The following is a 72,089-nucleotide window of genomic DNA, read 5'->3' as shown; positions in this document are numbered from 1 at the left end:
TCATTATGAACCTTTTTAAAATTCGGGGACAGAGAGGAGACATCAATGACATGGTTAATGTGATGGAAAGAGTTAAGATTTGGATGTGGTTAATTTCAGATACAGTAAGCAATCCTTCAGTTAAATATAATATTAAAAATGTCATCAACTCAGGATCCTCTGAGCCCCATAATCAAAGTCAACAAGATACATACTCAAAGTAGAAAACCTTAGTCTGGGCCTCTTTAAAAGAAAGTTAGATGAGTAAATTTATATCTGACTTGAGTTCTTTACAATAATGTACCAATTCTAGAGAATTGGGCCCTAATATTATCAGAAGTTGTGAGCTAATCCAGGTGCAAAGAAAGTAGTTTTGTTACCACATTAAATCCTAATTCTCTGTTATAATATGCTAAATGGTGGCATTCTTTTACAGAAATGTCATCTGTTAGGGGTGCCCAAGTGGCGCAGTTGGTTAAGCGTCTGGCTCTTGGTTTTGGCTCAGGTGGTGATCTCAGGGTCATAGGACTGAGACCGTCCTTGAGATTCTCTCTTCCTCTCACTCTGCTCCTCCCCACACCAAAGAAAGAAAGAAATGAATCTTAAAAAAAAAAAAAAAAAAAAAAGAAATGTCATCTTTTATACTTTAAAAGTCTCAAGGTCTTTTGTTCCCAAAGAGAATTCTTTTTTTTTTTTTTTTACTCCCATATAGTTAAAGGAACAAAAGTCCTTTTTAGTCCCTTGGTCTCCTAGGAGAAAATATGGTGTTCCAAACCAGAAGTGTTTATTGCATTTAACCTTCAAATTTTGTATTTATTGATCATAAAAGCATACATTAAAAACTGTAGGTACATTATTGCCTTACTCGTAACTCTTTCCCAGGACAGCTATGACTGAATGAGCACTGTGTGTGGTTGCTGCTGACTGATGTGCTGTTCTCCCTGAGAGTGGGATGGGGGATGGAGGAGAGATCCACTTACTCACTGTGACTTCTTCCCCTGAGCTCGAACTGGAAGACAAAATGGGGCAGAGAAGAGCTAAAGAAAACTAAAAGATGAAACTCCACAATTAAAAAGAGGGTAAAAAAAGAAGAAGAGTTCAATTTGATTTAAGCATTAGGAATTCAAATCAAAATAATCACAAAACAGTATTATTATTTCAAATTCCATTGCCAGTATATAGAAAGCAATTGAATTGTGTACGTTAACCTCGTGTCCTAGAACCTTGCTGTAATCATTTATTAGTTGCAGAAATGTTTTCATAAATTCGTTTTGTTTGAAGTTTTATCAGAATTTCCATGTAGATAATCGTGTCATCTGCAAATAAAGACAGTTTTATTTATTCTTTCCTAATCTTTCATTTCCTCTTCTTGTATCGTTGCTTTCGCTAGGGCTTCCAGTACAATGTTGAAAGCATGGTGAGAAAGGGTAAGCTTGCCTTGCTCCTGTTCTTAGTGGGAAGGTTTCTAGCTTCTCACCATTAAGTATGATGTTCGTTATAGCGTTCTTGTAGAGGTACTTTATCCAATTGAGGAAGTTTCTCTCTATACCTAGTTTACAGAGACTAATCATAAATGGGTAGACTTTGTCGAATGCTTTTTCTGCATCTATTAATATGATCATGTGATTTTTCATCTTTCACCTATCGATGTGACAGATTACACTGATTTTTACGTTGTTGAATTTTAAGGAGTATTATTATTATTGTTGTAATTGTTATTTTTTTAATTAAAAAAATTTTTTTTTCAAGAGAAGGCAAGCAGCAGGAGAGGGGCAAAGGGAGAGGGAGATAGGGAATCCTAAGCAGGCCCCATGTCCAGCACAGAGACTGACGTGGGGCTCCATCTCAAGACCCTGAGATCATGACCTGAGCCAAAATCAAGAGCCAAATGCTTAACTGATTGAGCCACAAAAGTGCCCCTATTGTAATTGTTATTGTGTGTAATAAACATTGCACCAGTAGCTCAAGTGAACAACCTAAGATAGGAGAGCCAGTAGCTCTGGGAGACTGAAATCAATGTGTGGTGGTGAAGAGTAGAAAACAATATAACACAGTTGGGAAGCTTCACTCTAAATCGATAACTACAAGCGTATATATAAGAATGATAAAGAGAAATACTGAAAAAAAAATAGTTTCTATCAGAAAAGAGTTTTGGAAAGCCTTCAGTATCTAAATTCAGATTACTCCAAAACTCTCCTGTGGGGGCTGCCCCCACTCTCACTCCCAACCTTAGGGCTGATGGGGCCTGAAAACTCAGAGGTTGAGGAAGCTGGCAGGGAACCCACGACCTGCAAAACTAGAGCCAACCCTTGGTGACCATCATGTATCGGATAGGGGACTGAGTTGTGCTGGCAGACCTAGGTTCTTTGGTGTGAAGAGGGTGCCCTTGTGTTTCTTTGTTTCATTCACAGTATGGACTTGCTCAGGGCAGGGGCAGGGGATTTGAAAGGATTTGAAAAAGAGAAAAGCAAAGCTCGATTTTCCCTGAAATTTCATTGAAGTATGAAATGCGCTAAAGGGAAACATAAATTGGAAACAAAGAGTTCTATACTACTCTGTTTTTTCCCATAATCCCATGATTTTACATTTGTGCCAAAAGGAAAAAATCTTGATTTTCAGAATCACCTTAAAATGAGCTTCCTTTTCCCTCCCTCTCTCCCTCCTTTTATTTCTCTGATAAGATCATGTTTTCCAGAGTAGATATTCTTTGAATTGACATCCATTTTTAATGATGTATTTTCATCTTTCAGCTCCTGGCAACATCAAAGAAAAAAGGGTGTATTTTGAAACAACCTCCATTCTCTTTTGAAGAGCTAGGCATCAACAATTTAAATCAAGGTCATTCTTTTTCTTTGAAATTTATCAAGATGAACTCTGACCCACCTACTCTGATATTCCAAATCAGCTTTCTTTTCCAACTGCTGACATTCGTGTTAGATCAGAGAGGGAGATTTTTTTTCCATTTCATCTTAATCACTTAATTTATCACTAGTTGATGTCTTCTCATCTTTTCAAAGTAGAATAAAATCCCATCATTTATTTTGGCAGCAGCTAGAGCTCTGGTCTCAGATTTCTGTTCTCTATATGGACTCAATTTTGTATCCAGCTCAGGGATTTCTTCAAAACCTTTGGAATTATTACCCAACTTGACCTCAAGATGAAGGTATATATAAACATAATATGTCTCTAGCTGTAGATGAGTGTTAAGAGAACTGTAGAATTTCATTTTTTCTTTAAAGAAGATGAAGGTACTTATTACCAAGAACAGGTATTTAACAAAAATTATGTGATGCTGAGTAAAAGTTACGTACCTTCCAGAGCACACCATCTTGCTAAGGCATTTAGAAACACACCGATGTGAGTGAAGGGTGAGGCACACCAAATGTAGCATCCACTCGAGCCAATGAGATAAAAAAACTCTTTACTTTAAATCGGGCATAATTCTAAAATGCTTGGTTGGTTTTCCTCACAGTAGTAGATTTGCAATTGCAAATTATCCAAAGACGTTAGAGGTAGACAATCTGCTTGCTGAAAGGATTGATGGTTACAAGTCTTGTCCAAGAAGGGGTCAGGACAACCTGAAAAAGCTTTCAGAAAGATTCAAGTAACATTGAGCTGGAGTCCCCCTATGATGAAATTGACTGTCTTCCACACACCACTGGCTCATGAAGATATCACATAAATGATACAATTTGAACTCCATGGCTTGAGAGGCCCCAACTCAGGGTAACCAGCTGAAACCCACCATACACACATAGAGCGGGAACTAGGTACACTTCCTGGACACTCAAGTGCTTCCTACACACTGTCCTCTGTCCTCTGCTGCATCTTACCATTCAGTCATCCAGTAAAACCCATAAGGAAGGGACCAGTATGCTCTCCTTGTTATAGCTGGGAGAGTGGGACTAAATTTCCCAAGGCCGCACAGCCAGCAGATGGTGCAGGAGGGTCAAGCCTAAGTTACCTGGCTCCAGAATGCTTCTGTTTCCAGAGGGTGGTCAGAGTCTTGTGATCCAATTACCAGGTCCCCTTGTTAAAATCCTGAGCTCCATCTTAACCTACTGGATCAGAATATCTGAAAGTGGGCCCAGGGTTCTGCTTCTCTGGGGAAAGCATGGCCTTCCTGTACACTGAGTACAAGAGGCTGTCCAGCCCACAGCCAACCCCTAAGCCCCAGGTCTCAGGAGGCAAGGTGGGCACAGATGGTGGTGGATGGCAGGAGATGATTTTGTCCAAGGCAGGACACAATGATGATAGCAATGGTGGATATGGACCAAGCAGCTCTATTGCTTCCTCTAAGAGTTCCAATGAAATGACAGAAAATATGATTTTGAAAAGCAAGAAAATACATGAATACAGGAACAGAGGAAAGGGGCCATCAATGCGCCATGAATTTTGAGGAAATCTTAAGAGTTATAATTCAGGTGAGGTCTGATTGTTTGGGTCGATTGTAATCTGGATGTCTGAAGGTCAGCAGGGGTTCTCCCCTGGGGAAACAAGGGTGCATCTGTCAGTACTTAGACAGGGGTGGTGGCAAGACCCAGTAATTGCTGCACAGGGACTCTGGCTGCGTTGGCCATTACTTTCTACCCTTTGTCCACGAACAAAAACATGCAAGCCCCTCAGCTGAAGCCTTGGATTGGACGGGGTGGGAACTCTCCGCAAGGGCAGAGCTCTCCCTGAAGGATCAAGGCTCTAACAGCCTGTGTACCCCAGGACCTTCGGGTGGCCTGACTGCCCATGAGTCCCACCCTCTTCCTCACCACCTGTACTAATCCTTGCAGCAGCCCTCCTTTCAAAGGAAAACTCGAGATGTGAGGAAAACTTTCAACACCAGAAGAGCAATATGAAAAAACTGATGCCAGGGGAGAGAGAATCCAGGGAGCAGGAGGATACTTTGTTGGATATAAATATTAATTGTGTATATGTAATTGTATAAATATTATGTGTACATACCATATATGTATATATGCGTATATAGAACATAATATACATATATAACATAATTACACAAATGTTATATATTGATTCATAGATAACACATGTTAACACATAAAATTAATAAAGTACACATTATTACATATACATGTATTAAATACATGTTACATACACACACATGTGGAATGTGTACATACAAGCTATAGGAAGACATAGCTTTAACAGGACAATGGACTGGTATGAAAAGGAACCTTGGACAACCTGAATGTGTTCTTGGGGTTTTGAAACATTATAAAGAACTCTTAAGTGAGAGGGGAAGGTAGGATCATCAATTGGGAATGGCTGAATACCAAGTTGCAGATCTGGAAGCTGAAATTGAGGAAATCTCCCAGGATTAGAGCAAAAAGACAGGGAAATCCCTCAGGAGACCTGAAGCCAGAAACCATGACCAGAGGGTACCCTGGTAGAGTGTGGCCTCAGAGAAAGAGAAAGACTTCAACTTTTCACTGGAGGCCCTTCTGAACCACAGGAACCTCTTTCTTTACCATATCAGCCACCAAAAGAAATGATGAATTAAACTTGCATGTTGTCCTGGTGGCAGCCAGGGAGGCTCTGAATAGGTATATTGAATCAAACTTGGCACAAGTTCTTCTGGATTTTTGTTGAACAACAAAAGATAGGAGTAAAATCTTATTTAATAGTTATTTCTGTCATCTAGGGTCAGCATTTCCATATCTATGACATGAATTGCCCAGTGTACCTCCTCTCTCTTTTGTCTCAGAAAATTCGCCTTTTCTTTGCCCTAATTAGTGTGTGGCTTGATAGGCATTTGGAATTCATCCACTATTTGTTGTTGAATGTGGAAGAGAATCCATGTGGTAGGTGCCAAGTTATTGAGCAAAGACTTCATCTGTTTGGACAAACATCAGCCCTCACAGGCAAGTGATTCATGCCCAGGCTGCATACATCTCTGAATGGGGCAGAGGTAAGGCTGATGGCTGCCTTAGCCGCTGGTTCCCTTCTATGCACCAATGGTGGGACAGGAAAAGTGGGACAGGGAGAGGCATCTGTCCCTTATGGTCTTAGTGGAGTGTATCTCTCTGACTTGCAGCCTTGGTCATTCCTCTGTCACCAGTTGGTACTTGATGACCACACAGCCTCCTGAATTCCTGCAACACCTGAACACACAATTTGTTGTCCCTGTTTTTGAACGGGAGTGAAGTGACTGTTCTCAGAGACCTCAGAGGGGATGAAGGATTGCAGAGTCAACATTGGCCTGGCAAGAGGCTGGCAGAACCCAATAATGGGCTATGTGGTGGGCAGGGTTCTAAAATGGTTCCCAAGATCTGGGCCCCTGGTGTAGGAGCTCTCCATAATCCCCTCTCTTTGAGTGAGGCCACACCTGGAAATAAGAGGATTTCACCCTGCACCCGTGAATGAGATAGCTTACATTGGCATTGCAAAAAGGGGCTTTGTAAATGTAATCAAGACCCTTAGTTCACTTTGAGTTAATCAAAAGGGAGATTACTGGGTGTGAGAATGACCTAATCAGGGGAGTCCATAAAAGAGACAGGAAGCACCAATAGACATTCTCCTCCTGCTGGTGGTAAAGAAGTAGGGCGCCATGTTTTGATTGGAGGGGCCATGTGGCCCAGACCTGAGAGTGGCCTCTCGTAGCTGAGAGTGACCCCTGCCTGATAGCAGAAAGCACATGCAGATCTGTCTTACAACCACGAGGAACTGAATTCTGCCAAGAACCAGTGAGCTTGGAAGAGAAGCTCCAACCCCAGATGAGAGTACAGTCCATGCTGACACTTTCATCTCAGCCTGGTAAGACCCTGAGCAGAACACCCAGCTAAACCATGTCCAGAATCCTGACCTAACAGAATTGTGAGATAATAAATAGGTAAGTGGCTGTAGTTTGTTATACCACAATAGAAGGCAGCTCTACGTGAGACACTCCAGCGCATCAAGCTAGGATCAAGAGTCAGTTCCTTCAGCTGGGAGGAATTGGGCACTGTGGCTGATTAATTACAGTGGCCATATATGCAGAGGGGTGGGTTTCTGAGGGAAACCCCTCAGTGAGGAATTCCTTGGGAATGTGCTGTAGGGTGGTGCCTGGATCTGGAGCCAGAGAGGTGCTTGTGTCCTTCCTTGATTCTGGGTTCTGGGATCTTCAGGAAATACCTTCACCTCTGTAAGACTCTTTCACTACGTGTAAAATGTGGGTAAGCATAGCTCCACACCCTGGAACTGTTAGGGGATTGAGTGAGATGATTCTTGGAAAGCTCTAGTCACAGAGCTGGTGCCTAGAAAGGGCTCGGTAAACTCTAGTGCATGATTATTCTATCTCAAAGGGTCACTGGAGCACCCTGGGTGTCTGTGGGGGGGGGGGGGTGTCTCCAAATGTGCCCACCACTGGTCTCATAGGGACCTGGGTTCTGAACAGGGGTGAAACTAGGGGTGTCTGACACCAGAGCCAGCATGGAGCTGAGGCAGGGGCCTATGGGGACTGGCAGTCACTGTGGAAAGCAAAATAGCACTTGATTTTAACATTAAGCCCAGTTGCTAAGGAAAGGGTAAACAGACATGTAAGACCCATTTGAGGACACTTCTATATGTCTGGAGAGAATAGGTACAAATAACAGGGGTTTATGATGAGGGCTAAGTTAGTTAAAGGAGACCCAATAAGGGGTTAGGATGCTTTGGCCATTTGTTGGGGGCCAGGGACTCCGTATACCCATGAGGTGGGGCTCTGCAGTGTGGACCTCCAAGACAGGGTCAGTTGCTGACCTATGCAGACTACAGTGACTATGGTGTGTTAGGAGGGACTGAAATTCATAAAAACAAAGTAGAACAAACTTGCTACTCCGAAACCTCAGAGGTGGAAAGGAGCAGGCCCAGAGTCACCAGGTGGGGTTATGGTGGGAACACGCTGTCACACCTGAATCGAGTGTTAGAGGTAAACAAAGGCCGACCCAGGTTAACGTGTAAGGACACATTTTAATCACAAATAGACTACTGCAACAGGGAAAAGAGTCCAGTGGCATCTGAACTCAACTTCGATTTGCTCAGAGGTGACTGGTCCTTTTAAAGGAGAATGAGGGAGTAGGGAGGAGGTGAGCAAGGGCCTCAGTAGAGTCAGGAAAGTGAAAAATTACAAGAAGTGGGAAGGGGGATTGATCCATATGGATCAAACCTGGCTGGGTTTGTTAACTAGCACTTAACAGAGTTAGGATCCTACCTTCCCAGAGACCGGGAGACAGAGCCCTATCTTTAGATGTTGCCTGTAACAAACAGCCAATTCTTTTGCTTGAATTTTCTCGGGTAGGCACTTTTGGGGGAGCTAAGATCAATCTAGGGATACAGCCTATATCCTGTTAGAAACCATGTTAGTGTTTGTTCGGGTCTTTTATGGGTCAAGGTTGGGGGCCTTGTTGAGAAGAGGGCTCAAGGAACGAACCTAGCTAGAATTTGGTGAAGAAGACAGCCTTTGTCAGAGCACCTACGCAGCCCAGGCCTGCCGCCATTCCCCATGGGCTCCCTGCACTGACTCCCCCCAGTGGGCATCTGTGCCTCCCATCAGAGAGCCCGAGATGCCAGCCTTGAGGAGTGAGGGCAACTGTCGTACTGCGTGTTCTGAGGAACAGCTTTGTGACACCATGATGATGAGACAGGTGTTTTAATGTCAGCATGGCATCAAGCCCTTTTTCAGGCCATTCCAGCTTTTGGCCTCAACGGTCTTCCTTATAACCACAAGGAATGGCACCCACTGACTGTCCTTCAGTGTGGTCCTGTCCCATTGGAAGCATTCTTGCTGGGCCCTGCTTCGCTCAGCCCCACCCTCACATCTTCTGGGCTGCAGGCCACAGCTCTCCCCCAGGACCAGGACTGACAGGCTGGCATGCTAGTGCAGATATTCAGTGACTTTACCCAAGTGTATTTTATTCACTCATTAACTCCATTATGACACTGAGATGTTCCTGCCAGAAAAATCAATTGATCCTTAGGCCAAAAACATTTTTTCTTTTTCTTTCTTTCTTTCTTTCTTTCTTTCTTTCTTTCTTTCTTTCTTTCTTTCTCTTTTTTTCTTTCTTTCCCTTCCTTCCTTCCTTCCTTCCTTCCTTCCTTCCTTCCTTCCTTTTTTTTTTTTCTTTCTTCCTTCCTTTTAGAGGGGGTAGGTGGGGAGGGGCAGAGAGAGAATCTTAAGCAGGCTCCACGCCCAGCATGGAGCCCAACACGGGGCTGGATCTTACAACCCAAGCTCATGACCTGAGCCAAAATGAAGAGTTGGATGCTTAACCAATTGAGTTACCTAGGTGCCGCTAGGCCAAAAACTTTTAAAAATCATTTTTTTAAAGAAAAAGGTAGGTGCCTGGCCGACCTAGTCAGTAAAACATGCAACTCTTAATCTCAGGGTTGTAGGTTTGAGCCCCACGTTGGGTGTAGAGATGGCTAAAAATAAAATCTTTACAACTTTTTTTTGAAGACTTCATTTTTAAGTAATCTCTACACTCAATGTGGGACTCAAACTTACAACCCCAAGATTTAGAGTCTCATGCTCCACTGACTGAGCCAGCCAGGCACCCTAAAAATAAAGTCTTTAAAAACAAAGGAAAAAGGTAGGTGATTATGTGTGTGCGTGTGCCTGATACGTACATACGTGCCATATATGTATATATAATTTTTAAAACATCTCTCAATAATGGAAGCATGACTACGAAGAGCACATTGTATTTAAAATCAGACTTGCTAAATATAGCTTTGCTACAACACAATCTGGTTGTAATATAACCTGTTTTTTTTTTTTTTAAGATTTATTTATTTATTTGAGAAAGAGAGAGTGGATGGGAGAGTGGGGGTAGGGACAGAGAGAGAGGGAGAGAGAGACGGAGAGAAGCAGACACCCCACTGAGCTTAGAGCCTGAGATCATGACCTGAGCTAAAATCAAGAGCTTAACTATCTGAGCCAGCAAGGCACCCCTAATATAACCTGGTTTTAATTGTTAAGAGAATCAGATTTGCAACAGAATAAAACCATGACATTTATTTGTCTGTAGGTGGGGCCTCCCAGGGTTTTCCAATTCTTGTGGGCTGTGTTTGGAAAGGAAGCTCTGTGAGATGTGGGCTCTGAGGATGGTGGGCTGTTTCTCCCCCAGCAGCTTTCAGCTCATCCCTTGCCCTTGTCGGTCCTCCAAGACCCCCTTACTCCCACAGCTCTCCTTCTCCTGCCCTGCACTACTCAGCCACCAAGCTTTGAGGCCAGGACACGGTGTCCCCAGAGTCCAGCATGAGGAGGGGCCCTCAATAAAAGGACTGATTATGTGGTATAGGGTCCTCGACAGCAGTTTGCTGACTATGTAAATGGATAAATAATAAGTCTTCAGCAGAAATGACAAAAAAAGAAAGTTTGGGGGCAATGTACTCTGTCCTCACCTGAGACTTGTGCAGTGCAGCCATCGGCAAACTGAGATCTACCTATCCCAGCCAGACACGGAGTTCCAAGGGTACAGGCAGTTTTGAGGGAACAGTGTTCTAGATCTTTGCTTCCTGAAACTGGCTGCCTGAGCAGCCTTTGATGGAGGTGCAGCTCCTCTCTGCTCCCTCGAGTCCCCCTTCCCCCTTCCTAAGGCGAGGATGGGGCAACGAAGCACAGGCTTAGGGAGGGTAAAGGCCTTCTGGGCAGTGACAGACAAGAGGGTGTTCATACTGTTGGGAAAGTGTTGAGAAAGTACATGATTAATGGTTGCATAACAAATCCTTATGCAGATTTTATTTATTTTTTAGAGCGAGAGGGAGAGAGCACAAGCAGGGGGAGTGGCAGGCAGAGGGAGAGGGAGAAGCAGGACTCCCCGCTGTGCACCATGCCTGATGCTGAGCTCCATCCCAAGACCCTGGAATCAGGACCTGAGCCAAAGGCAGACACTTAACTGGCTGAGCTACCCAGGTGCCCTGAAAATTATTTTAAAATTATTAAAAAAAAATCATTTACAATCCTGTGGGGGAAGGGGTATAAAAATATGGATTGAAGGAGAAAAATGAATAATATAAAATTAAGCTGTTTTATTTAAGAAAGGGCTCGTTCTTGCATTTTTAAAATGGATGATGGCAGGTATCAAATTTTTAGGCTGTTTAGATTCCAGGGGACACATTTAAGAAGTATGTACTTTTTGTAAGGTTAATATATGCCGTATGCTGAAAGTGAAATCTTCTAAATCATTTCAATGTGTGATTAAAAATGTTAAATGTCAACTTAAAAATATGCAAGGAGATATGTGATAACTCCACGCTCTTTTAGCGAGTGAGAGTCCAGAGGTTTGGAGACCCTGGTAGAGAGGACCAGGATTGGAAGGAGCATTCCCCCAGGTCATGAACAGGCAGTGCTAGGGGCACCTGCGTGGCTCAGTCAGTTAAGTGTCTGCCTTCGGCTCAGGTCATGATCTCAGGGTCCTGGGATTCAGCCCCGAGTCAGGCTCCCAGCTCAGCAGTGAGTCTGCTTCTCACTCTGCCCTTCTCCTCCTGCTCCTGCTCTGTCTCTCAAATAAATAAAATCTTAAAAAAAAAAAAAAAAAGAGGCAGGGCTAGTGTTACTAGAAATAGTGCTTACCAAGGCTTTAGGGTGTTTTGCTAAAATCCACTCCTGGGGAGCTACTAAAAAGCCTGGAATATATAAGTGAACAAGGGAGGAGTATCTAAGCATCAAGACAGCGAAAGTTATCACCTGGAGGAAAATCACAGGGTTCGACTGTATGGCAAATTTAACCTTCTGTATGTCAAAAAAACCTCTCACTAAAATGAAACATAAGTAGTTATAAGAATAGTTTTAGAACTTTTCCTTACAAATTCTTAAAAGTACCCTGAAAAACTTCATACCTTTTATACATTGTAAAAATGGCTTTTGACATGTTTTGTCTTAAGTTTAAATATTTGGAAAGGATGTAATTTCCGGTATATTGAAAATATTGACCTTTAAATATATGCATGTTATGTCATTCTTTTAAGTGTGCACAATGAAATCTAAATCCTCTAGTAGTAAGAAATATACCATCATCCTTAGAAAAATACACGAGTGGAGGGCCTGGGTGGCTGTCAGTTAAGTATCTGCCTTTGGCTCAGGTCATGATCCCGGGGTCCTGGGATTGAGCCCCAAGTCGGGCGCCCTGCTCATTGGGGAATCTGCTTCTCCCTCTCCTTTTACCCCTGCCTCCCACCGCTGCTTGTGCTTTCTCTCTCACTCACTCTTTCTCTCTCAAATGAATAAATAAAGTCTTTAAAAAAATACATAAGCAAAACCTCTGACAACCAGACATTGTAAGTTTTTCTTTTCTTCTGTGTTTCTTTTTACTTCCCCATACATACAATTTTACATAATTTATTTTTGCTTAAATGTCTTCTATTGATTACTCTGTCATACTTATCTGTCACAAAACATGCATGCAAATTGTTCAAAACAACAAACGCACTAAAACCATTATGAAATAATTATAATTGTATTGGAAATGCATCACTCGACAAACTTGACACATGGATGAGGATTCTTTTCCAGTTAGTCCACGAGTGAACATTGCTTAGTGCTAGAATGTGGTAGAGTTCAGCATTGAATCTATTCCTCTTTTAGCTTTTTATAGCCATAGCACTGAAAAGTCTTTGTGTATATGGGCTGATTTTTATTAAAGCGACGGTACTCAGTTTTTTGGATGTCTTGCGTTATATGTTCCAAATCACATAATAGTCCATCATTACAAATTATTTTCAAAGATCTATTTGCTGACTGCTTGATTCAATTTTGTTAAAAGCAAAAATTGGAATCATACTTGCCATGGGATTTGTTACCAAGTCAGTCAAGTCATTTACTCTCTCAATTTCTGGGAGATATATAAGAAAAGAGGCCTTATCAGGATTAACGATGTGAAAAGGTAATTTTAAAAAAGATGAAATCATGATTCTCATACATTTATAAAATGAATATATGTTAACTTTTTAAAATTCATCCTTATCAGTGAGAAAACTAGTAAGATGTTACAACGAATTCGAAGGAAACTACAAGAACAGATGCTTTTATAAATCAGGAATGTTGACAGGAAAGTGCAAACAAAGGCTAAAAGTTTGGCCTCTTCCATTTGGAGGAGAAAGTCAGCTGCATTTCCACAGGAAGGCGGAGTTTACAGAGCTGTAGGCAGGAAGGATTTTGCCCTGCAATCACTTGTCTTCTACCTGCTGGGATGTAAAATAACTCATGGCAGAGAAAAGCAAGAATTTGATGTGTGCTCTAGAATGGAGACAATGCATACTTCTCCACTGAAGCAGAAACTTTCTATGAGGACTAACTTTGCTTCTTTTTCACTTTTAGGCTCCTAATAAAGAGTTGGAAAGTTGAAACATTAATCTCAAAACACCTTTGCTAATACAATATTTTTTGATAAAACACTTTTATCATATACCTTACATATATATATATAATGCATATATATGTATGTATATGTATATGTATACGTATACATATACATACATATGTATACATACATACATATATAATAAGTTTTTTTTTTTTTAAAGTAGGCTCCATGCCCAGTGAGGAGCCCAACGCAAGGCTTGAACTCATGACCCTGAGATCAAGACCTGAGCTGAAATCAAGAGTCAGACGCTTGACCAACTGAGCCACCCAGGTGCCCCACATATATTTTTATCAAAACTTAGAAGCTGTAGATTTAAATTATAAATGACTGCCACATTAACCCACTTGTCACATCATAGTCAACTTGTTAGAAAATTTGTTTTTTATGCAAATAAATGAGTTAACATGCATGTCTAGGGCACTTGGGTGGCTCAGTCGGTTAAGTCTCTGTCTTTGGCTCAGGTCATGATCCCAGAATCCTGGGATCAAGTCCCATATCAGGCACCTTGCTCAGTGGGGAGGGAGCCTGCTTCTGCCTCTGCCTGCTGTTCCCCCTGCTTGTTCTCTCTCTGACAAATAAATAAAATAAAGTCTTAAAAAAATGCATGTTGAGGAATATTACCAAAAACATTGAGAAATAAATCTGGAACCTGTTTTTAAAGATAGATTACCAATAGCAGTCAAGATTAAAACAATGCTGACTAAATATTAATCAATTATCCATTCTATTAGGTGATAAAGAGAAGGTAGCCATGTTGTATAGCAGCACTTAATTTGTAATAATGGAATGTTATAGGTAGTTAGATTTACATATATGGATGAGGAGCATAGAGGGAGCCCTGAGATTCCTTCTATAAATGTGTAGACAAGCATGCATTGAACTCCAGTGTTTGGCTTAAATAAAAATTAGACTAGGGTTTTGTTTGTTTGTTTGTTTTTTATTAAACAAGGATTACTTTTTAAAATGTCAGAAAATCAATCCATTAATTTTTTTGGACAACGTGACAAGCTTTCCTAGGTCTCCACCTTAGTATATAATTTTTGTTTTTTTGTTGATAGAAGGCAGGACATATTGAACATTCTATCTAATTGTATAAAAGTAAGACATTAGGATTGGAATAAATATTTTATGATCTTGTTTGACCACATAGGTTTGATTTCTTTATTGAATGATATATCAAATCTGAAAAAAAGCACATAAAATATTTATTTGCCTTTTATATCTTGAAAAATTTGATAGTCTTGAAAAAACAATGTTTTTTCAGCATTTACAGCAAAACAAATCAGCATCATTAACATGCATTGCTCCTACTGTTTGGAGAGACTTTTATTTCTTGTTAATGATATCCCTACTAATGCACTTGGAGGAAAGAACAAAAGATATTTTTAGAATCTGACACTCTCTTTGCTCTCACAGGACCCTCGCTCAGGGGGTGTGTATCCTTTGACAATAATGGGGTGGGGGAGGGGGCTCTGAAAGATACAAGGTCACTTCCACTACTGCACCACAGAAACTGAATTCAGAACCTCCCAACAAAGATCACAATCTCAGCTTGTAGGGACAGTGTCACCAGGGACAGCTCTGTGCATTAGAGCAGGAAAGCAGAGCCTTAGGCAGGCTTACGGTGTTTTATAGCTACTGAAGGATGATACTTAGATGGGTCTCTTAGTTTTGGTGGTCTTTTATACTCTTCTATCACTGGGCATGGGTGAGGTTCAGACCCTACTTTTGTTATTTTGGGGAGGCATTGTAGGAGATCCTATATGAACCAGCAGCAGAGGCTCCGGCACCGAGACTTGCGGAAGAACTTACTGAATGTATTGCACTTACAGAATTGTTACCTTATCACTTTCTGTACCCATGTTCTCCCTGGGAAAGCAATACGTACCCCAGGATTAGTTTAAAGGCTTCTGAGGAGAGGGAGCAAAGAGCTGTAGCAGTTTAGACATGTGCTTATAACCCATGTGGCCACAGCCTCTGAGACTTTGCACATCAGGATCACCTAGGCCCTCATTTGGAATTCTTGGGGCCCACTGTAAACCTACTGGTTCAGTAACACGAGGAGTCAGGTCCTTTGGTGGCTGATGAGCAGATTTCTCAATTGGTGGAGAATTTTAGGGGCTGTGGGGTAAGTGATACGTTTCAACCAAGAAAATCTAACAAAAAACAAGGGAAATGCTGAATATACTTAGTATGGAATAAAAACGGAGCGAAACACACAAAAGATGAAATACAATCTCCTAATAAATATGAAGAAATTTCTACTTCTCAAATATAAAAATACGAAGGAGAAAAAATAGCATTTTGCCTATTGTCACAGATTAGGAATTTGCAATGTTCTTTGTATTATGTTTGAATGTAGGAATCTGTATGCATAGAAAAAAATCTTGGAAAGCAGTATGGCAGAGTATTAAAATATTTAAAATGGTTATTTCTAGATGGTGGGACTACTCTCAGCTGTATTTTCTAAACGTCCTTGGAAGAGTATGAATACTGTTAGAATCTGATAAAACAGTAAACGTTATCTTAAGGAGAAAAGAAGAAAACTCACCCCATTAACTTGGTAAATACGACTGAATATACAAACATGCTCACAACAGGAGGGTACTCTTTTCTGAGACTGTCCCGGCTTCAAAATTCCTTTTCAAATATGCAGCTTTTGGAGCTTAGCATAACTCCTGGTGCGACTGAGCCCCTGGGGGATGTGGGGAGATTGGATGGAATCAGAGAATCTCAGAATCATTTAGACTGACAGCTCCTCTGGTACTATTGACCCATTAGTCCTCATTTGCTGCTTTGACAGAACTTCAGTTGTATGAAGGCAGCTATCCTGCCTCCCATCTTTATTTTTTCCTAAAATTTCCCGATATTTATAATGCACCAACCACTCTGTTATACTGGAGGCTCTTTCACATTATTTAATGATATTTTTTTTCTTTTTCGGAACGCAGACTATTCTTTTAGACGTTCTCCTTATGCCTTAGTGCTGGCTGCTGTCAAGATCTTGGACACTCTTTCATCTCTACGTTGTGATTTGTTGATGTCCTCAGACACGTGATGACCAAAATGAACACAGAAGTAGCCTTACCATGTGGGTACAAAAGGAGAGGGGCCTCTGTTTCATCCCTGCAGCTGACACAGCTGCTATGACTTTGTCGTGAGGCTGTGTCTGTGTAGACGGCTACATGCAGTGGGTTTGCTGAGGGCTGTGCTCAGCGCACAGATGTGCTCAGAGCCAGTCATCTGCAAACAGATAAACACCCCAGTCTTTCCCTCTACCTCAAGTTTTCTCCTTCCTTCCCATCCAGGGGTGGCTGTCAGAATTCTCTTTCTTAAACACCTCCGAAGTTTTCCCCCTGTGTTCCCCAAGGTTCTTCCAGGTTTGACTGTTTTGTTCTTTGGAGACTTTGCCACTGGGGGCATTCTTCCTAGCTCATGGCGTAGTCCCAACAGACCTCCCCGCCTCACTTTCCTGCCCACCATTTCCTGCTTCGTGGCACAGTCATAGGGCAGCAGTTCTCAGCGCAGGTGGGCGGGTGGTGGTTTTACACCCAGATGACATTTAGTGATGTATGGAGGAAGCCCCAGGTGTCATGACTTGAAGAGACTCTTTTGGCAGCTAGTGAGTAGGGCCAGGGAGGCAGGTAAATATCCTACAACAAAGAATTATCCAGCCTAGGGGTGCCTGGGTGGCTCAGTTGGTTAAGCGTCTGACTCTTGATTTCAGCTCAGGTCATGATCTTAGAGTCATGAGATCAAGCCCTGCAACTTAAGCCAGCTTAGATTCTTTCTTTCCCTCACCCTCTGCTCCTCCTTGCCCCCCCCCAAACAAACAAACAAACAAACAAACAAACAAACAAACAACGAGATTATCCAGCCTAAAGTGTTGATTCTGTTGGAACTGAGAAACCTTCCCCTAAGGGAATGAGGAGTAAAAAATTAATAGCTGTAAAGTGCTCAAGACATCTCTGAGTCATCAGTGAGCCCTCAATAACTTCTAGCTATTATGGGGATGGTCTGCACAAGGGGGTCCTTCTCAGAGCACTTATCTTATTGTTCCAAATTGCTATGGATATTCAGTTTCCGATCTAATACACACTGCGTAGCATGCGAACCTCATCTGGACAGGGTCCTTCCTTGTGCCCAGGCAGCACTCACACGTGAGCATGGAGCAGTGGAAGAACACAGTAACGACCACCTGCTGGGGGACTAATACCCCCTAGTTCTTGAATTCTAAGGCTAAGTAGGAAGAAAAGAGGTTGTTAGAGAGCATTTATGATTAATTTCACAAATTTAAAATTCCTGCAGTATGAATTTGAATTAGACAATAGAAAAAGAAGGCAATTACTTTATTTTATAAAGGAAGCACACATTGTCTTTTTTTTTTTTTTTTTAAGATTTTATTTGTTTATTTGAGAGAGAAAGTTTGTGTGTGCACGAGCAGGGGGGAGGGGCAAGGGGAGAGGGAGAAACAGATACCCCCCAGCAGGGAGCCCGGTGGCAGGACTCTGGGATCATGACCTGAGCCAAAGGCAGATGTTAACCCACAGGCGTCCCACATTGCCTTATTCATGTATAAAGTTGGCTGTAATCTACAGAGGTATGAAGATACCATTTCCACACCAATAGCAGACCTTCTCAGCGAGCTTGAAACTACTGAAAAGCATATAGTTGAACAAAAATCAACATGGCTGCACTAATGCTCCAGGAAGTTCAATTTTAAAATAACCTTTATCTTTCTCTTCTGCAAACCTCCCCTCCTCCCTTCTCTGACTTTTGTTTCAGGAACCCGGTACCGCCCTAAAGAATGACAAGGGAGGCCAGCAGCAAGTACATAATTCCTGTCTAAACCAGCTAGATCCTGTATTTCCCTATACCCTTCCTCCCCCTCAACCCAGCCCCTCCTCCAGGCAAGCTTGTAGTTTTTCGAGGGCTGTAACCCTGCTGCAGCCTCCTTGCCTCGCAAAGCAATGAAACTACTGTTCCTCTTTATCCCAAACTCTGTCTTCCAGTGACAATTTGGCTCTGAAGCCTGGAGTTCAGTTTTCAACAAAGAGCTGAGAATGTGGGAGTAGAGGGAAAAGACAATGAGATGAGGTCTTATCGCACACCCACGTGTCTTCAGGGCTCCCCATGGAAGCATGTGATTCCCGACAGTCTCTCAGGGGCTCCACTCACCCCCAGCACAGTGAGCCCATGTCCTTTGCACCATGAATGTGCCTTTCTCTTGGTTACCTGGGAAGTACTAACCTATGCAAGAATGGACGATTCATGGAGAAGGTAAAATATTGGCCAAAACTTTAAAGGACAAAAATAGCTTTCTTTGAAAGTTCTCAAAGTGTTTGGGGCTTTGGGAAATTTTAGTTCTTAAAATAATAGTACAATTGCTCATTTGGCCTTCAGGGTACCTGCATGTTGTAGACATTGGAAGGGTGGAGAGTGAATGCCTGAAGTCACCACGTCAGCCCTGAACTCCACTGAAGGCTAGGGTTGTGCTTTGCGGTCTACAGGCTGCCAAAACGGAAACGTACTCTGCTCCACTCCAGAGGCATGTGCTGAAAGTCCTTCATAGAACCCTCTTGTTTCCCTGTCTGAAAGGGGGATTGTCCTGGTGTACGGCGGGTTGTCACATACGTGATATACTAGCTGTCCTGTTCCCAAACTGTAGCAGAGCACAGAGCTATACAGTCCATGTGGGCACACACCGTGTGCCAGAGGAGGCTTCCCCGCACCTCTGGCGGGCTGTCACTGCAGGCTAATAAATCCCAGAACTGACCCAGAGTGAGGTCTCTGATGGAGGGTACCCTCAACCCCCCGCCACCTTCTCCTTCAGCTCGCACCCTTTGGCACATCTTCCAGGAATAACTAAATCCCACCTGATATAGGAGCCAGGACAGCGGTCCGTATGTCTGAGCAGCGCCCGAGGTGCTATTCAAAGCTGCTGATGTTAACATTCCTGGAAAAGTGGTTCATATTTCATAGCAACATTCCCACTCGAGAAAACAGTTGAGGTGATTGCCCATCCTGCCTATAGTCTTACCTGTTTGGTGTCTGTCCCCTCACTCACTCCTCAGGGCCCATGATCCTGTCTATCCTGCGTCTCTTTTCCACTTCGCCTTTGCACAAATGCCACAGAGGGTGAGACACAGTGTTCATAGCCAGGGTCATAACTGGGGAGAGAATCTGGCCTCAACTCTGCGTTTCATATACTGTGTTTTACCTGTGGCCCCAGGAGAGTGTAACATAACTGCTCCACGGCCCCCCTGCCCACGCAGCCTGCTAGCATCCCTGGACGCTGCCGCCTCTGGTCACCCTGTCTCAGGCCCTAGACTCTGAGGCTGTGCTCCCCTAGACTTCTCTCCTTCAGCTAAACGCATCCTTCACGAGGCACCTACCGCTCACAAACTCGGCATTGCCTCTTGCCCTGCTTCTCTCTGGAACAACTTTCAATGTTCTCTTTTGAATTGGATCCTCTCTTTGATGTTCCGGTTGGTTCAGCTTGCACACTCCATGCCTTTTGTACATCTTGTGAATCAGCCTGAGCTGGTGTTTGCTGTCCATCCATCTTCCAGGCCCTGGGGAGGGCTGCAGAGGGTACTGAGCTCTGCTGAAGGCCTCTGACAGGTGGGACACGATTTGAAGGTGAAGAGACATTGTGCTGTCTTCCGTGTTGAGCGCAGGACAGCGCGTGTGGGTAAACTGGGATTTCTCTGTGCCCCGCCCCCAGGAAGGCAAAACATGCAGAGGTAGGGAGTGTGTCATAGACAACAGTGCCATCTAGTGGTGCATACATAGCCTGCAGCGAAAATTACCTGACAGGAAGATTGGTTAGAAACGTCAAATTGAGACACTGCAGTCACATCTTGACTTCAGCTAGTCGTGAACTCTTCTGGAGTAAATGCTCACTAGAAAGCATTTGGCTTAACCCCAGAACACTCCTTTGCTTTCCATTTGTATTTCTTTCCTGGACTTTATATAAACATGCGATTTTTTATCATATATCTGGCCCTATTTTAGGTATTTTCCAAAGCAGTTAATGTTGCTAAAATAAAATCACCCTCGTCTCAATGACTGCCTGAATGGTAGCCTTTACCAAATCCATTGTTCTGTTTTTATTGGAAAATCTCATAATGAAAAATCTCTTCTTCCAGATTTATATTTGATACAAAGGTGAGCGTGCTCTGTGTCCAAACCTAACAGTCAATCATCAAACACTTGAGGCATTTAGGAAGAGCAAGGCTGAAGTATAGGCTAATCAGCTGTCACAGAAGCAAATGGGTTCCCCACAAATGAAGGAGCGCTGTGGTCATGGAAAGGGCCGAGGATGAGGATGCCCCTGAAAATCCAGGTATCACACAGGGACGGAAGGACAGGGCCAGCAGCAAGTAAGACAGAGAACAAAGCCTAGACTTTTAAAACATGGGCCTCCTTCTTTGAATTTTATTTAGGCAGGAAAATATACAGCCAGTCCACTGTGAGCTCACCTTTACCCCTACATTTTCAGCCACTTAATTTGTAAAGAGAATTCTAACATTGATGTGGAAAATGAATTAAATTTCACACAGTGTATTTGGTAGGTTAGACACAAAGATGTTCTAATTAAATTTATTTCTAATAACATTACACCCTCAGCCAAAAAACTACTCTAATCCAAAGCCAGCATGTACAGTGGGAGGATTTATAAAGTGAGGATGGGATCTATTCTGGCTCTGGGAATTCTGTAAGAGTCCAGGAAAACAGCTGGAGGGTTTGATATCCTGATGACTTGACCATTTGTTAAAGATCCTGAAGAATGTTCACTGGCGTTCTAAATGTGCAACTCATGTGTGTCATGATACCATTTCCCTGAAAACCTGTGACTGTCCCGTGGGCAATTTCTTTGCATAAAAATTAAACTCGACATCCTCCAAATAACAACACAATGTTCTGTGCAGCACGAGGCGCAGTCATGAAGACAAGGAAGAGTTGTCATTTGGACATTTACAAATGAAATGTAACGCTATACAAGGTTGAGCTTTGATCGTTCATGCAAAAAGAAAAAGAGCATCTCCTAATTTTCCCCAGTTTTGTTTATATTTGATGCATTATAGCATCATGGTACCAAGATATATGTATTTAGTCCAGTGAGTTTATTGGGAAACGTGTTTAGTGATAAACGCAGAGTTTTATAGCAATTGAGGATAATATGTCACATTGGCCTGGAGATTAATATAGTTAAGCAATTCAACAATATAAATGTCCGGAGTTTGTCTTTTAGAGTTTTAATTCCCTCAGGAGTCTCAGTATCTCATCTTTCATTTTTATTTGAGGAAATAAACTCCTATTTGTTTGAAGTGGCTTGGATCCAGAAAGGTTGACAGATCCACCCTAATGCTTCTAGTAGTCAGCTGTTCCTCACCCAGCATCACCTTTCCCAGTCTTGGGCAGAGGCCCCGGGGCTGCCTGCCCAGTAGTGCTCATAGACTAGGTAAGCATCGGTCTTCCATTTACATGTACTATTTCATAAGTGTCTACTGATCCGAGCAAAACTAATAAAACATAAAATAATTTTAAAATATCACTGAGTTATGGTGTTTTTTTATGTGTAATCTTTCAAATTAAAGCTACTAAAACTCAACTTTGATACTCGCTCTAATATCTGAAACATTTAGCCAGAAATGTCCTGGCATCGGGGTTTAAACACTAACCCTATCCATAACATGACCTCTTAAATAATTTTTACAGGTTTTTTTCCCTGTCTATCATGACCATGTGCCACTTTTGCTAATGATTTTATGACAAGTGAATTATAGTAACTCATGGAATTCAGTTCCTGGTCATCAGGAAGAACTTACAACTTGGTGGGCATCATGGCAGGACTGCGTGGCCGGAATGTGGCCGCAGTCCCCAGGTGACATCAGAGGCTCTATCATGACGCATCTTCAGACTCCAGCTGTATTCTTAAACATATATTGATGGGTCATGCGAGGTTTTCCCCATGCTGTTGGCATCTCTGAGTTCCTTGAGGAGGGTTATCAGAGGATTCTTACCTGTTGGCATGGGGACCTAGGGCAAGTCTGCACCTGGTTGGAGTATTGTCTTCCTCTGACACAAGATTTGGAGCCAGGCAAAGCTCCAGCACCTCCTACCTTGATGTGGAGAGGACAACCTGTTTGGTTTTATTGGACTTTTAGAATTTTACAATCCCTGGGTGACAGTAATGGTTACAGCATCAAGCCTGACATTTTTGTTTGTTTTGTTTTATTTTGTTTTGTTTTTAAATATTAGTCTTTAAATTTTGGGTACTTTTACATCAAATTACTTTCCCAAATGCCTGACATGTTTTAATAGAAGAACTTCTCAGAATGGGAGTTTCTCCCTGAGATGTGACTTGGCTGGTATAATGGTTAATTTTATGCAACTTGACTGGGCTAAGGTGTGTCCAGATAGCTGGCAAAACATTATTTCTGGGTTCATCTGTGAGGGTATCTCTTGAAGAGATTAACATTTGAATTGGCGTTGAATTTACTGAGTGAAGGAGATTGTCCTCACCAAAGCAGAGTAGGTATAATCCAATCCTTTGGCGGCTGGGATAGAACAAAAAGGCAGAGGAAGGAGGAATATTCTGCCTGCCTAAGCTGGGACATGGGTCTTCTCCTGCCCTCAGGCATCAGTGCTCCTGGTTCTTGGTGTTCAGTCTCGCCTGGAACCACAGCACCAGCTTTCCTGGGCCTCCACCTTGCAGACAGCAGACTGTGGGACTTCTTTGCCTCCATAATCACATAAGCCAATCCCTCATATGACATCTCTTTCTGTATGTATATAAATCATATTGGCTCTGCTTCTCCAGAGAACCCTGACTAATATAGATGAAGTCTCTATAAAACACCAGGAGGGTGTTGGAAACAGGGATGTCTGTGTCTGAGGAAACTTGAATCCAAGCTGCAACCAATGTATTAAAGAAAGAATGAAAGAAAGGAAAGTCAGTAGGGAGGCTTCTTGTGGGTGCCCCGGCTGGGTGGGAGGGGTTAGGGGAGTGTGGGGCCCTTTCCTCCACTCTGCCTGGTCCTCCCCAGCTTTCCTCCAGAGAAGCAGTTTTCTGCAGACACCCTGACCCACTTTCTGTCCACTTTCATTTGGGTATCAAGTTATCTCTGTAGTGCCAGTTTTTGGGGGGTGAGGGGACAGGCTGGTATTCTAATATACTGTGCTACTTTAAAATACTGAAGCATTGCTATTTTTGTTGGTGTAAAACTGCTTTTTCAATATTGACTCTGAAACATTTCATGTTTTAGGGTTATAAACCCCATTAGAATTTTATATCTAACAGAGGTCCACCCATTTAGAAAATGTTCTGACCACATCCTTCTCTGTTTATAACACTTCTGAGTTCTCTTGCTGGGCTTTTAACTCTCAGTTTTCAGCTTACTAGTGAGGTCCAGCAGCTTTCTCTCTTTTTCATTGTCCCTAGGAGCCCAGTTGGACTGCATTCTCCTAGAAGAGGCTCCTAAGGGCTGTGCTGGTGGTGGGGGTGTGGGGGGTTGGAGGACGGCACAGAAGGTGTGCAAAGGGCTGGGGGCTCAGGGAACGGGGTTCCAGTGACATGATGGGAAGGCTGGATTCGTGAGTTCAAGATGAGCTAGAATTGTTGCTCTGGTCAACTTAGAGATAAAGAATCTGAAGGAGCAGAAGTTCATCTAAAGCCACATGCTGGATGTTAGGTAGAGGACAGGAGCCCAGGTCGGTCTTGTTTTGACATCCGTTTTCTGCCTTCCAGAGTGAGAGTATCAGTAGTGTGATGTGGAAAAATGGTGCCACTGGAGAGTCTTACGCTTCCTGAAGCATATCCCACCGAATTCTGGGGATGGAACAAGGTCAAGAAAAGATCTGGGGAGGAAAACATTTTGGTTAGTGAGGATGACAGAACTAGAGGTGAGTAGTTGTGAAGGTTTCTGAAATCTCAGTTGCTCTTTTGAAAAGATGTGGATGGAGGGTCCAGGCGTAGTTGCCATGGGACATCCCAAGCAGGGTTCACCGGGGTCCCCCAGCGGAGCAGAAACCATTTAATTAAGGATCTCTGAGCTTCACCAGCTGGGCAGAAGCTGTGATTGGGTCGTTGTGTGGACTGGCAGGCCCTGGTGTTTACTGTTGGCAATTCCCCTTTAATTACAGTGTTGAGTAGCTGCTTTAAACACCAGATGCTTTGCATTGCATTTCTTCCAGCTGCCTGGCCAGAGAGTATGACCCGGTGCTTGGTTCGTATTTCCTGTTACTGACTATGGCATCATGGCTGAGTCTTATACACACACACACACACACACACACACGTTTATTTATATATTTTTATAAATAATTATGTATTAATTATATATTAGTTATATTTATTTTAAAATAATAATATATTTAATTATATGTATTATACACACAAACAGAGATGTTTAAAAATGATTAACCATACTAACCTCTTCTAGACTCCGATAAGCCATTTCTTTGCACGTTTTTGATCCTTGGTTCACAAAATGGGGCCAGTGGACAGCATCATCAGTACAACCTGGGAGCTTATAAAAAAGTAGAACCTTGGGCCCTGCTCCAGGCCCTGAGTCAGATTCTGCATTTTCACAAAATCCCCAGGTGTTTTGTGTTCAAATAAGGACCAACATCCCTGAGGCAGAGACAGTACAGCAGGCACTATTCTAAGGACTTGATGAGATCAACATACTTACTCCTCACTGTAACCTGATGGGGAATAAATGAAATCTTGAGAAGCAGGGACCCATGGGAGATACCATATGGCCCTGCCCCCTCCCATCTGCCTCCAGAGGATAGACCTTCACCCCACTCCAGGCCTGGCCCCTTTGTGCACCAACACCTGATTCATGAAAGATCCAATAGTCCTTGAAATGCTATTTATAGGAACTGTTTAGTAAGCTGTGAAATTACTTATACATGAACTTGTTCCTATTATAATTCTTGCCAGTATATAATGATGATGATAATAATGACGACAGTGATGATGGTGGTGGTGGTGGTGATGGTGATGATGATGATATTTCCTCCAAACTTTTAGTTTTCCAGCTCTTTGAAGAGCAAGACTTTGTGATTTTGGCAGTGCCCTACTCTCAGAAATGCTACAAACCAAAAGCAAACAAACAATAGTCAACTGAAGGAGTATAAGAAGTGCAAGAAGAATCTATCTCATAATCCATTCATACCCTGAGTTAGGCTTGGTATTATTTCTTGTCTGTTTGGTAGAGAAGTGATTTCTCCAAGTTCTAGATGTATTACTCTTTCTCAAATTTTCCAGGACGGATAGCATCAAAACTCAAGGCCCATTCCTTGTTTTCCTTTTTGCAGTATTACATGGAAATAATCAAGACCGATTCTGAGAATGGGACTAACCATAGCTTCAGAAAGAACTAAAAATAGTGCTTTCCTCTCCTTAATCTCAAGTTCATGCATTCTCCCTTCTTCAAAGAGCAGTAGTAGTATCACATGTTCCTGTCAGGGATGATTGGAGAAGTTAATTTCCCCCAATTAAAGGCATTACATATATATCCTATCACTCAAGGCAATTCCCTGTACACACACACTCTCTCTCTCTCCATATATCTATATCTATATCTATATCTATATCTATATCTATATCTATATCTATCTATATCTATATATATCTTTCATTTCTGAACCTATTGGTAACATATGTCTTATTCTGGGGTAGAAAATGAAAGGACTGTAGAGTTTTCTCAGTTCTTCAAGCTGTGAGTGTGGTTTATTTACCCTTGTGAAATCAATTTTGTCCTAAACAGCATTAAAAAAGGAAGAAATGGAACAGACTAGAAAATATTGAAGTATATCACACATTCATTTGTTAGGTTTGCCATAACAAAGTACCACAGAGTGAGTGGGTGGCTTAACAATGGAAATTTATGATCTTATAGTTTTGGAGACTAGAAGTCTGGGATCAAGGTGTTGGCAGGGTTTTCCATGAAACTTTAAAAAGTCACGGGTATGTGTGTGTTCACATGGGTTTCACTGTTAAAGTATATCTCCTATTGTGTAGGTCAGGTGAAACATGTTGGAAAACATGTTGGAAGAACACAGGCTTGCTGATTTGCTGGTAGGATGCCCTCCCTGCCTACCCTTTCTTCTTGGGATGGAGCAGAGATTGTAGGATTTGGAAGACTATGAGAAAGGGTATGAATGGATTATGAGATAGATTCTTCTTGCACTTCTTATACTCCTTCAGTTGACTATTGTTTATAATAGTCAATAGATTGCTTATTCGCTTTTGGTTTTTAGTAATATCTAGATCGTTGGTAGATTCCTGAGGTTGTAGGACTGAGGTTCCATTTCCTTGCTGGTCATCAGCCCGGAACACTCTTAACTCCTACAAGCTACTTTTGGGTCCTTGCCACATGGCTCCCTGCATCTCAGCAACCTAGAACCTCTTCTCATAAATCCCCCACTCTGATTTCCCCTTCTGCTACTAGCTGTAGAAAATTCTCTGCTTTTGAGAAAGCATGTGATTAGTTGAGGCCCACCTGGGCAGTCTCCCTTTTGATGAACTCAGAGTCAACTAATTAGTAACCTTAATGAAATGTGCACATTCCCATTTGCCATGTGAGGTAAGATAACCATGTGCTATTTCATCATGGTTGTAATCCCCCCAGGATTAGTAACCTTAATGAAATTAAGGGGATTACAGTGAGGATTACAGTGAGATTACAGTGGGGGGATTACAGTGAGAAGTTCTGGGGCCATTTTAGATTCCCCAGCACAGTCTACATCCTGAAAGGTTATCAGTAAACTTATATTTGGTCAGAAGACATGCAAACCATTGTGTCCAGGGAAGAAGATCATATACGTGTCTTTAGCATTCTTTTTTTCCTTTGTCCCATTTGTCTCTAACTTGGCAAACTTACCTCAGTGGCTCTTTTCCTTCTTCCTTCTTGAGTAATGCTCTAGACCTCATTCCACGAACTCTCTTTGAACCAGTCTTGCTGTCCTGCTGGACCAGTCACTGTTGGGTAGATAAAGCTCTGACACGTGTCTGTTCTATATTTGTATGGAGTCATGGGTTTAGCTTTTTGACAAAGGCAATTCAGTTTTCTGGGAGGCCTGGCCTTGTAGCTTCTGAGACTTTCAATTTTCTTTTTTTCTTGCCATAAACCTTTTACTGACTGGGTTCACCCATAGCTCTGCCTTTGAATAAAAAGGTATAAAAATTCACCTTGTGCATGGCTTTCTATCACTAAAGGTTTGCATGGTGACCGGCATCTTAAAAAGGAACTTTGATGGAAAGCGCTCTGCCATGTGTGGGATATTTTACAGAGACAGTGATGGAAAAGTTGAGCAAAGGGAAAAAGACCTGACACACGTCACACAACTGTGGCTTGAGCATCTTTCCCTCTGGGCGAGGCTAGTGAACAGACAGGGCAGGGCTGGGCCAAGGCCTGGACTGACTGATGATGGAACTGACCATGGACAATTGCCAGACCTCTCCAAGACAGAGCATTACTTACCTGTAAAGCCAGGGGAATGCCACCTGCTACCCCACCTTGGCATGCAGCCCCATCTCAGGTCCAAAGCAGACCCTGTGAGGTAGAAGGTAAATCAATCTTGCTCTGGGATATGGTGACCCAAGAATGCCCCAGCCTAGAATTAAGCCTACATGGTGCCCAAGACCCTTGCCCTTTGTGGACTGGCCCACAACTTTGCTTTGGTTTTGCCTTTCATGTCAGCAACATAGATTTTCTTACAGTTCCCACAAGTGGGTGCCCACTATGTCTTCGCTCATCCCTGTGCCCTGTAGTCTTTTCTGCTTTGTTGTCCTTTCCTTTGCCTTTTGCGTGACGAAATGCCTCCTACAGCCTTTGAGACTCATTTCAGGCCATACTCTTGTATGAAATGTTCTCTGGCATTCTAGTCACCTGGCACCCATGCTGGGCTCAGGGTCACCTCCCTTATATACCTGTCTTCCGACTAAACTGAGATGCTTTGTGGTGGGATTATGCCTTTTCAAACCTGGTTGTATCTCTTACACCAGGCATACAATGGGCATTCAAAATGTTGATTAGATTTGTTGATTTCAGTTCAATGATGACTGAGTGAATAAAGTAATGAATAGATGAAGTGAATGTGTTGTGGAAAATAAAAATCAGACTGGTGAGAAACCAAGTGACACTTGGAGAAGTACGAGAACTCGGGTTTATTTTACGCGGGTGGACCCAGAGGAGCTCGCACTCAAAATTCTGGGCCCCAGGTAGCGGGCTTATAGAGCTTTAATAGGGCAGTGCTGGCGGTCAGGTTCCAAGGGCTGTGCTGACTGCTGGTAGGTGGGTTTAAACTGGGAGGGGTTGCTTTAGGTGGGAACAGTGATTAGGGCAGTGCAGGGAACTTGTGGCGGGAAGCCTATTTACAGAAGCAGAAAGGGCTGGTTATTTCTTGCTCAAGCGGGGCTTCTGGTTATCTCTCAGTATTACTAGTGACTATCCATCTTTTGGGGCCTGCTGGCCTGGGCCTGTTCTGGGTAATTTTCCTCTTCAAATGAAACCCCATATTGCAGCATTTATGTCCAAGACATTTTAAATTTTGTGGGACTGATGCCCCAACAGTGGACAACTTACATTCAATAAGTAAACAACAGCAATTTAAATTGGAAACAAGTACTTTATTATGAAAATGTATGATGCTTGTCAAGCTGTAGGATATTTTGCTAAATATTATCAAACTTTATTAAATTGCCAAGTACCTGGAAACTGTCAGAAGGGAGAAAGTACATATGAAACGAAATATGACCAACTTGGAAATGTCAAATGATTATTATATTTTGTTATAAATCATTATAGCTCTTTGAGAAACTATAACACCTCAAGATACTTGAGTTCCAGGGTGCAGGCTCAGTTCTGCACAAAGCCCTTCATCCTTCTACTCTTCAGCTCTCGTTTGCAGTGTAAAGTTTTCATAACGGTGTAGTTTTAGAATACAGGTGAGGTTTGGTGGGGTGAGTTCTAGAGCTGATGGCCAAGAAAGAATTCTTGAGATGTCTTTAGTGCAAAATGGTGGTTTTATTAAAGCACAGGGATAGGACCCGTAGGCAGAAAGAGCTGCTGCTCTGGGGTTGTGAGGGGTGGCTGATTATATACCTGGGAGTTGGGAGAGGTTAGGAAAAGGGAGGTTTCAAAAGGATTTTCATACGTTAAAAAAGACTCACAGGATACCAGAGGCTTTGCCATTGTCAAGTGAAAGGTGTTTTTTCCCTCTAGCAAGGCATTAACATGGAGACAGTTGGGAGGTTCCTGGAGGAATGTCACACACATCCCATCCAGGAGTGGGCGGGAGGGGTTTGTGGGGTGTCATCTTGTGCTTTGTCCTCAGCTTGGCTTCCACTCATTACTAATATTGAGGGCTTTCACTGTTTTTTATTTTATTAAATCCAATGGTTCTTATTAAGGACATTGCTTTTTATACATAAGTCTGTGAAAGGGGCTTTCACGTGTTTACCATTGCTATAATGTGTAGAGAGAGATAGCAAGGATGTTCAATTTAATCAAGTGACACAGGCAAAACTAAGTGCGTGTAAGTGGCATACCACAGACAGAGAAAATTATGTTACTTTGTTGGGATCACCAAGGAGGGAATACATAATTCAAGCAACCAGAAAAAAATCCGTCCTACTCACAAATGGAGAAGCCAGTGGTGTCTGTATATATGACTGGCTGGATTGAACACACAAATGAAACTCAGACAAACTTCTAGTCAATTTTGAAACACTCCGTGGCAGTAGCTTTTTTCCATTTTCTCTTTTGGAACAAAGTTGGCTTGCCTGGAGAGAGCAGAAGCGAGCAGGGGCTTCTGGACTCCATGTCTGTGTTGCACATGATTACGTGTTCCTTTCCAATGACTGTTGCACAAAAGACTTAGTAGTGTAAGCTGCTCAGTGAAAAATAAAATTCTGGGGTTGAATAAATGTGAGAGATGCTGAAATGTGAGAGATTCTGCATGCTCTATTTTTCTCTTGCAAATTCCCAACATTTGTTAATATGGTAAAGACTGAGAATTCCTGCAGCAAAGAGACCTACTAAGGTATTTACAGAGCAGTTTATTTAAATTAGAGTTTCAAAACCCCATCTGTCAAGTTCTACTCAAAGTCTGTTAACTCTTTGTTGCTACGAGTAAGGTTGTAAGTGTGGAAATGGAGGGTATATATTTAGGAATTTTGATAGAAACTTGACACCCAACAACCCCATGTGTCATCAGGGGCTTCTCTAGGTGAGTAGATATGGGTCAGTTCAGGAGTTGGGGATGAGTTGCTTGCAGTGTGAGCTGCAGACTATAGGTACCACGTTACAGCGTGCAAACTCTAAGGGTGATTTTTCAACTACAGTGCATGCTTACACATCTGAGAAAATAGAAGCATTTCATCCGGAACTTTTTTTTTTTTTTTACAGTTACTGCGATTTATTTTTTTTAAACAGAAAACCCTTTAATTAACATGTTTTATATTTACCGTTTATTAGCTAGTCAACATCAATATGTGAAAATAAGTGGTAAATACGCGCCTCTACGGTATGGTTTTGCATAAACTGCAATGATTCATTTGATTTGAAAAGTCATCGGTGGTTATTTCAACTGAACTACTCGTTTCTGTAAGGAGAGGCATTAGATCTGCAGTTGTGGAGCCATTGGAAAGCCCTCTGCAGACCTCGGTCCTGTGGATTTCCACGTGAATACATTCTCAAGCAGGAAATAAGGTGGCACGAACGACAGGACGTTGGACCTAGCACACCCTAAGCCAGCCCTACAGGCAGGGTTCTGAGACCACAACCCCGCGCGGTGCCTCCACCCCCGCAGGCTAGTGGGGCTGTGGCTGCCGCCCCTCCCTGCTGCTGGGAGGTGGGAGGGAGGGACCGAGGGAGAGAGGACACCAAGGCCGAGGGAGCGGGAAATAACTGACTCCTGTTTCCAAAGCGGCTGAAGCTCCTGGGGCGTGAAAGTCTCTCTTCAAGGGAAGGCGTGAAGTAGCTCACAGGTGTTTCGGAATCCTACCAGCGGAAACACTGTCTCCAAGCACAGATGTGCAGCATCCCACTCCTTTCTTCCTAGGAGTACCTGTTGCCGCTCAGTGATCTTTAGTCGCCGAAATCAGGAACACAGGCAGGCGGGGGCGCAAGGGCTAGGGCGCGCGGGGGGGGGGGGGGGTGCTCTGCCTGCATGATGTATACCTTCTGGGCTTGTGAGAAGTGAAACACGTCTTTGGTTCTCGACAAATGGCTTTGTCATCTTGACAAATGGCAAGAGAGTTGTAGCCGTAGCTGTAGCTGTTGGGCAGTCTCAGGGGCCGGTTGTTTACAATCATCTCGTCCCCCGAAATCTTGCAGAGCAGGTGGGAATTGGTGCAGTGGGCCATGGGCAGGGGCTGTGCTGCTAGTTCAGGGAGTGGCTGCACACAGGCCAATCAGGGCTCTTGGAGCTGACGTCCTCCTTGGAGCACTGTGATGTCTTTATGGCCGAGAGGCCGGCCTACAGGGTGAACACAGAGTTTTTCCCCAGCTGGTACAGCCAGTAGTTGTGCCAGAGCTGCTGGCTCAGCATCTGCCAGCGGGCTGGGTCTAGCAGGTCCCTGGAGGGCCAGATGTGTGTGTCTGGCGGGAAGGCGAGCGTGGCCATGACCTGGTGCACCTTGGCCAGCTGGCTCCCTTAAGCCTGACCAAAGTGCTCTCTTGCACGTCTCATGGCATCCGAATGGCACGTCCCTAGTTCTGCCGGATGAGTTCAGTGAACTCCTGAATACTTAGGCTAAACTCCAGGCAGCTCTTCATGCCACTCTGGCGTACCAGCTTCACTGCCGCGTTTTAGTAGCCCCGGCGCAACAGGTCCATGCGCTTCCTCTTACACAAGCTGTCTGCCGCGGGCTGGTCGCTGCTACTCCTTGAGTTGCTCGATCCTGCGCTTGCACAGCTCATCCTCCATCTGGATGGCCTCCACCACCTTCCTCTTGAGGACGCTCAACCTCTCCTCTGCGTCATCTAGAAGGCTGACCATGGAGTTCTCGGCGGGGCAGCTGCTCAAGGTCTTCTTCAGCTCGGCCACCACCATAAGGATGTGACTCATCTCCAGGTCGATGTTTTTTTGAGCAGCCCAAAGGCATTTATTCAGTGTTTGGTAGGAAGTACCTTGAGGATCAGGTACTCCTGCATCTTCAGGGTCATGGAGAGCAGAGCAGCTGACTCCTATATTGTCATCTTGAATCCACTGAAACCTTAGCCACAATCATTGTAATTTAAAATCAAGCCAGTGTCAGTGAAACTAAGTGAAACTTGTATTATTTGTTTTTAATCCTAATTTGCTGATAGTGGAACAAGTTTTATTGGATTATTTTTTAACCAAGAAAAGGCACAACCTAGTGCTGAGGTGAAGTGGAGAGGACGGACGTGGTCTGAGACAATGAAGACCAAATGAGTCTGTTCTCATATTACTTGGAAGTACTATGTTTTGCATACTGAATCTGTGGTTTCTTTTCAAAGTTTTTTTAAATCAAGGTGAAGTTCACCCAACATAAAAGTAGCCATATTAAAGAGTACAAGTCACTTCATCATGTTGTACAACCTGAATTTGCTTTTATTGCTGTGGTTGAAGGTGAGAGAGCAAAACCTCCAGTGTATTATTTGCAGAGATACACTGGCTAGTGAAGCAAGGACACATTCAGAAATTTAAGTGGTTTCACAAAGGAAATGAAGAGTTGGGTTAAAACAGCAAAAAATTAGAGTAAAGTATGGAATTCAAAGGCAATAGCATCAGATGCTTAATGTTATACATCTAAATATTACACGCTAGTACTTGGATGACTTCCAATAAAGCTGAACTTCAGGCAATACTCATGAAAAATAGCTTTGATATGGTTCCTTTGAAATGCTGAGGCAAAGTACCACCAATATGACAAATACAGCTAGTGACACGCTTCTCCATTTTTCCTAATGAAAGCACAGACAATGTAAGCACAATAGTAGCCCTTTGGGTAGATGTTCAATTGAATGTGGTGGAGGCGTGAAGAAAGAACTTTGTTTTTCAGCTTCATTATTAATAAACACATAAGCTCTGAAGTGCAGGAAGTCATGAAGGATCACCTAGTTAACAAAGGTGGTTTGGAGCTGTTCAGTTTGGCATAGGAGGTCGTTCTGATGTTGAAGTGATAATGACAGGTAACTATTCTGGACCAGGTTCCAGGTAAGTCAATCCATGGCTTTTTTCCCTGAGAAAGCTTTTTTCTATCTCACAAAATGCCTGCACCTAAGTAATGTTTTTATTATTTATTTTTTAGATTTTGTTTATTTATTTGAGAAAGAGACAGAAAGCATGCACACATGCAGGGGCAGAGGGAGAGGGAGAAGCAGACTTCCTTGCTGACCAGTGATCCCATCATGGTTTTTGATCCCAGGACCCCTGGATCATGACCTCAGCCAAAGTCAGACACTTAACCAACTGAGCCACCCAGATGCCCTTAAATAATATATTTAAAGATGGGCAGATTGATTAGAAAAATAAATCCAGTATCCATGTCCTTTGTAGCTTCTCCCAACAGGAAATGGACTCCATTTTCCCCTCTGTGAATCTGGTTTGGTTTTTTACACGTGTTGGCTAATAGAATGCAGAGGAAATAAAGGCGTGTTCTGACTCTAACGCCTCATGGAAACTTGCCTCCTTCTCTCTTGGACCCCTGCCAAACCTGAGCTAGTCTAATGGGTAATGGGACACAGAGGTCTCCATCACTTACACTCTGCCAACAGCCTACCCGCTCCCAGACAAATGACACTTCCTAGCACAACCACTCCCACACTGAGCAGCCTGCTGATAGCAACTGCCCAGGGAAGCATAACTAAGCTCGACTGAGTCTGGCCCAGAAGCCAGAACTGACCAGTTGACCCAAAAACGTGAGAACAGTCATCAACAATTATTCTAAGTCTCAGCATTTTGGGATAATGTAGTAAAAACTGTGAATTATATAAAGGTTGAGGTGTTAGCATTTTGAGATGATTCTTTTTGTGATGTACCATGAAAGTGGATCACGAAAAAACTGGTATCGTATATCTATGTGTGATGGTTTGAAACTTCTGAACAAACTTGATTGTTTTTTTAAGATGAGAAGGAAGTTTGGTCCCAACTTTTCCATGATGTAAATGGGAGAGCCAGATGTGCCTCCTTGTCTGTTAGCTTCAGCATTTTCCATGATCCTAATACTTCTCTGCAAGGAGGAAAGGCAATGTGGATTTCAATGACAGATAAGATTGAAGGGCAGAAGTAAAAGTAAGAAGTGTGGAGGAGTAATGTGTACTGACTGTGTATAGTAGGCTTGCCAGAGTTAGGAAAACAAACAAACATATACAAGGTGTCCAGTAAATTTGAATTTATATTAATAAAATACAAATAATTTTTAGTGTATGTCTCAAATATTGCATAGGGCATACTTACACTAATATATATGTATATATACATATATATAACTATAGTTATATAGTTGATCTGAAATTCAAATTTAACTGAGACTCTTGCATAATTTAAAATACATTTGTAATCATCTATGATTCTGGTTTTCCTTGCATTATTGTCATAATTCCTATGGAGCACACTGGCAAATATTAAGGGTGCCTTTCTTAGAAAAAGTGATGTCTGCTGAGTGATACATCGTGCACATGGTCATGGGTGCAAGTTGACTCAAATAGAAATTGGGGTCTAGAATGATGAAGAGGGAAGAGAAGTGAGCAAGAAGCAAATGAAATTTGTTAATGTAACAAATAAGCTGGGATTCAACAGGGGTGCCATATGGTGCCTGGGTGGCTCAGTCTGTTAAGTGTCTGCCTTTGACTCAGGTCATGATTCCAGGGTCCTGGGATCAAGTCCTCCATTGGGCTCCTTGCTCATCCAGGAGTCTGCTTCTCCCTCTCCCTCTGCTGTGCACACTCTCTTTCTGTCAAATAAATAAAATCTTAAAAAAAAACAAAACAGGGTGCCATAATGGAACACTCTTTATTTTTCATCAGGGCAAAATTGGCACATACGTGCATATATACATATACACAGACTTTAGTAGGCATATACATGTAATATATAGATTTCTTTTTCTTGGCTTAGAACATATAAAAAGAATTCTTGTATTGAATGTAAGGTCATCAGTTTTCATTCTCTATGTTGAGATTGCTCTGAAAAAAAACTGTGACGTTCTTAAAAATAGTATATCTATTCTCAGAGGCAAAGTACTCAGTAAGAAAGCTTGTCTTCAGCTATATATTTCAGCTAGTGTGTCTAGAAACTTGAATATGAACCCCATTGACTAGAAGAGAGGCTGGGTACCCACTAGAAAGGACCCTGTGACACCATGGCAAGAGTACACGGTAATGACATACCCTGTTCTTCCCCAGAGATACCCATGCCAGTTTATTCAGCTAAACAACCACTGGGAAATTGACATGTCTAAGTCATACCTGCTTCCTGGGGGCTACTTGCACCCAGTGACTGGTCCATAGGTGGCTACAAATCCAGGCTCTCTTGCCTCAAAGGTGGACTGTGCTGAGGCATCACAGTGCACTTGCTCCATCTGCCCCTTCTTGCTTCTCTTCCTCTCACAGTGTGGCTTCTGAGAGCACTTCCATTCAAACTCCTGCAGATGGTTCTCAGAGCCTGTTTCCCAGGAAACCTGACCCTTAGGAGCACATCATTCTATAATCATTAAATGATTCTCACTTGGACCAATAAAAATTAGGAGATATAGTTTTATTTTCTCAACAAGTGGTAATTTGAATGAAATTGCTTAAGGATGTTTGTTCATCACGCTTGTTGGCTCAGAGGAGTCACTGTGGGGTCTATCTCAGTGATAAGCTTGAAATCATCAAACACCCTGCCTTGCCTGCTGATTTCTTTACAATCGGTATCTAACCATCCCTGAGATAGAGCCCTGGCTAACAGGAGCTGCAAACACATCCTTTCTAACTTACTGCTGGTTTACTTACTCTATAAAGGGATATCTGAGGCAGGAATAAAGGGAGAAATAATGAAAACTTCTTCCTTCTCTCCTTCACAGATGATGACAGACTGTCTTCTGCTGCTTGAGTTAAACTTGGCCCACTGTGCATACAAAGACACTGGGTCCCATTCTTTGGGCAGGAAAAATGTAGTGGGCCTGGCTCTTGGTAGTGGGGATATGTTGCCTTTCCCAAGGTGGGGGGTGGGGTGGTGGTGCTAAATATTTTCTTTAGGTATTTAAGCAATGTTCCACATTTGGCATCTTCCTAGAGTTCCCGACTTCTTCCTTGTGTGTTAAATTTGTACTGGACACTTAAACTGGCTATCATTGCAGATATTCCAAATTCAGCATGTTTGCAAATAAACTCAATCTTTTTGTTCCTGATTGCCATCCTTGTTTATCTTGTATTCCTATCTTTTTAAAATTTTTTAGTTAAAAAAATTTTTTAAGATCATTTATTTGAGAGAGAGAGAGCGCGAGAAAGTATGAGTTGGGGGTGGGGGTGGGGCAGGGAGAGGGAGAAGGAGGCTCCCGCTGAGTAGGGAGCCTGATTCAGGGCTCGATCCCAGGACCCCAAGATCATGACCGAGCTGAAGGAAGGCACTTAACTGACTGAGCCCCCCAGGTGCCCCATTGTTTTTCTTTTTCTTTTTTCTTTTCTTTCTTCCTTCCTTCCTTCCTTCCTTTCTTTCTTTTTTTTTTTTTTTTAGATTTTATTTTTCTTTCCACACTACCCAGGGAGGGGTCAATACAATGTTGTTTTGCATTCCCGTCATAACTTAAAGGGAAACGTTCACAATGTCTGGAGCCCTTGATGTCCTGCAAATGAAGGAGGAGGATATCCCCAAATTCCTTGCAGCAGGAACCAACTTAGGCGGCACCAACCTTGACTTCCAAATGGAACAGTACATCTACAAATGGAAAAGTGATGGTATCTATATCATAAATCTCAGGAGAATCTGGGAGAAGCTTCTGCTGGCAGCTTGGGCCATTGCTGCTATTGTAAACCAAGCTGATGTCAGGTCATATCATCCAGGAATACTGGCCAGCAAACTGGGCTAAAGTTTGCTGCTGCTACTGGAGCCACTCCTATGCTGGCTGCTTCACTCCTGGAACATTCACTAACAAGATCCAGCAGCCTTCTGGGAGTCCAGACTTCTGGTGGTTACCGATCCCAGGGCTGATCACCAGCCTCTCACAGAGTCATCTTACCTGCCTACCAGCACTCTATGTAACACAGACTCTCCTCTGTGCTATGTGGACATTGTCATCCTTTGCAACAACAAGGGAAGTCGCTCAGTGGGTCTGATGTGGTGGATGCTGGCCCAGGAAGGTCCGTGCTTACGTTGGACCATTTCCCTTGAACACTCATGGGAGGTCATGCCTGATCTCTCCTTCTACAGAGATCCTGAAGAGATTGAAAAGGAAACTCAGGCCACTGCTTAAAAGGCTGCGATGAAGGAGTAATTTTAAGGTGAGTGGACTGCTCTAGCTCTTGAGTTCACTGCTGTTCAACCTGAAGTCATAGACTGGTCTGAAGGTGTGCAGATGCCCTCTGTGCCCATTCAGCAGTTCCCTACTGAAGACTGGAGTGCTCAGCCTGCCACTAAAGACTGGTCTGCAGCTCCCACCGCTTAGGCCACTGAATGGGTAGGAACAACCATTGAGTGGTCTTAGCTGCTCTTGCACAAAAGCAAACAAAATGGAAATAAGGTTGATAGAAAATAAACAGTTTCTAAAAAAAAAAAAAGGAGAAAAAGAAAAAAAAGGAAAAAAATAGATTTTATTTTTAAGTAATTTCTACACCAAAGTGGGCTTTGAACTCACAATGCTGAGATCAAGAGTCACATGCTCTATCAACTGAGCCAGCCAGGGGCCCCTTGTATTCCTAGTCTTGGTTGCTAGTACCTATATTCATCCTGTCCCCCCAGGTGAAAATCTGGAACTTATTCTTGACTCTTCTCTCTTCTCTTTTCTTCTCTTCTCTTCTTTCTCTTCTCTTCTCTTCTCTTCTCTTCTCTTCTCTTCTCTTCTCTTCTCTTCTCTTCTCTTCTCTTCTCTCCTCTCCTCTCCTCTCCTCTCCTCTCCTCTCCTCTTCTTTCTCTTCTCTTCTCTTCTCTTCTCTTCTCTTCTCTTCTCTTCTCTTCTCTTCTCTTCTTTTCTCTTCTCTTCTTCTTTCTCCTCTCCTCTCCTCTCCTCTCCTCTCCTCTCCTCTCCTCTCGCTATCCTTTACCCAACTTCCATGTAACCAGTGGTCCAGTCTTATTTACTCTCTCTCCTAAATACTTCTGAAATACATCCTCTCCACGCCATCCTCAGAGCCATCGTAAATTTCAGGACCTCATTCTTTCATGCTTTGACTGTTGAAAGAGTCTCCTTTTTGGTCAGTTTCCCTACAGTGACTCCCTTCTAACTCTTCTATCACTCTTCTGCTAGATCTGATTCTGTTTTCCCTTGGCTTGGCATTGAGTGATAACACGGCCCCTTAGAGATAACATGGCCCCTGAAGGCTGGCTACTTACTCAGGTGATTTTCAAAACGTGATCCACGGAGCCTGGAACAAGTCTCCTTTCACCAGTTTTAGATCCCGAGCTTGAAGAAAGGTAACCTCTGCTTTGGAAAGTTTGGAAACTGTCATGATGTAATACTATTTGTATATTCCCCAAACACCCCAAGTTGCTTCACAACTATTTTCTCTTATCCACGGATCTTTTCTGTCTGGAACAATTTTCACAGATTTTATAACTTCATAGATCACTGATTACATTTCAAAATGGTGCTTGAAAGTCACCTCATCTTCGAAACCTTCTTGAACCCAGGGCAGAGCCCATCAGAGGACACTTCAGTTTTATCTTTTACCATTTGGAATTGAGAAAAAGTTCCCTCTATCAACTGCAAATCCATGACTTTTTAGATTCTATTTTCTTTTACTCCTACTTGAAAATTAGCCAATTCCTTTCTGAGTTCATTTTTTTTTCATAAAAAATGTAGTAACTGCAATCTATAACAACTAGAATACACTAGTTCCATTTTCCAACCTCTTTCCTTTGAGTTATAAGTTCATTAGGCATATGATGTGACTTCTGAGTTATTGCAAACAATGGTTTTACCAGATATTTTGCCACTGTATCCTGTAGATTGTGATCCTTTTGGCCTCCACAATAATTTTCTCACAAGCATGCTGCCTGACACCTAAGTCAATAACACATATTATAAATTCTTAATGATGTCCCCAAACCTGGTACTAACACTTTGTATTTGCATGATAGATTAGGTTTCGCTGTGGTAATAACTCCAAAATGTCATGGTTTAAAGAAGCAGATTTTTTGAGGAGTTAAGATGGAGGAGGAGTAGGGGACCCCTTTTTCAGCCAGTCCCTTGAGTCGAGCTGGATAGGTACCAGACCATCCTGAACATCCACGGAATCAGCTTGAGACAAAGGAAGATACATCTGGATCTCTACAAATGAACATCTCCAGCGATGAGTATTGAGGTACGAAGCGGGGAGCCGTGAAACCACGCACAGATATTGGAAGATAAACGGAATGGGGAGGGAGACACCGTGTTCGGGCGCCAGGAAGCGGTAGCCACCTGCACGGGGGAGCTGGAGGGCTCGCAGACCGGCACCCGCAAGAGAGCAGACTGAGACCGTGAGCTGGGGAACGCTAGCGACTGGTCTGAAAACTGGAGATCTGGAACCACACTGAAACGGAGCTCCGGAGCACGCAGGGGCAGCTGGTGGCTGGCAGTGTTAGAATCACAAAGGACAGAGATTTGCCGGCCCTGGAAGTGAGGGCTGGGACGCCGGGTGTGGGGCGGACATCCAGGGACGCTGCAGGGTTGAGCAGCACCAACAGAAACAGAGTTAAAGTGGCCAGAACATGAGTGGAGAATTGTCTGTGATCCCTCTGTTCTGAGACAGAGGCTGAGATCTGGCTACTGCTGCTCTGACTCTCAGAAGAGGCACAGCAAACCACCAGGGAAAGCCGCCAGAGAACAAAAGCCTGGAAACAGTGGCTCACAGTGTGCCCATCCTCCTCCCTCCTCCCAGGGGACACGGAGACTCTACCCAAACAGGGTTGCCCGAGTATCAGCGTGGCTGGCCCCTCCCCCAGAAGGCAGGCTGAAAAATCAAGAAGCCCACATCCCTAAGGTCCCTATAAAACAACTGCGCACCGTCTGGATCCTGGTCAATAATTTGGGCTCTGGACAACTCGACAACCTCTCCTCATCAGAATGATGAGAAGGAGAAATCCTCCCAACAAAGAAAAGACAATAAGTCTATGGCCTCTGCCACAGAACTAGTGGATATGGGTATAACCAAATTATCAGAAATGGAGCTCAGAGTAACAATGGTCAAGATGATGTGTAGACTTGAAAACAGTATTAACGAAAATGTTAATGAGAATATAGAATCTCTAAGGGTGGAAATGAGAGCGAATCTGGCAGAAATTAAAAATTCTATGAATCAAATGCAGTCAAAACTAGAGGCTCTGATGGCCAGGGTGAATGAGGCAGAAGAACGTATTGGCAAATTGGAGGATGGGTTAGTAGAAGAGAAAGCTAAAATAGAAACTTGGCTCAAAAAAATCCAATCTCAAGAATGTAGGTTACAGGAGATTACTGACTCAATGAAACGTTCCAATGTCAGAATCATCAGCATCCCCGAGGGGGTGGAGAAAAAAAGAAGTTTAGAAGAGATATTTGAACAAATTATAGCTGAAAACTTCCCTAATCTAGCAAAGGAAACAAGCTTTCATGTCCAAGAGGCAGAGAGGACCCCTCCCAAGCTCAACCACGACAAACCTACGCCACGTCACATCATAGTGCAATTCGCAAATATTAGATCCAAGGATACAGTATTGAACGCGGCCAGGGCAAAGAAATTTCTCACGTACCAAGGCAAAGGTATCAGAATTATGTCAGACCTGTCTATACAGACCTGGAATGAGAGAAAGGGCTGGGGGGGGGGCATTTTTAAAGCTCTTGCAGAGAAAAACATGCAGCCAAGGATCCTTCATCCAGCAAGGCTGTCATTCAGAATTGATGGAGAGATAAAGACCTTCCAGAATCGCCAGTCATTGACCAATTTCGTAACCACGAAACCAGCCCTACAGGAGATATTAAGGGGGGGTTCTATAAAAGTAAAAAAGACCCCAAGAGTGATACAGAACAGAAAGTCACAATCTATAGAAACAAAGACTTTACTGGCAACATGGCATCATTAAAATCATATCTCTCAATAATCAGTCTCAATGTATATGGCCCAATGCTCCCATAAAGTGCCACAGGGTTGCAGATTGGATAAAAAGACATGACCCATCCATTTGCTGTCTACAAGAGACTCATTTTGAACCTAAAGATACATTCAGACTGAAATTAAAGAGATGTAATACCATCTTCTTGTCTCTGGAGTGGGGAATATTTGATGCATGGAACTCATGGCCACCATCGTACAGTTCATTGATCCTTGGAAATAGGCAAGAATTTGGTAATTTGTATGTTTTCTTCTTTTTTAAAAAAATACTTTATTTTTAAGTTATCTCTATACCCAACATGGGGCTTAAAATCACAACCCTGAGATCAAGAGTTGCGTGCTCTATCAACTGAGCCAGCCAGAAGCCTCTTGTATGTTTTCTTTTTAGAAGATCTTTAATCGTTAGATTATTCTTTGTTCACTTTAAATTATGATTTGGAACTCATTTATCCTGTTTCCAGTTTGTCTAGCTTTACTATTAACCTTTTAACAAACATGTTTACACATATTTTTCTATCAACATTAAGAAGTAATGAGAGTTCTCATACATTGCCAGAGGGAATATTTAGCTGTTTAGAAAACAGTTTGGCAGTTACTCAAAATGATAAACAGATTTTCCACATGACCCAGCAATTCCACTTCCAGGTAATTGACTAAGATTTTAATACACGTGTCCACATAAAAATGTGCATACAAATATTCAGGGAAGCATTATTCATAATGTCCAAAAAGTGGTAACAACTGGAATGCCCATGAAGAGATGGAAGAATAGTCAAAATATGGTCCATCCATATGATGGACTATTCCTCAGCCTTAGAAAGAAATGAAATACTGATACATGCTACAAAATGCTGAACTTCAAACATATTGAACATCATGAAATAAGCAGTCATGATGGACCATATTGTATATGATTGCATTTATATTAAATGTTTAGAATAGGAAAATCTATGCAGACATAAAGTAGATTAGTGGTTGAGAGGGCGTTAGGGAGATGTGGGTAGGGAGAGTGATTACAAATGTGTGTGGTATTTTTTTATGCACTAATGAAAATGTTCTGGAATTAGATAGTGGTGGTGGTTACACAGCTCTGTAAATATAATAAAAACCACTGGATTGTATACTTTGTTTATTTTTAATTAATTAATTTTCTTAAAGTAGGCTCCATGCCCAATGTGGGGTTTGAACTCACAACCCTGAGATCAAGAGTTACATGCTCTAGTGACTGAGCCAGCTGGGCACCCCTGGATTGCGAACTTTATGGTATGTGAATTATATCTCAAGAAAGCCATTATTTAGAGAAAAAAGTAGTCAGATGTGTAATCTTCATATCCTGAACAAGATGAGACCTTTAATGTACTTCCAGGTCCCTCTCTGTCTCTCGCCTTGGGTTTATTTAAGGGACTGACCTACATCATTCTTTTCCTAAATTCATAGGTCTGCAAAGGGAAGAATGGAGCATCTAACATATGACTGTAGGATTTAAAGTCTGCTCCGTAGCCAGTGATACTCACAAGTTTCAAGATATTGTTTTTGAGAACATATCAAGAAACCAAAGCAAGAATGACAATTGTAGAACCATTTCTGTGGACGTTATTCCCTAAAACCAGGATTCATCTGAGCAAATGCCAAATGCTAACTTTGTAGTTGCATACATATATTACAAAAGAGGAAAAACATCCTCTGTGATTCTCAACAGAGTAGAGGGGAAATATGGAGAGGAGAATATGTTGTTTGAAAAATCATATTTCCACTTGCCATTGCTTTCATTTATTTTCAGTCATAGTATTCATTTAGATGTTCTAGATAAATCAAAGGAGGACATGGGCTATTTCTGTTTGTCTAAAGGGCTCATTGGGTCAAACTGTATTTTACAATTGCATTTGGTCTGTTGTGTGTGTACCTACAAATGTGTATAATATATTAATGTTCTGCTCTCCAGCTAGATCACATCTCCAGTGTGCAACAGATCATGTCTTCCGTGTCTTGACACAACCTTGGTTTCTTCAATTGTAAATGCTGGATAATGGCTATCTCTCTTACAACCACCAGTGACATGGGTGAATTTAAATAAGAATATCCAAGAGGACGTATAAAAAAACCCATGAGTTTAGCCCCAAGATTTTCAGTGGTGAATCTTCACTGAGAAGAAAACAAGTGAGGAGGAGAGATTGGGGACTTGCATGTGGGGGCTCCTACTGTGAGCCATTCACAGCACGGAGCTCCTGCAGGTGTGGCAAGGCCCACAGGCTTATGGAGGAGCAGCAGGCACTGAGCAAGTGAGTGTCCAGGTCCATGATGGATGGTACCATCTCCATACTCCTCATGGGTTAGCTTGTTGAGTAACACGAGCTCAGTCCTCAGCTGCAGTGACAGCCACAACCATTGTGGCCACATGGTCCCTGAGGTATGTGGGTCTTACTCTTTGCCCTTGGATTCTCTGCACTTCCCCGTCTTGAGGAAAGCTGTGGCTGAGCCCACTGCAGCCAATTCAGGTAAAGGCTCAGGATGATGAGGATCAAGGTGAATCTGGGCTCATGTTAAGAGCTTTCTTGCAGTTCAGTTCATTGACTATAGAGATTTGGCTATAAAAATATATGACACCTGTTACATTTGAATTTCAGATAAATGACATATATAGTGTTTGGTGTAAGTTTATCCCAAATATTTCACATTTAGCTGGGTGTCCTGTATTTTATCTGGCAACCCCAATTGGCTGATATTTCAATATCAGGTATAGCATAGAATCATAGAGTTAAGTGGAACCTTTAATATTTACTTGTTCACTGCATTACATTATTTAAAACATATCTGAGCTGCCCTAATCAAGATTTGATCCTACCTCTCTTGAAGAACTCCTTTACTTCAAGGAAGTTCTGGCACCTATTCTAAATCCACTCTTGAAATATCTTTAATCCATGTGCATGTGTAGTGAACGTGTGTGTGTGTGCAAGTATATGTGTGGGCATGTATGTGCTCGTGCACATGTGTGCATATGTACCTAAGGACATGCATATTCATGTGTGTGTATGTTTGATCACATCTCTGTGGCTGGTAGAAAGAAAGAGCATCTGAGTTGCATCTCTCTGTAGAACAAAGAAGCATGTGCTTGCAGACCTGGATTTGGTCCTATGTCAGACTTGTCTTCTGTCATTTGTGAGCTCTGGAATTACCAGTGAGTCATAGAGCCTGGCAGAATAGGACACTTTGTAACAGTCATAGAAAATAGAAGATAATCTTAACAAAGACTTATTTATTTCAAACTCTCAGGCAAGATCTCTTAAAAAAAAAAAGGCAGGATGAATAAAATACACCAAATGATACTTTTAAAGGCAGGAGTATGTTTCTTGCACCTTAACATATAATTTACTGAACTGAGATGCCAGTCATTATAAATGCATGTGCTCGCTTTTTTTTTTTTTTGAGATATACAAACCTTTTAAAATGAGAAATGAAGGAAGCACTCCACAACTCATGCCAGGAGTCTGTTTATAAAGAAATTTTTTTACATGTTGGAAGTATGGCTACGAGCAACTTTGATAGGTTGTTCCTACATATGGAGAAAGAAATGTGTATTTTGACCTTCGAAGGAGAAAAAGGCACTTTGTGGCCTTATCCAATTTCTCAGCAGACCTCAATGTAAATGAAGCAACTTGGTCCTGAGAACAGCAGGGTGGTCTCTCGATACTTTCTCTTCCTTGGTTTAGTTTCAAGATTAAGAAGTTGATGCAGCTGAATGGAAATAACTTTTTCATTATTACCTTTTCCAAATTTTAATCCATGTAAATTGTTTTCGCCAAAGAATAGAAAAGAATGATATAAATCATCGGCTGGTTGCCATCAACGCTGCAGCTATTTCTACAACTTTCAGTGCAATAGGAGGCATGCATTGTTTATGTATGTGTGTGTCTCCTTTTCCCTACCACTTCTGGGTAAGTTGTATTTAAAATAAGAGAGGGAACTTTCTTTCCCCCTAATTCCAAGATCATGTTTCTGCTTTGAATTTCGGCAAAAGCAATTCCTCATTCTCCCTGCAGACTCTGGCTTCAATGACTGATCTCCTCTAGGGTAGCCCTGACTGGCATTCTGAAGTCCCTTTCCTAAGGTGGACATCATGCCTCAAATGTCAGCACACCCAAAAGGAAGAGAGTGCTTGGCTGTGTTAATTAACAAAAATTCAACTGAGTAAATTTAAAGATCTAATTGTTTTATTCCACAATTCGTGAATTGGGCAGCATCCCATATAGCAATAGAAAGGAGCTCTGAAGGGCTGTACAAATGGCAGGTTTTTTAAAGGCAGAAAGGTGGTTGGAAAAAGAAATTATTAGTAATGAATACAGTGTCTCAGGCAAGGTCACCCTCCGAAGGGAAATGGAAGGGGTCCATTGAGCAGATTGTTTCACTAGTGCTAACCACGTAATTCCATGCTAACTGGTTAAAAGTTGCATTCTTGGGGAGCTGAAACTGTAGTTAGGTTAGGTATAAGTCTGGTTTGCTGTGAGGCTTACCACAAGTGACACCATTTTTGGCCCATTTTCTTTTTTAACTGCTATCCCTCAATCCTCTTTTCTTCCAGTATTCAATAATCTTTTATTCTACAAACATTTGCTCAAGACCAGATATCCCACTAAGTCTGGGTTATAATAGTGAGAGGATAAAACAAAGACCTGGTCCTGCCCTCCTAGAACTTACAGTCATGCAGAAATAGACATGAATCCAATAATCACACAAAGACTTTTTGTTCTGTAGCAGGTGAACCTCCCTCAGAGGTGCATGACAAACACATTAGGGAGCTCAGAGACAGCTTCCCTGAGAAATGCATAATTACCTGGGGGGTGAAGGAAGGTGATTTAGTTTGGCAAAGGCAGGTGAGGGTGGGAGAATATTGCAGACTATTTCACGGCATGTGCAAGGACCACCCACTGGGAGAGAACAGTGCATTGTTCAAGAACTTGAAGAAGCCCAGCATACCAGAGCAAAGAATGAGAGGAGCATGGGGCAAGTTGAGGTTGGAGCCATTGACTGTGGCCAGGTTATGCAAGATTCTAGGACACAGGAAGGATTTGGATTGGGGGTGAGGATTGGTTTACGGGCTGTTTGCTTTTGAAAGCCACATTAGGTAGATTGCTGTACCCTTCTAGTTGTCTGCTCATCTTGGTCACATACAACATCAGAGCTGACAGCCTGGTATGGTTTGCCCTTCATCTGTTGTGATAATCCAACCTTCACAATCACTGGAGTGACGTCAGAGAGAAGGCACAGAGAAACCTGTTAGAAAGATATTTTCTGGTAAAAGATGACAATGACTTCACCTTTCCAGCAAGTTTCGTGTTTTTTTTTTTTTTTTCCTGTAGTTGAATTCCTGTCTGGTATCACTTCCTTTCAGCTTAAATAAGTCCCTTTAACAATTCTTGATAGAGAGGTCAGTTAGTGACAAGTTTGCTCCACTTTTGTTTGTTTAAAAATGCCCCTCCCCCTTTTGAAAAAACTTATTTTTGAAGAGTATTTTCTCTAGACATAAAATTCTGGGTTGACAGTTTTTTCTTTCAGCCCTTTAAAGATATCATTACATTGTCTTCTGGATCACACTGTTTTTGATGGATGAGATGTCAGTGATAATTCTTCCTGTTTATCCTTTGTAGGTGGTGTGTTTTTAATTTGTTTTGTTTCTTAAATTCCACATACAACTGAATCATATGGTATTTGTCTTTCTCTCATTTATTTCACTTAGCATTATACCCTGTAGATCCATTCATGTTGTTGCAAATGGCAAGGTTTTATTCTTTTTTTATGGCTGAATCATATTACATAATAATAATATTCCTCATCTTCTTTATCCATTCATCTATGTAGGGGCCTTACGTTACTTCCATATCTGGGCTATTGTAAATAATGCTGCAATAAACAAGTGGATAGATCTTCTCAAATTCATGCTTTTGTTTCCTTTGGTTAAATACTAAGTAGTGAAATTACTGGATCATATGGTACTTCTATTTTTAATTCTTTGAGAAACTTCCATACTGTTTTCCATAGTGGCTGCACCAATTTACATTCCCACCAACAGTGCACAAAGGCACTTTTTTCTCCACATCCTTGCCAATACTTGTAATTTCTTGTGTTTTTTATTTTAACCAATCTGACAGGTGTGAGATGATAGCTCATTGCCATTTTGATTTGCCTTCCTTGATGATTAGAGGTGTTGAATATCATTTTATGTGCCTGTTGACCATCTGCATGTCTTCTTTGGAAAAATGTCTATTCATGTTCCTCACCCATTTTTTTAATAAAGATTTTATTTATTTATTTGACAGAGATAGAGACAGCCAGCGAGAGAGGGAACACAAGCAGGGGGAGTGGGAGAGGAAGAAGCAGGCTCATAGTGGAGGAGCCTGATGTGGGGCTCGATCCCATAACGCCAGGATCACGCCCTGAGCCAAAGGCAGACGCTTAACCGCTGTGCCACCCAGGTGCCCCTCCTCACCCATTTTTTAGTTGAATTATTTGTTTTTGTGTATGTATTGAGTTATATAAGTTCTTTATATATTTTAGATATTAATCCCTTATTGGATACATCATTTGTAAATACATTCTCCCATTCAGTAGCTTGTCTTTTTGTTTTGTTGATGATTTCCTTGGTTTTTATTTTGATGTAGTCTTCTCAATAGTTAATTTTTGCTTTTGTTTCCCTTGCCTCAGGAGACATATCTAGAAAAATGTTGCTATAGCCAATGTCAGAGAAATTACTACCTGTGTTATTTTCTAAGATTTTTATGGTTTCAGGTATCACATTTAGGACTTTAATCCATTTGAGACTATTTTTGTGTGTGATGTAAGAAAGTGGTCCAGTTTCATTCTTTTTCATGCAGCTGTCCAGTTACCCCAACACCATTTGTTGAAGAGACTATTTGTTTTTTCCCATTGTATATTCTTGCATCCCTTGTCATAGATTAATTGACCATAAAAGCATGGATTTATTTCTGGACTCTATTCTGTTTCACCCATCTATGTGTCTGTTTTTGTACAATTACCATACTGTTTTGATTCAGTATTTTTTTTTTCCTGCATTCAGTAGTTAGGATAGCTTATACTGACTTGTCTTTAAGTTCACTAAAATTTTCTTATGCAGTGTTCAATATTCTTTTAAGCCCAGATGGTTAATTTTCATTTCAGACATTGAATTTTTCAGTTCTACAATTTCCAAATTCAGTTTTATAAATTTCCAATTTATCCTTTCTATTTCTCTGCTGAGATACCCCATCTGTTTACTCATTCTGTCCACCTTTTCCTCTAAATTTTTGAGCATACTGAAGATCTTTATTTGCAAAACTCAATATCTATCATCTCTGGGTATATTTATATTGACTACTTTCCAAGATTTCTGGTTTTGGATTATATTTTCCTGCTTTCTTGTATGTCTAGTAATGTTTTATTATATGCTGGATTTTGTGTATACTCTGTTGTAAGTCTGAATTATTTGGATTTACTTTAAAGAGTATTGAGTTTTGTTCTGATAGGCAGTTAATTTAGTAGCAGTTAAGTATCAGCCATTAAGGATTGTCTTTGAGCTTTATTGGGGTAGGCCAAAAGTGTCACTTACTAGCTGGCCTGTAATAGCAGGGCTAGAGCAATGTTTCTCAACAGTGGCTAGTTTCTCAACAGTAGACTAGATTATTCTTTGCAGCGGCAGGGTAAGGGATACTTTGTGTATTATAGGATGTTTAACATCTTTAACTTTTATGTACTAGATACAAGTAGCATCCTCATAGCTGTGACAACCAAAAATATCTGTCAACATTACTATATGTCCCCTGGAGAATAAAATTGAGAACGAATAAAGTTGAGAACCATTAGGCTAGAATAACACTACACCATCTAAGCCACTATCCCTTGGTAAACCTTTTGGAATCTCAATGGAATGCTTGGTATGTGTAACAGAGTCTTGCTACTCTGGATGTTTGGAACTTTGAAATTTCCATTCAGCTCACAACCCCCAGCAGTTGTTCTCTGAGAGGCCTTATGGAACCTCATTGTGTGCATGAGTAGCTTAAAATTTAGCCAAAAATTCAAGGGACTCCTCATGCAGATATGCAGAGCTTTCTCTCTGTGATGCTCCCCTGTCCCTATATCCTGTCTGCAAATTCCATCCTCTTTAGTGGCTTAGAACCCAGTTTTCTCTTTGAGCTCTCTTCTTCTTTTTGAAATTTGAAAAGTGCTTCCAGGCAGAAAGTTGAGGTAAACAGAGTTCGCCATGTGGATTTCCCTACTCTTAAGGATCACAACCCTGTCCTGCCTGCTTTTCAGAGCCCTAAAACATCAGCTTCACATATTTTGTCTATTTTTATAATTGTTTACAGTGGGAGATAGTCTGTCATGGGAGTTACTTAGCTATCGCTTCACTATAATGCCATATTTTTCAATGGGTTATTAATTATATAAGTGTATACAATTACTATCATGCATAAAGAGAAAAAAGATGCTAGCAGTACAAAACAAAACAACACTTAACAAAAAATCCAATGTTTTGTATGTGTGGGGTACTTTCAATGAATGACTCTGACATTTAAACCTCTATATTTTAGATTTTATTTGACTAATTCAGGAACTGGAATGCATGACACTGTATTATAGTAATATGATTGTTATTTGTATGCCCTGGAATTAACATTTCTATTCAGTTAATTATCAGATGCTTATCACTGTAAGAAAATAGCTCATCAGACAATCCAAACTTTAAATGGAGAAATTGCGGGCCAATGAGGGCAAATGATTTGAGCAGCACCACATGGATAGTAAATCTTACAGTTGAATCTTGAAGCAGATTTCTTTCTCATCTGTTCCTCTTCTCGGTTTACCATGCTCAAACTCTGAACCTCTGGCTCTTCCCTTCCCTACTCACAAATGCACTCTGGATATAAAAATTTAGGGAGAAACGTGGTGTCTCCTCTTGTTACCTATCTATCCTAGCCCCTAACTCAGGAAACAAATGGGTAAGTCCTGGTGTGCTGCTGAGCCAACTGCTCTCTGTCCCAGGGAATCCCAAGCGGCCTGGACAAATTGAAAGCATAGCTCATGGGTGGGTGTACCAACACTGTTGCAGAACAAACTTGCATAAACTAGTCACGAGAGAAGCCAATAACTCAGGAGATAAGAATTTAGAAAAGAGAAAGGGAGAAATTTACATTGGATGTCAGCAGCCAGTGGAGATGGCAAGCTCAAGCCTTAACAACCAACCTCTCTGCTTGTAAGATGGACACCTAGAGTATTATAGGGAGAAGTCTTGGGGGTACATGCAAAAGAGCAGGCAGAGAGCACATGATCACCAGTGCAGGTCTAGATGTTCAACATGTGATCATGGGCAGGGAAGGGGGTATGAAGGATATAGTCTTTTAGGCATTCCATTCCTATTATGGCTTTTCTGGTCTGGTTGTTGGAATGTTCCAGCCATTGTAAAACATCATTAATGCTTCAATAACAAATAAGAATAATAAGTTTTAGTTAGAGCATGAGTTAAGTAGTCTTGTCTACTTCTGGTTTTAACTGTTGGGATCTACAGTTGAGGAAAAGGGCACACTAACACTCTGTTCATTTTTAGTTTCTTTCAGTAAACTTCCTTTAACAAACAGATAAATTGCTAAAATGGAAAGAATTTTGGCTTGGAACATGAGAGACATGGATTCTACTCTTAGTGCAATCACTGATAGTTCCATGATCTGACAAATTGGATTTGACTGCTCCAAATTTCAGTTTCCTCACATCTAAATTAAGTAATTGGGCTGTATCATTTCTAATGTTCTTACAGTTATAACATTCAATAGAATATTGGAACATGGTATATACTTACCTCTATGAAGAAAGTCGTAAAAGTTGAAGGGAATTAGCACTGTGTTTCTTGTAAGGTTCCTGCTCCAATTTCAATGTTGAGGGGTGGGGAACCAAGCAATTCTTGGAAACCAGCAGGATGATTGAGAATTCAACTCAATTCTGACACTATCGGCCAAGAGATAGCATTGGATTCTACAGATTAAAGAAAGGTTCAGTTCTACAAGACTGCCCCCACCTCCCACTTCAGATATCAGTCAAAAATCCTAGGCAGTTACCTGTGTTTTTGACCGACCAGCTACAGATTGGAGGTTCCAACAACCTCCTCCTTGGGTTCAATTAATTTGCTAGAATGGCTCACAGAACTCAGGGAAACACTTAACCTTTACCAGTTCATTAACTGATATGGTAAAGAATATGAATCAACAGCCAGATGAAGAGATAGAGAGTGAGGTCCTGAGCAAAGGAACTTCTGTTCTTGTGGAGCCTGGGGCCCAGCTTTGTGGCACATGGAAGTGTTCTGTTTCCCCAAATGTGGAAGATCTCAAAAAAAAAAAAAAAAAAAGGACCAAAAACCTGTCCTCTTGGGGTTTATGGAAGCTTCATTATATAGTTATGATTGACTAAGTCACTGGCCATTGGTTGATTCAAATTCTAGACCCCTTCTCTCTCCCCTCCCCAGTGGTGGTAATGGGGGAGTGGGACTGAAAATTCCAACCCTCTAATCAAAAGGTTAGTCTTCCTGGCAATTGGCCTCATACTTGCAGGTGGGGTCTAAAAGTCATGTCATTAAGATAACAAAAGACCTTTTCCCACTCTCAATACTTAGGAAATTCCCCGGGTTTTGGGAACTGTGAGCCAGGAACTGGGGATAAAGACCAAACACATACAAGAAATATATTTTGGTCATTTGCATGAACAAATATATATATATATATATATATATATATATATATATATGTATATATGTATATGTATATATGTATATATATATATACACACACACACATATATTTCTTATAAATCATAATTCCTCAGTGTTTTATCGCTGTGAATGAATATGTAAGCCACTGTGATTATGGGAGAACTGTTTCTTACTGGTGTTTGTGTATGTGTGTATTTGGGGAGAATAAGCAGCATTGTGGAATTTTAAAAAGTAGTTAGGAATGTGTGTAAGAAAGCTGATTGGGGCGCCTGGGTGGTGCAGTCATTAAGTGTCTGCCTTCGGCTCAGGGCGCGATCCTGGCGTTATGCGATCGAGCCCCACATCAGGCTCCTCCACTGGGAGCCTGCTTCTTCCTCTCCCACTCCCTCTGCTTGTGTTCCCTCTCTTGCTGGCTGTCTCTATCTCTGTCAAATAAATAAATAAAATCTTTAAAAAAAACAAAAAACAAAAAACTATGACTTTCTGTATCTTCCCTTTCTCTTTTCAGGAAGGAAACACATTTTCAAAAACTGCAAGTTCTTATGGAAGTGAACTGTGTAGTGGTATATAGGGTTTAAAAATACACTTAAAACCCTTTTAGTCATCTTACTTCTTTCATTTTTTTTCCTTTTGCTTTATGCTGGGTTACCTTTGCCATAAAAATGGTAGATCATGTTGGCAATACTGGTGAGTTTAGAAGTGCTATAAGTGAGGTCAGAGGGAGAGCAGAAGCAGTGAGACTGGAATAGAACACTGGAAGATAAAATATGAAAGAAATATTCCCTTTGTATCTTGGTGTTTCATTTATGAGTTATTTCCCAAAGTACTTCCAGTAGATGTAACTCTCTGTAACTTTCATATGCAGCCTAGCAGTTAATATAAGCTTGTCTTCTTCAGTGTACAGGGACAGATTTATTGAGCTGATAATATTTGCTCACTCTTCTTTTCAGTGATGATTTATTTAAATTCTCCAACTAATTTAAATTTAATAAGAAAGGAACTTTGCACATTGCTTTATTGAAACTAGATTCATCATCTCTAAAACCACTGTAGCATTCAAGATTAGTGCAAAAGTGGCAATAACTGTTACTGGATTTGATTAAAAACAACAAATCATTTGGTCAGTGGTAATGGATGCTCCCCACAACCCATTGGATACATGGCTATTTGAGGAGCCAATATTTTAATCTTAAAACATCTGATTAGACAAGATCATTGAGCTGATGGATATTCGATAAAGCAATGGCTTTCCTTTGATGTGGGGACCATAAGGGCTGGCTGGCAAGGGGAAAGATCCAGTTGGTTTATGCTTGCCTTTAATTTGCAGTGTTAAAGGGAAAAAAGAAAAACAAAACCAGGATACATTTTCTGGATGAAGGTCAATAACAGAGGGGATTTTCTGGGGAGGCCATTTACTGCTAATTATAGAATGTGCCTACAGCTCTCTCTGGTGCTATGAAGTTTTTACTGAGCTCTTTCATTCAGGGCGAAGACTAAAAAGTGCTGAGATTTATGCGCAGCTATTCATAGCGTGACTATCATTCATCTCTTGCTTGGAATTTTCAGAAGCCACAAGCTCTCATACATTCTTCTCTTCCCCTTTTCTCTCTTCTCCCAGTTGGCTTAGGGAGCAGCCTATGACCTGATTATCTCGAGAATTAGCAGGAGAAGGGTATGGTGAATAAGGGTGCTTGTTCATCCACATAAAATGGCCATAAAAGGCACATTTTCTTTTGAAATAATTTAGAAATAATTTTTGTATGCATTATCTATCTCTATATACTATACATGAAGGTAGACTAATTATTTTACTTAAATTGGATCTTAGATGTATTGCTAAAGAAGCTCAGGTAAACGAGCCAATGTACACATAAAACTATTCCTTGCAGCAACCTTTGGCAAGCTCCATCCAAAGTATGTACTTGTGAGCAGATGTCTTAAAGAGCCAGTTTAGAGGCACATAGGTGATGCTTGTCTCTATTATCCCAGACACCCTTTGTCAGTGCCTATCTTTCACTTTACCTTCCTACCCTCAGGGGCTCTGTGCACTCTGTTTTTTCCTGTTTCCTTTTTGACAAAAGCTTGATTATGAATGTTTTAGTATCACTGACTTATAACCTTTTTTAGGGATATTCACTTTTAGAACAATATATAATTGTAGAATAAATGGTGCCATGTCTTTAAGACACTGCAGGCATTTTCCCTCAACTAGAGATATGGTGGGAGGGTAGGAGGAACAGAAATCAGTTTCTCTTGACCCAGAGAGTAACTTTCTCCTTCCAGTCAGTGTTGATTTCGGTCAGAATTCCTTTCTAAGACATAAACTAGAGTGGTCTGTACCTCAAGTATTTGTTTTTCTTTCTGCAAAGATGTATATTTTTGAGTGAAGATCACTTACTTAATAAAGGCAAATGGCTGAAATGTGTGAATTTTGCTGGCCCAACTATTTACTGTATGAGGGTGAAAATAGGCCACTTAATATTAGGATGCAAATGTCAAAGTAAATCTGAAAGAAAAATGGGGGCTTGACTTTTGCAGGAAGCTTGTTGTTAATGCTGAGAGTTTATAACAAAGGCACAGTTTTCTTTTTACTCGGGCTGTATAATTAGAGGAAGTGAATTACAGCAGATTTCCTGAGCAGGACTAAAATTTATGATGGGGATTCAGAGGGCAGCATTTGAGATTCATGGGTTTCTAAATGTACAGACTGCATTCAGCATCTGATATTGCTCAAACAGTATTTTTTATTTTATCTTTTGTAGCTTGTGGACTGTAATTTTTTTTATCCCTCCTGCCAAGTGTGGTATTACAAGAGTAGAACATTACATGCTCAATGACTGGAAAGGCCAAAGAGGATGGAACATGAACATGAACTCTTGATAGCACTAGAATGAAAGAAATACAGGGCTTCAGAAAAATTGCCTTCATTGGGGAGGATGTGCCTTGGACAGTGAGCCGGTTTTGCTGACCTCCATTTACTGCAGGAGGAGGAACTGCTTCTTTTTCATTGGTGAGAGCTGGCAGTCTGGAAAGCAGCGCGTGAAGTGGCTGAGTGATAGAGCAGAGGCCAGCATGAAGTTCTTGGGTCTGGGTGGGAGCTAGCGAGGCTCCGGGCTGGAGGAACTTCTCTATGCTTTCACTGAGGGTCAGGATCTAAGAGTTGTTAGGCTTTGACACCTATCGGAATCCTTCTTGCGTAAAAGCTGAGGTGCTGATGAAATGGGCTCCCCTGCGTGGTGCCCTGCTTTTTTCTCTTCTCCAAAACTGGGGGAGGGTGTGGCCATCTTGGAAAGAGGGCATTCCACAGGTTTCATTCAATTGGTGAGATGTGCAGCTGGCATGTGGGTGTGGGAAAAGTCCTTGGAGGTCAAAAAGGTCACCTCAGAATACCACAGGTAGTCAAAATTCAGTGTGTTTGTGTGGTGGAGTGAGGGCTCTAACCTCCCACCCCCTATGCCTGCTTTTCAGCACTGTGCCAAGCTGTGTCCTTGGCTTCTGCTCTGGTTCACGAAGCCTGTAACTGGGAACTCATGACTTCCCACAGTGATTGTAGCAATATAGAGACAAACGCTACAGAGCATCTTAAGAACAAATAGATTCAAATATATGTGAAAAAAAGTGAAAAGATAGAAAAATCTATCGAGGACCAGGATTGGATGGATGCTATTATTTTTTGTTTTCTTTTGTAAAATTTTTATTAAAATGTTTTCCTTATTTCCTTTTCCTCCTGGTCATTCTCCTTCTTCCTTCTCTCTTTCCCTCTCTCCCTCCTTCCATCTCCTGGAGATCAGAGTCACAGGTAATTAATTAGAAAAACTTTGAGAGAGAAGCTGAGCACATGGAACAGGATCACAGGTTTGTAAATGTCCAAATATTGAACAGAAGTGCCATCTTTCTAGAAGGATGGTGACTTTGAGGACCCAACCTGCTTGACAATGAACAGTCTTCTCTTCCCTTCCTACTCTCCTCCCTCCCTCCCCACCTTCTGTTTATTCACTCAACAACCACTTCCAGAGCATCTGTTATCATCCTAGGTAAACACAGAGGGCTGGAATGTAAGAGAGGGCTTACAGACACCATTTCACTGCAAAGGAACCTAAAGCATCCATGAATTCAGTCAGCCAGTATTTTCTGACTGTCTACTATGCTTAAGTGCTGTGTGGAGGTTAAAAAAAGAAGAAAATGTGTACAGTACCCTGAAGGAACTTTTGGTTTGGAAGGAGAGCTTCCTTCCTGCTTGAGTTCCATACTTGTTGTATTATTATTTTATTGTGTTTTTCCTTTGCTCCCAGTCAATGTACCAGCCTCTGTGCTGAGCTCAAGGTGATGAAGATTCCTACAGTGACATCAAGCTCTTATATCCCTGTTTAGCTCTAGCAGAGGATGCACACAGATGCCAAGAAGTCATAGCAAAGGCTGAGACTGGAGGCAGTGTGGGTGAGGGTGGTTTCACAAGAATCTTACCAGGGGAAGTAAAATAAGGATTGAGTTCATCTGAAACACATCTTTTCCCAGAGATCTGCAAATACATTGAGCAACATATTTACTTTTAATTGCCTTTCACTGTCCTGCATCCCTGAAGTCCTATTGAACCCTAAAAATAGAAGCACTGAAATTGCAAACAAGACTTTCTTCCAAACAACCCATTTGAAACCACATAAAAATATTCCATTAGGACATATCTAGCCTGATTTCTTTTCATGAATGAGACAAAGAATTCAAAGTTATATCTGCTAGAACAATCTTCTTTGGATGCACTGTCTCAAGGTAAATGACACTGTGGCATCTGAGGGTGTTATTGGCTGTTGTGCTCAGTAGACTTAGTCGACTTGGGAAAGTCTCTCAACAGGAATGGTCTTGAAGGTAAAGATGTCTGTCCCAATTAGTGACTGAACATTAGGTACCATTTACTCAGATTTTTCTCCTTTCAATGTACAAAAATAAGTCAGTTGATTACTTTCCCTATGTAAGAGTATACTTCAAGGAGTCTCAGACCTCTTTCAGTTTTTAAATGGCTCTATCAGAAAGATCCAAAGTAATTAAGCTTTTGTCACTGAAAGCATGAGTTTGTGGCATGCAAAAATAGGAATCCCTGTTTCAAACAAAGAAATAAGGAAGTACTTGATAAATACACCAAGGAAACTAGAAATCTGTCCAATTATTTTTTGACCTCCAAAGCAGTAACTGATGGGCCAACTTACTCAGGCTCAAGGGAAGAGAAAGTAAAGATAAATGTTCTGAGAAAAAAAAATAAAACAAAAACGTAGTTTCAGATTTTTATTCCAATTGTGATAAATCAGCTTTGTCAAGATTTGAGAATTTGGGGGAAATATTAGATGTCAGTTCTGCCATCTAATTTAATCTATTTAAGTTTCCAAATTTAATTTCAATTTACATTGGGGAGTTACTCTTAGATCTTTAACACAAAGCTATATTTGTCTGTGATTTAATCGACGTATGTATTTGAGGGTTTTTTTTAACTCAAAATTAAAATAAAATGCAAAAGTAGGAATGGGGATGAGGGGAAAAATAGTTCCTTATTAAGATTGCTAAAGTTGAAATTTATTTAATTTCAAATGGTCCATAGATCATATGAAAAGCATGTGATATTCAAGATGCTATTACTTCAGACCAAAACCAAAAATTCTGCATCAAAATGTACTGCCACAGTAATGCTGTATAACCAATAACCACAAAAATCTCAGTAGTGAGTAATAATATGTGTCTGTACCTGCTGTGCCTGAGATTACCTTTGCATGTTGGAAACGTGCAAAGAGTCTTGAGGCCTAGGATAAAAACAGGGATATCACCACTTTCATTCTATTGACTAAACACTTCTCAAGGCTAGCACAGATTCAAGGGACAGAGAATAGCTTTTGCTTCCTTAGTAAGAGGAGCTGCAAAGTCACATGACAGAATGAACAAAAAGAGAAGTGAAGGGGAGAGAGTTAAGATGGCAGAGGAGTAGGGGGTCCCCTTTCTCAGCTGGTCCCCTGCGTCAAGCTGGATATGTACAAGACCATCCTGAAAACCAACGGAATCAGCCTGAGAAGCAGGAAGACACATCTGGATCTCTACAAATGAACACCTCCAGTGCTGAGTATTGAGGTATGAAGTGGGAAGCCATGAATCCGTGGACAGATATTGCAAGATAAACGGAAGGGGGAGGGAGCCGCCGAGCTCAGGCGCTGGGAAGCAGTAGCCATCTGCACTGGGGAGCGGACTTGACTCACTGACCGGCACCTGCGAGACAGCCAACTGAGACTGTGAGCCTGGGAACACGCATGCAACCAGACTGAAAACCGGTGCTCCCGAGCGCTCACTCGAACTAGACTGAAACCGGGAGCTCGGGAGCGTGAGTGCATCCAGACTGACAACTGGAGCTCTGGAGCGCACACTTGAACTAGACTGATTCTGAGAGCTCAGGACGTGCACAACCTGACTGAAAACTGGAGCTACGGAGTGCGTGTGCGAACCACACTGAAACAGACAGCTCCGGTGTGTGTGTGGGAAACGGGGGCGGCTGGCAGTGTTAGAAGCACAAAGGACAGAGATGTGCCAGCCCTGGAAATGAGGGCTGGGACACCGGTTGTGGGGTGCACAACCCAGGACGCTGCAGGATTTCTAGCAGCACCAACAGAAACAGCGTTAAAGAGGCCAAGAGGGTTCAGCGGAGAGCGGACTGAGATCTCTCTGTTCTGAGAAGGAGGCTAGGATATGGCCATTGCTGCTCTGACTCTCAGAAGAGCCACAGAAAACCTCCAGGGAAAGCCGCCAGAGAACAAAAGCCCGGAAATACCAGCTCACAGTGTGCTCACCCCCATCCCCCCTTGCAGGGGACAGGGCAACTCTACCCAAACAGGGTTGCCTGAGTATCTGCGCGGCAGGTCCCTCCCCCAGAAGGCAGGCTGAAAAATCAAGAAGCCCACATCCCTAAGGTCCCTATAAAACAACTGCTCACCGTCTGGGTCCTGGTCAATAATTTGGGCTCTGGGCCACCCCGCAACCTCTCCTCAGCAGAATGGCGAGAAGGAGAAATCCCCCCCAGCAAAGAAAAAATAATGTCTGTAGCCTCTGCCACAGAACTGATGGATATGGATATAACCAAATTATCAGAAATGGAGTTCAGAGTAACAATGGTCAAGATGATGTGTAGACTTGAAAAAATATTAATGAAAATATTTACAAGAATATAGAATCTCTAAGGGCGGAAATGAGAGCGAATCTGGCAGAAATTAAAAATGCTATGAATCAAAGGCAGTCAAAACTAGATGCTCTGACGGCCAGGATAAATGAGGCAGAAGAATACATTAGTGAATTGGAGGATGGGATGGTAGAAGAGAAAGTTAAAACAGAAACTTGGCTCAAAAAAATCCAATCTCAAGAATGTAGGTTACGGGAGATTACTGACTCAATGAAACGTCCCAATGTCAGAATCATCGGCATCCCCGAGGGGGTGGAGAAAAACAGAGGTCTAGAAGAGATATTGAACAAATTGTAGCTGAAAACTTCCTTAATCTAGCAAAGGAAACAAGCATTCATGTCCAAGAGGCAGAGAGGACCCCTCCCAAGGTCAACCACGACAAACCTATGCCACATCATGTCATAGTGCAATTCACAAATATTAGATCCAAGGATACAGTATTGAAAGTGGCCAGGGTGAAGAAATTTCTCATGTACAGAGGCAAAAATATCAGAAAAATGTCAGACCTGTCTACACAGACCTGGAATGAGAGGAAGTGTTGGCAGGATATTTTTAAAGCTATATCTGAGAAAAACATGCAGCCAAGGATCCTTTATCCAGCAAGGCTGTCATTCAGAATTGATGGAGAGATAAGGACCTTCCAGGATCACCAGACACTGACCAAGTTCATAACCACGAAACCAGCCCTACAGGAGATATTAAGGGGGGTTCTATAAAAGTAAAAAGGCCCCAAGAGTGATACAGAACAGAAAGTCACAATCTATAGAAACAAAGACTTTACAGGCAACATGGCATCATTAAAATCATATCCTCAATAATCAGTCTCAATGTAAATGGCATAAATGCTCCCATAAGCACCACAGGGTTGCAGATTGGATAAAAAGACATGAAGCATCCATTTGCTGTCTACAAGAGACTCATCTTGAACCAAAAGATCCATCCAGACTGAAAGTGAAGGGATGGAAAACCATTTTTCATGCCAATGGACCTCAAAAGAAAGCTGGGGTAGCAATTCTCATATCAGACAGATTAGATTTTAAACTAAGGACTGTAGTTAGAGATACAGAAGGACACTATATTATTCTTGAAGGATGTATCCAACAAGTGGATATGACAATTATAAATATCCACGCCCCCAACAGGGGAGCAGCAAAGATACACAAGCCAACTCTTAACCAGAATAAAGAGACATATAGATAAAAATATGTTAATAGTAGGGGACCTCAACATTCCACTATCAGAAATAGACAGATCACCTAAGCAGAAAATCAACAAAGAAACAAGAGCTTTGAATGACATACTGGACCAGATGAACCTCATAAATATATATAGAACACTACACCCCAGAACAACAGAATACTCATTCTTTTCGAATGCACATGGAACTTTCTCCAGAATAGACCATATACTGGGTCACAAAATAGGTCTCAACCTATACCAAAAGACTGAAATTATTCCCTGCATATTCTCAGACCACAATGCTTTGAAACTGGAACTCAATCACAAGGAAAAATTTGGAAGAAACTCAAACACTTGGAAACTAAGAACCATGTTGCTCAAGAATGATTGGATAAACCAGGAAATTAAAAATCAATTTAAACAATTTATGGAGACCAATGAGAATGAAAACACAATGGTCCAAAACATTTGGGACACTGCAAAGGCAGTCGTAAGGGGAAAATACATAGCCATCCAAGCCTCACTCAAAAGAACTGAAAAATCTAAAATGCAGTTTTTATATTCTCACCTCAGAAGCTAGAGCTGGAATAGAAGAACAGGCCTAACCCACGCATGAGAAATCAGTTGATCAAGATTAGAGCAGAGATCAATGAAGTAGAAACCAGGAGCACAGTAAAGCGGATCAACAGAACTAGAAGCTGGTTCTTTGAAAGAATAAATAAGATTGATAAGCCACTGGCAAGACTTACTCAAAAGAATAGAGAAAGGAAACAAATCAATAAAATTATGAATGAAAAGGGAGAGGTCACAAACACCACCAATGAAATAGGAAGGCTCATTATAAACTTTTATCAACAGCTTTATGCCAAGAAATTAAACAACCTGGAAGAAATGGATGCCATCCTGGAAACCTATAAACTACCAAGACTAAAACAGGAAGAAACTGATTTTTTAAACAGACCGATTTATTATGAAGAGATTGAAGCAGTGATCAAAAACTTTCTGAAAAACAAGACTCCAGGGCCTGATGGATTCCCCAGGGAATTCTACCAAACATTCAAAGAAGAAATAATACCTATTCTGCTGAAGCTGTTTCAAAAAATAGAAACAGAAGGAAAACTACGAAACTCATTCTATGAGGCCAGTATTACCTTGATCCTCAAACCAGGCAAAGACCCTACCAAAATAGGAGAATTACAGACCGATATCCCTGATGAATTGGATGCCACAATTCTCAACAAGATCCTAGCTAATAGGATTCAACAGTACATTAAAAGGATTATCCATCAAGACCAAGTGGGATTCATCCCTGGGATGCAAGCGTGGTTCAACATTCGCAAATCGATCAGTGTGATACATCATATCAACAAGAAAAGAGTCAAGAACCATATGATCCTCTCAACTGATGCAGAAAAAGCTTTTGAAAAAATACAGCAGCCTTTCCTGATTAAAACCCTTCAGAGTGTAGGGATAGAGGGTACATTCCTCCATTTCATAAAAATCATCTATGAAAAGCCTACAGCAAATATCATTTTCAATGGGGAAAAGCTGGAAGCCTTTCCCTTAAGATCAGGAACACGACAAGGATGCCCACTCTCGCCACTATTATTCAACATAGTACTAGAAGTCCTTGCAACAGCAATCAGACAACAAAAAGGGATAAAAGGTATCCAAATCAGCAAAGAAGAAGTCAAACTGTCTCTCTTCACAGATGACATGACACTCTATATGGAAAAACCAAAAGACTTCACCCCCAAACTACTAGAAGTTATAGAGCAATTCAGTAATGTGGAAGGATACAAAATCAGTGCTCAGAAATCAGTTGCATTTCTATACACGAACGAGACTGAAGAAAGAGAAATTAGGGAATCTATTCCATTTACAATAGCACCAAAAATCATACATTATCTCAGAATTAACTTAAGCAGAGACGTAAAGGATCTATATTCTAGAAACTACAAATCACTCTTAAAAGACATTGAAGAAGACACAAAAAGAAAACTATTCCATGCTCATGAATCGCAAGAATAGACATAGTTAAAATGTCTATGCTACCCAGAGCAATTTACACTTTCAATGCCATCCTGATCAAAATACCAATGACATTTTTCAAAGAACTGGAACAAACAGCCCTTAAATTGTGTGGAACCAGAAAAGGCCCCGAATCACCAAGGAATTGTTGAAAAGGAAAAATAAAGCTGGGGGCATCACGTTGCCGGATTTCAAGCTATACTACAAAGCTGTGATCACAAAGACAGCATGGTGCTGGCACAAAAACAGACACATAGACCAATGGAACAGAATAGAGAACCCAGAAATGGACCCTCAGCTCTTTGGGCAACTAATCTTTGACAAAGCAGGAAAAAACATCCAGTGGAAAAAAGACAGTCTCTTCAATCAGTGGTGCTGGGAAAATTGGACAGCTATATGCAAAAGAATGAAACTTGACCACTCTCTCACACCATACACAAAGATAAACTCCAAATGGATGAAAGACCTCGATGTGAGACAGGAATCCATCAAAATCCTAGAGGAGAACATAGGCAGCAACCTTTTTGACATTGACCATAGCAACCTTTTTCATGACACATTTCCAAAGGCAAGAGAAACAAAATTAAAAATGAACTTGTGGGACTTCATCAAGATCAAAATCTTCTGCACAGCCAAGGAAACAGTCAAAAAAACTAAAAGGCAGACCTTGGAATGGGAGAAAATATTTGCAAATGACACTACAGATAAAAGACTGGTATCCAAGACCTACAAAGAACTTCTCAAACTCAATACACAAGAAACAAATAAACAAATCAAAAGTGGTCAGAAGATATGAACAGACACTTTTCCAATGAAGACATACAAATGGCTAACAGACACATGAAAAAATGTTCAAAATCATTAGCCATCAGGGAAATTCAAATTAAAACCACACTGAGATACCACCTTATACCAGTTAGAATGGCAAAAATTGACAAGGCAGGAAACAACAAATATTGGAGAGGATGTGGAGAAAGGGGATCTCTCTGTTGGTGGGATTGCAAGTTGGTACAGTCACTTTGGAAAACAGTGTGGATGTCCCTTAAAAAGTTAAAAATAGAGCTACCCTATGATCCAGCAATTGCACTACTGGGTATTTACCCCAAAGATACAGACGCAGTGAAGGGAAGGGCTAAACGCACCCCAATGTTCATAGCAGCATTGTCCACAATAGCTAAATCGTGGAAGGAGCTGAGATGCCCTTCAACAGATGACTGGATTAAGAAGATGTGGTCCATATATAGAATGGAATATTACTCCACCATCAAAAAGAACGATTTCTCAACATTTGCTGCAATATGGACGGGGCTGGAGGAGATAATGCTAAGAGAAATAAGTCAAGCAGAGAAGGACAATTATCATATGGTTTCACTCATTTATGGAACATAAGAAGGAGGAAGATTGGTAGGAGAAGAAAGGGAAGAAGAAAGGGGGGTAAACAGAAGGGAGAATGAAGCATGAGAGACTATGGACTCTGGGAAACAAACTAAGGGCTTCAGAGGGGAGGGGGGTGGGGGAATGGGATAGGCTGGTGATGGGTATTAGGGAGGGCACATATTGCATGGTGCACTGGGTGTTATACGCAAGTAATGAATCATGTAACTACATCAAAAACTAGAGATCTACTGTATGGGGACTAATATAAAATAATAAAAATATTATTTAAAAAAAAGAAAAGAGAAGTGAAGAACCGTCATTAATGGAATTGATTGACACAGCCTGTTATTAAAGAGTTAGGGTCAGGGCTGTGGTCTGAAGGTGGGCCGTTGTGAGGCACTGGCGGGTGCAACATGGCAATGGAGGGAAGGGAGGTCATTTGTCAGGGCCCCAACCTCAATGTGGGCTTCAAAAATGACATGGTCATTGTTTGGTATTAGAATGGTCTCCTCATTGATTCAGATCAATTTTGATATTGGGTAAAGGATAAACTCCTCAAGAACAAAATTTTCCTCAATAGTTTTTGCATTTCTAGAGAAAAAAAGTCCACAATGGCAGTTGTTCGCTGCTTTATTTTGTTTCCACATATTTTCATTTTGGTATTATGGTTAGTGGCTTCAATACCTGAATGTGTCCTGGGCCCTTCAGGCCCTCTAAATGTGCCTGATTAAGGCAGACCTATAGAGAACCAATGGATCCCATTGACACAGCATGTACTAAAGGGGAAACGTGTACAATGGCAAGCAGGATCATTGCATGGCACAGATCACTGCGTTGACAAGAATGGGACATGGGTTCAGGCATATTGGGAGCCCGGATAACTTGACCATTAAATTCTCTTCTGGAGTCAGAACGCCTGCTTTGAATTCTGGCTCTTATAGTTACTAGGGGGATGACCTTGGCTAAGTTACTGAACCTCTTTGCCTCGCTTTCCTTTTTTTTTTTTTTTTTTAAGATTTTATTATTTATTTATTTATTCGACAGAGATAGAGACAGCCAGCGAGAGAGGGAACACAAGCAGGGGGAGTGGGAGAGGAAGAAGCAGGGTCCCAGCAGAGGAGCCTGTTGTGGGGCTCAATCCCAGAACGCCGGGATCACGCCCTGAGCCGAAGGCAGACGCTTAACCGCTGTGCCACCCAGGAGCCCCCTGCCTCGCTTTCCTTATCTTGAAAATAAAAATAGCTTCTTCCTTATAAGATTGGTTGGAAATTAGTTCAGTAATAATAGTAAAGCATTTAACTTAGGCTTGGTGCATAACAAGCAAGGATTTCATTACTGAAAGAGGGGAGCCTGTGGGTTCTCTGAGCAGTGGATGTAACAGACAGAAGCACTGTACATGGTGTAGATGGGTGGAAGGCATGTTCTGATGAGAAGCAGAGGCAGTGAAGATTAACTCTGCCAACCATTAGCACTATCCTGGGTTACCCCATTTGTACATGCTTACTGCTTCATGGCAGAATTGGGTCCTCTTGTTTTTCTAGTAATTATTTTAAATTGAAAACCAGACCTTCCCATAAATAAGAGTTCAAGCAATCACAGAAGCTATATTAAATAAAGAACAAATAACCAGTTTACAAGTATTCCTCAGATAGTAATTAGTTGCAACAATTTGTCATAATGTAAAATGTATTACTTTTCAAAAGCACCAAAATTAATTGTATTCCAAATTAGTTTCTATCTTAGGTTGTCAATTCACTTTTCTTCCTACAAATCTTTTATGGCTAAAGATGTTTTAATGCTGTTGGGAAATAGCAGGATCACCATTCCATTATTCTTACATTAATAATCATAATTTTTAATTACTTAGACTCTCTCCCTGAGGAAGAAACTGATTGTTCTCAAATTATAAATGTCTACAAATAGTCATCTCCGCCATGCACAAGTCAGTTACAGAGAAGCATTTCTCACTAAATTCTAGAATACAAATTTGTCCCAAGGGCAATAGCAGAGATGAACTGTGATGAGAGCCAAAGAATTTTTAGAAAAGTGGGTTTAAAGGTTAGGCCGGATAGGATGGATTTTTGTATTTGAAATTTGGTAATGCTAGGTAAGGCAAGTGGGGAATGATTCCTTCTCTCTTTTGCCACCATCAGGCACACTTGGGAGTGTGGAGAAATGTTTTAACTGTATTAACCATGTTTATAGCTTCTAGAAACTTGATGCTTTTAACATCTGCCCTCCTTGAAGATGCCAGATGTGCCTTGTTCTGAACACCCCAATGACCTGCTTGAGTCCCCTTGCCTTGGCCTTCTGCCTCCCTCATCACTCCTCACTCTTATCTTTGGGAGGATTCGTCCTCCTAAGGGTTCACTTTTCAAAAGCAAACCAACTGATTGGCAGTCCACACCCTCACTACCTCCTTCTTGGGCTCTCACACTCTAGGCCACTATCCCTCTGCCTTAATTACCCGAGGATTAGGTACCAGACAACTAGGGACAGCCTTAGTTGTCACTGAAGTTAGTCAAACTAGCCAATTCTGCCTTGCCTGTTTCTTCACATGGAAATCACAGTAAAATCTCTTGCTTATGTTTTCCCCCTGCTCCCTCTGCCTCCTGACCAAACGTGGTATTTCTTTGTGTGGCCCTCCATGGCAAGGTGTGTTTCTTGTGATCTTGAGTTTAATAACTATCTTTTTAATGTCAGTTGTCTTCTGATCTACTGGACTTGTCATACCTAAACAATAAGAAAACTAAGTTAAAACAGAACAAAAGAGCTCAGCCTGACAGAGTTGGCTCATAGGGGTGTTTGTGTGTGCTCTGGAGGCTCAGGGAGAAGTCAAGACTGACCTGCTTTGTGGCTTATCCACAGGCCACATTACAAATTCTGGAAATTGCCCTAAAATGTCAGAAGATGGAACAAGTGACAAAATCTCCGTGTGCCCTGGCAAGGTGGCGGTAGTGGCCTAAGATTCCACATCGACCAAGACATTTATTTGATTATACATTTTCCTGCCGTCCAGGCTTGTATTTTATAGGTTAGTTACGTTTAAATTATTTATGGACATCTGGTGTCACTTCTAGCATGTAAAGAGCTTGGAAGTCATCACTGTCGTCCATGCAAAAAGAAAAAAACTAAAGAAACTGAAATCAATGACTTTTCTCAGACCCATCAGAGGGTTGAAATCACAGGGCAAACTGCCATCTCCCAAACTGGAAAGATGGGCAGATACAGAAGATTGCAGTTGAGCTCTGCTAACCTGGAGCAGAAGCCAATAGAACCAATAACTGGTAAAAATTAACAAATTGCTGAAGGATGAGTGTAGACCAGGTTGAGAATTAAAAACTCCTGGGGAAAGTTATCTTTGGGGACCCCCCACGGTTTCATCAATTTTGCCTACCACAGCCTCAGCAGATTCTCACAGTGCAAATCAGAGGAAAATGCTCTGGTAATTCTGGCAAAGGCAGGGGAAAAGTAGCCATTTGAAATAAGTGCAGAGCATTCTCCCTAACAAAGGACTGCTCTCAAGGGAAAACTAGTCTGCCAGAGCCTTATCTGATCTGGGGGGAAGGAGAATTAGATAAGAATCTTATGGCCTTCCTCTCTCACCCTAGGGAAGGAAAAAAAAAAAGAGGCTAAGAAATGTTTCTGGAGGTTGGAGCCCAAGGACTCAGGACCACTAAAAACACGAAATTCAATCATATATTATAGAGTGCCTCCCCTAACCAACACCTTACCACCACGTCACCAGGGCTCCAGGATAAAAACAGTGAATTACAACTGGGGGGACTGCAAGATAAAACTGTTTAAGAAAGAGTTCTTGGGGAAACCAAAGACAAGGTGGGGAAAACAACAACAACAACAACAAACAAACAAACAAACAAAAGACAAACACAAGGAAACTAGGGGAAACTAAAACTTCTGGCATCTCCAGCTACAACAAACCTTAACCAGCCCAATTCCTAACTAGATTAACAAAAAACTTCACAATGAAACCTAATTACCTCAGATCCTATTACCAGATACATCATGTCCAGCTTTAAACAAACAAACAAAACAACTATAAGCTATGCTAGCAGACAAGAGTAAACACCATCTGAAGACACAAAGGATTCATGAAAAACAGCTCACACGTGACAGCAATTTGGGGATTATCAGATAGTGAATTTAAAATAAATATGATTGACATATTAAAGGCATGAACTGGAAAAATAGACAACGTGTAAGAACAGATGGGTGATGTAAGCAGAGAGATGGAAACTCTAAGAAAGATTCATAATGGAAATATTTGAAATACTGTGAAGAAATGAATGCTTTTGATGTGCTTATCAATAGATTGCACAAAACTGAGGGAAAATATCAGTGATCTTGAAGATATGTTGATAGAAACTTCCCAAATTGAAATGAAAACACAAAAAGTAAAAAAAAAAATATATGAAAGAATATTCAAGAACTTTGGGATGATTATAAAAAGTATAATGTACATGTACTGGGAATCCAGAAGGAAGAGAAGAAAGAAAGAAAGAAAGAAAGAAAGAAAGAAAGAAAGAAAGAAAGAAAGAAAGAAAGAAAGAAAGAAAGAAATCTGAAGTAATAATGCCTAAGAATTTTCCAAAATTAACAGATACCGACCACAGATCCAGAAACTTCAGAGAACACCAAGCATGATATATATATCCTAATATATTTATATATATATATTACTCTACAAGTAGGTATAATATATTCAAACAAAGAGCAAAGGAAAATCTTGAAAGAAGCCAGGCCGGGGAGGAGGGGAATAAAACACATTATCTGTAGATGAACAAAGATAAGACGTACATAAAAATTCTCATCATAAACTATGTAAGCAAGAAAAGAGTGGAGTGAAATATTTAGTATTGAAAGAAAACCCCCACCAACTTAGAATTCTATATACAGCAAAATTATCTTTCAAAAAAGAAAGAGAAATAAAAACTTTCCCAGACAAAAACTGAGGGAATTTCTTGCCAGTAGACCCACCTTTCTATGAGTGTTAAAAGAAGCCCTTCAAAAAGATGAAAATGGTATAGGCTATAAAATTGGGTCTACATAAAGAAAGAAAAGCATCAAAGAATAAATGGAGGTAAAATAGAATATTTTATTTTTATTACTCAAATGACCTAATAGATATGTTTGTTCAAAATAATAATAACAATGTATTGGGTGATTATAGGTTATGGATAAGTGAAATGAATTGTCAGTGATATTAAAGAAATGGAAGGAAAGAATTGGAAACACTCTTTTAGAAAGCATCTGCACTATCTTGGAAACAGAATAGTGTTGCTTGAAAGTGAACTTAGATATGTTGTAAATACATATTTGTAAATTCAAAGGCAACCACTAAAATTTTTTAAAAGATACATCTTTTAAGAGAGGAAATAAAATGAAATCATATAAAATACTCAATTGAAACCAGAGAAGTCGGAAAAATAGCTTCAAAAATTCAGTGAATAACAAAGAAAGAACTTAAAAAATTCAGTGAATGCAAAACAGTTATAAACAAGATAGATCTCAGTCTGAGTATATAAATAGTCACTTTAAATACATACGAATTAGGGGTGCCTGGGTGGCTCAGTTGGTTAAGCCTCAGACTCTTGATTGCAGCTCAGGTCTTGATCTCAGGGTTGTGAGTTCAAGCCCAACATTGGGCTCCACTTGGGCATGGAGCCTACTTAAAAAGAAAACAAAACAAAAAATAAATGTTTGTGAACTAATGTACTAATTAAAACACAGATATTGTGAGAGTGAATAAAAAAGAAAAAGGCCCAACCTAACTTGTCTACAAGAAATCAACTTTAAATATAAAGCGTAGATAGATTAAAAATAAAATTATGAAGAAAGACATGATGATAACATCAAGCAAAAGAAAGTTGAGTAGTTTTATTAAGTTCTGACAAAGCAGACTTTAGAACAAGACAGAATGGCAAAGATAGAGACGCATCAATTCTCCAAAAAGACATAACAATCCTTAACATGCATCCACATAAAACAGAGCATCAAAGTACTTGAAACAAAAACTAATAGAACTGCAAGAAAAATAGACAAATCCATTATTATAGTTGGAGACATCGACGCCCCTCTATTAGTAATTGACAGAACCAGTGGGTAGAAAATCAGCAAGCATATAGTTGAAATGAACAGCATCATCATTTAACCAGGTTTTATTGATATTTATAAATTTTTTTATCAAACAACAGAAGAATACATGTTCTCTTCAGATTCACGTAGAATATTCACCAAGATAGACCACATTCTGGGTCATAAAACACACCTTATCAAATTTCAAAGAATAAAATTCATACAACGTGTGCTTTGAACCCACAATAAAATTAAACTAAAAATCAAAGACAAAAGGATAGCTAGAAAATTCCAAAATATCTGGAGATTAAACAATGTATACCTAATAAGACATGAGTCAAAGGAGAAGCCTGGAGAGAATTTCCACCTTAAAAAACTAAGAAATCTGAGCAATATCAGCCTAAATCAAGTAGAAGAATAGAAATCATAAAAACAGGAAAACAAAAAGTAAGGAAAAGTCAGCACAAGTCAACAAAAGTAAAAGCTGATTCTTTAAAAAGATCGATAACATCGCTAAATCTCTAACACAATAATTAAGAAAAAGGTAGAAAAGACACAAATAACTCATATCTAAAAAGGAGAGATGATCAATACTGATTCCATGGACATTGACCCAAGTGAATTTAGTCAACTAATCTTTCTTTTTTTTTTTTTTTAAAGATTTTATTTATTTATTCGACAGAGAGAGAGACAGCCAGCGAGAGAGGGAACACAAGCAGGGGGAGTGGGAGAGGAAGAAGCAGGCTCATAGCGGAGGAGCCTGATGTGGGGCTCGATCCCATAACGCCAGGATCACGCCCTGAGCTGAAGGCAGGTGCTTAACCGCTGTGCCACCCAGGCGCCCCTAGTCAACTAATCTTTGACAAAGGAGAAGAGGTAATTAAATGGAGAATAGATAGTCTTTTCAAAAAACGCTGCTGGAACAATTGGACATCTATATGCAAAAAAATTAGTGTAGTGTGTATTCTACAAAAATTAACTTGAGTGGATCATAGACCTAACTATAAAAATGCACAATTATAAAAGTCTTGAAGGTAACAACCTTGGCTTTGGAGATGTGTTTTTAGATACAACACAAAAAACACAATCTGTGAATGAAAAAATAGAAAAATCAAACTATATTAAAATTAAAATCTTCTGCTCTGTGAAAGGCTCTGTTAAGAGAATAATTAGACAAGCCACAGACTTGGAGAAAATCTTTCCAAAATACATATCTGATAAAGATGTTCTATCTGAAATACACAAGACCCCTTAAAACTCAACACTTAGAATATCATATTAAAAATAGGAAAAGATCTGAACAGATACCTCACCAAAGTAGCTGAATTATGAATGAGTTGAATTATATTCCCTAAAATTCATATGTTGAAGCTCTAACTACCAATACCTCAGAATGTAACCTGATTTGGAGATAAGGTCTTTAAACAGGTAATTAAGTTAAAGTTTTTAGGATAGGCCCTAAACAAGTTGACTGGTTTCCTTATACGAAAAGGAAATTTGGACATAACATGCACATGCACAGAGAAAAGACCATGAAGATATAGTGAAAAGGTGGCCTGTAAGCCAAGGCAAGTGGCCTCAGAGGAAATCAAACCCGCCAACACCTTGATTTCAGACTTGTAGCCTCTAGAACTGTGAGAAAATGGATTTCTGTTGTTAAAAAGTCAACTAGTCTATGATATTTTGTTACAGTAGCCCTGGCAAATTAATACAATGTACAGATGGCAACTAAGCATATGAAAAATGATCAATGTTGTATGTCATTAGGGAATTGCCAATTAAAACATTAAAAAATAAGTTAAAATTAAGGGATACCACTATAAAACCATTAGAATGGTAAAATCCAAAACACTGATAATATCTAATGTTGGCAAAGATGCAGAAAAACAGGA

At 41.1% G+C, this 72,089-nt stretch overlaps 2 pseudogenes; one reads left to right on the top strand and one right to left on the bottom strand.

Annotated features, from left to right (window-relative positions):
* Nucleotides 1-31,423: 31,423 nt before the first annotated feature.
* LOC113263533 (E3 ubiquitin-protein transferase MAEA-like) lies at nucleotides 31,424-32,536 on the bottom strand (annotated as a pseudogene).
* A 4,571-nt stretch (nucleotides 32,537-37,107) lies between these two features.
* Nucleotides 37,108-37,986, top strand: LOC113263539 (40S ribosomal protein SA-like; annotated as a pseudogene).
* The last annotated feature ends 34,103 nt before the right edge of the window (nucleotides 37,987-72,089 follow it).

This window comes from Ursus arctos, unplaced genomic scaffold (genome assembly GCF_023065955.2).
Source record: "Ursus arctos isolate Adak ecotype North America unplaced genomic scaffold, UrsArc2.0 scaffold_28, whole genome shotgun sequence".
Classification (NCBI taxonomy): domain Eukaryota; kingdom Metazoa; phylum Chordata; class Mammalia; order Carnivora; family Ursidae; genus Ursus; species Ursus arctos.
The sequence above is the reverse complement of the archived record's forward strand: the minus strand, read 5'-3'. Positions and strand labels throughout refer to the sequence as shown.